Genomic DNA, 58,546 nt, shown 5'->3' on the forward strand with positions numbered 1-58,546 from the left:
AGCTTCCTGTTTGTGCTGCTCCTCCCTGGTCCCAGACGGCATGGTAGCGTCACTTTACCAAACTACCTTACAATGGCTGATTGGCTGATGGGGTATCAAGACCACAAGCAGAATAAAATTTATATTTTCGTAATCCGTACCGCCGTAGCTTTCGATTGCCACCCGTTTTATCAAATTTTGCGCTCGGTAAGCCGGTCAAAAATCACCGTCGAATTCCCTTTAGCAAAATGGAAAGTGTGACATAAACTAATTTCACTGAGCCGTGATTTTTGCTTGTGTCCACCAGACATGGGGTGATTACTTCAGGAATGTAATCGATTGCAATTACGATTACTTCAGAATCACGCGATTACGATTACGATTACGATTACAGCAAAATCAGGAAGTAGTCGATTACGATTACGATTACATGGGAAAAGTAATCACGATTAGCCTACTCACGATTACATTTGTTTTGCTTCTTAGGACTATAATCTTAAAGGATATATTGGAAGACAATACAAGGATTGCGATGAAAAGGCTTAATGAGATATCAACTCTCTTCATACATCATGTGTCATTTGCTTATTACGTCATAATACACATTACGTCATAATACACCAATTGCCCAACTTTATTGGGATGATTTATCGCACCCAACGATTTGCATTGTTGCCAGGTCTTTACCTGCTGCACCCCAAATTCCTTAAAAGGGTGGGGAGCGTGCTCGAAGGGGACTCAAAAGTTTTTCGTAAACCAACATAAATTATAGAGTATTTTCGAGAATTTAATTAATTCTTGAAAATGTTCTTCGAGCTTCGCGATTCAAATGCCTTTAGTACAGGGGTCACCAACGCGGACCAAATGAGTCGCCCGCGGTCGATGTAGCAAATATCCAAATGAAAGATTTGAAAGTTGAAGCTAGTTTCATATGAGCAGCAGTTGAACAATGAACATGGGTCGGCCGACCCCAAGAAACATACGAACGCAGTCGCTCGGGGCATTGCTCGTCTTCGCCCACGCGGCGGCTCAACGGGAATCTATAGTTAATATTCCCGAGTCTCGACGCGGAGATTAGCGCTTTGGCGCGCACTGCAGCAACGCAACTGAGCCCGGAGGAGCTGGTGTGAGTCCCGTCGAGTGAGCGTTTTTTGTTCTTGGTAAGGGGCGGAAACCCGGCCCAGTGCTCTGATTGTCTTACTCTAAGTGAAGAAATCCAACTGAGCATGGATAAACGGCGGGAGTAAGTGGTAACCCGTCGGTCGTCGCAATAATCAGTACACACTTCACAAGAAGTAGCTTTTTGTTTCAAAACGGTTTTTGACCCCTGCTCCAGTAGATAGCTGGGTTTGAAATGCGTACCTCTCCCTCTCAAGAAAAAACAGGCATAGGCTATTTTATGGGAACAGGCATTTCGAAGCCGGTCATGTTGTATTGTCGTATCATAGCAATTTACAACGTAGCTACGTTGTAAATTGCTATGGTCGTATTGCGACACGTGTAATACCTACAAATGTACGTACGAAGTTCAGTGAAATGGGCGTATTAGTAAAAAATTAAAAATTACATTTATGTGGTGTAGAATTGGCATTATTTTCTTGTGATCACATTAACGGTACATATTTAAATTTTCACACATCATACATACCATTGTGACGTCATAGGGAGTGAAACTCGAATGCTCCACTCGACCCAAGACTTGAATCAGTATCGAATTCCACAGGTGCACGATTTTGCTAAGGCCCCGTAATAAGTTTTATACGCTAATTTTCTGTATATTTTGTCTATGTATCGTCAAGAAGATCTAAGCAACGATATTAATGCATCGCAGTTTCACATGAATTCCAGTAGGTGCCGCCCTTGCACCATTATCTGCAAACATACCAGCGTGCAAGGTCATTCACAACGTGGAGTCGCAGATATTGTCAAAATTGACTGACTCAGCATTTGAACTCGTAATGGCGAACCGAATCGAATATAATATATTGAATGATAAAGGGATGATACCCAAGTTAACTGGGGATGGTTTCGAATACTTTATCCATCGTCGTAAGACCGTGATCGGAAGAGACGCGCCTTACCAAAAAGTTGACGTAAACCTAGGACCGTCTTCACACGTATCTAGAGAGCATCTTTTGATTTTAAGAGAAGATGCGAGTTATTATGTGAGATGCCTAAGCGTGCGTGGTGTATTGATAAACGGCCACCTCCTATCATCTGGAGACGATCCATATATGCTCGAACCAAAGTAAGTCCGGTTTCCTTGCTTGTTTACAGTCGTGCGGGATGGAAATACAGTGATGCGGAACATATTCTCGATATGTTATTGGCTAGGACCAGTCACGTGGTTACTCCTGTAGAGAAACGAGCATCTAGCCATCGCCACGTGTAGTCATTTAATTCTGAAACCAAAGAATGTGGAAGTCCTTCTACATTCTTTGTATGAAACTACACAGACGCAATCCTCACGCAGATAATTTATACGATTGGAAATGGCATTATAATCGAGTCATTTCAATGTTACTGGTTGAGAACGCTGAACTGAATTACAGTAGTATGATTTGGCTTTTGGTAAAGCCTGCACAAACGGTATCAGGTTGTGTCTGTAGTCTTTCAAGGTCAAGCGTAGTTACGGTAGTCGAACTGTATTCATAAAAGTGCATTTGTTATTTTACAAGTAAGAACCAAAGCGATAACCTTGATATCTGTTAATATGACAGGGATGTTCAATCTGCAGCCTGTCTGAGATTTTTGTGCGGCCTGGCAGTCATTTCAAGTCCAAGCAGTTATATTTCGGACTTTCAATCTTGGCCCAATCAACATGTAGGCTACGGTACCGAAAAACATTTCCGTGTCGGCTCCTTTGGAACTGTCAAATTTTGTACCGTCCTATTTCACAGGCGTCCAGTCGAGACTGCAGAAAATTACATTTTCACTATTTCACCTTTTTTGACGTGCTGACTTTGATAAAGTGACCAAAACTAAGTTTTACCGCGACGCCTTGGATCCAGTTTGCAGATCTAGGAGTTTGAGGGCATATGGTAATAGGGTGGAGTGAAAATGACTTTTTTTTTCAAATCGAAAAAGGGGAGTTCTTAAATCATGACAAATGACCTAAAATTTCAATAAAAATTGGTTTTAGGCGATGGCCCCCATTTTCCAGCCAGTAATCCCCCAATTTCTGCGTGAGAGGGGGTAAAATTGCCCATCTCGACATCCACTGGTCGCAGAGTCGTGATATATATATAGTTGAGAAGCTGCCAAAACATGTTTCTTTTCTACCTGTCTTGAGAAGAAAGTCTTCTCTATTGTGAACACAAAACGAGCTACAGCCAAAAAGCACTTGAATTCTGAAGCGGGGAAATGGCAGGAGTGACTAAGTTACATGTTAGTGTGCTTTGCACAAGAACAGCTAAATGAATGAATCTCGTAAGAGAAAGCTCACTGAGAAGGGCTCTTACTCCATCTATTTTTAGAACAGGCCTGCGCGTGATTCATCTGGTCCTGGCAAAAAATAATTTATCTGGCAAAAAATGATTTATTTTGACGTGACCATGCAAAACATTTGTTGAGGAACACTGGCTTGTCGTGATCGTTAAACGAAGAAGCGCCGCTTGATCTTCCACAGCTCCAATCTCACATACAACGCCAAGATCCATCTTCTCTCTAAATTTGCACGTCCGTCACTCACGCCATCAAATCATCAATACCAAGCAGACCGCGCGTGGTCGGTATATGAGCGCTGCGTTATTTCCCGTGGCTACGTAATCCGTCATATAATCTTGCCGTGACTGCGTGATCTACGGATGCCCTGACCTCCTTACAAGATTGACGAATCACTTGATATACTATTATTAGTTTAATAATTCATATTATTAGCTGTTAATACACTTCATTACAAAATTTCCCAAGGGCCGAATTCATTGAGGGCCGAGTTCACCAAGTGCCGAGTTTGTGCTGCCAAATTCACCAAGTGCCGAGTTCACCGGCAACCGACAGTAGAATATTTGCTACTGAGGCAACAGTCCAAGCATGACTTGCCTCTTCTCCATTCTCATGGAGACGTCGCCCGCTTGGGTATTTTGCAACAGTATTCATATTCAACCGATCGGGCGTCGTCAGCGGCTCTCTCCGGCCCACTGACGACCACCCGCCATGCATTTAGGGAGAGCATCGATGTTCTTCTGCCATTTTACCGATTTTGCGCACGACACCGCCCACGTACCTCGTTACGTCTTACGCCAAGCATATCTTGTACGGACCCTTGTATGCTTCATGGTACAAGGAATAATCAAGCCCCGGGGGCTGGGATGCCACAGCCTCACATATATTTCCTACTAAGGCAGCAGTCGAAGCATGACTGTGTCCTTCCACCCCACTGAAGGGGTCCAACGACCACTCAAGGTCTCCTTCCACAATCCACAGCCATATTCTAGATCAGGGGTCACCCTGCGGTGCCCACGGGCTCCAGGTAGCCCGCAAGGACCAGATGAATCGCCAGTGGGCCTGTTCTGAAAATAGATGGAGAAACAGCCCTCACCAGTGAGCCTATACATAATGAGATTTTATTTAGCTGTTGTTCTTGTGTAAATCACACTATCATGTAATTTGGTTACTCCTGCCATTTGCCTGCTTCTAAATTTTAGCGTTTTTTGGCTGTAACTCGTTTTGTGTTCACAAAGATAAAAACATCGTGTTTTGGCAGCTTTTGAGCTATATATCATGACTCTACGACAAGTGGTTGCCGAGATGGGCAATTTTACCCCTCCAAATGAAAAAATTGTGGGTTTGCTGGCTGAAAAATGGGAGCAATCCCCTACAATCTTTCACTTGAAGTTTTAGGTCAGGAGTGGCCAACCTTTTCGGCAAACGGGCCACATTTCATTGACAGACGATCGCGTGAGCCGCGCCAAGCGCGAATTTTTTTTAAAGTTTATACGTCGATATTATTGTTACTTGAGTATTTTGCGGGTCTGCTGTGTATTGCTGGGCTCAGTTTGCAATAACTAGACTATTCGGCGCCTGGACAAGCTTTGGCCAACATGCGTCAATCATTTTATGCCTATGTTTCATCGTCGACGGTCTTTCTGCGAGGTCGCGAGGTCGCATGTTGGACGACACTTTCTCTCGTAATCGCGATCATCATTAGACTTGATATGGTACATTAGGCATTCTTTCATTTTCAGAATGGGGTAGCAATATTCAAAGCAAGCGAACGACAACATATTGCGTGAAGCGTGAAAAAAAATTTACTTGGAATAAATCTACCGCAGAATATTCTGTAATGTATGGAAGATCTACCAAATTCGACTGGCCCATGGATCTGCCGATGCGTCGGAACTGATATTTTATTCGTCACATCCCAAGTGTTGCGGCCAGACTAATCAAATTTTTGGTTGGGCATGCAAGTTACCAATCTGGGCAATCCCTTTTTGATAATATTACTAATTTCTGAAATTACCTCGGGGGCCACGGGTTGGCCGGCCCTTGTTTAGGTCATTTGTCGGGATTAAAAAAAAACTTTTTTCGATTTTAAAGAGTTATTTTCACTCCACCCTAATATGGTGATCCCAGCATAAACGCAACTTTTTACTCGAACTCTTGTCGAAATTAAATGCAACTTCGTCTTTGTTTTAGCGACTTGCTAAACCACTTTCCTCTCCAATACTTAACAAGTCCCGGTGATTCTGCATAATCCTGTTTTAATACAATTCATTCCTTTTCAGTTCTTTGATCCAGTTTCGAAACACCGACATCAAACTTAGATTCTCCTATGTGAAACAACAAAATAACAGCGGAACCTTAGAAAGTAGTGGAAAGAACCATCACGTTAAAGATGACACCCCTCTCAAGGTAACCCATGCTATGTGCTGTTGATGATTTGATTACAACAACTGTACTTTAGCTCAAGTTTAATAAGGTTTCGTGCGATGATTATGCGTCATTTGTTGAAACTTTTAATCCAGCATAGTCGGTCATTTAACTTTGCTATGATCCGATTTACCAGTCGAAAACGCTTTGGCTGTGAAGTGGTGTGATAATTCTTCCAGATACAGTCGAGTGGGTTGCCGGTGAACCCAGCCCTCGGTAAACCAAGCCTTACAAACCCAGCCCTCGGTAAACCCAGCCCTCGGGAAATTTTGTATTCACGGATTGAGTAAGCGGGGGAGATAACGCGACGCTCACATACTCTACTTGTTTGTTTTGTGGTATTCATGGTGCTTCTCGAATACTATGGACCTCGGTGAATTCCGCCCCCGAACAATTTTGAATTAAAGCTGGGAGCTGGGATATTAGGGTTGGCGGAGGTAGGATATTAGGGTTGGTGGAGGTGGGATATTAGGGTTGGTGGAGGTGGGATATTAGGGTTGAGGGAGGTGGGATATTAGGGTTGCCGGAGGTGAGAGATTAGGGTTAAGGGAGGGGGGATATTAGGGTTGGGGGAGGTGGGATATTAGGGTTGGGGGAGGTGGCATATTAGGGTTGGGGGAGGTGGGATATTAGGGTTGGGAGAGGTGGGATATTAGGGTTGGGGGAGGTGGGATATTAGGGTTGGGGGAGGTGGGATATTAGGGTTGGGGGAGGGGGATATTAGGGTTGCCGGTGAATACAAAATTTCCCGAGGGCCGAGTTTGTAAGGCCGCGCTTGCGCAATCGTGATCACGTGATCTGATCACGCCGTGACTGCGTGATCTACGCATGCCCTGACCTCCTTACAATATCGACAAATCAGTTGATAATAACATTATTAGTTTAATAATTCATAATAATACTTGTTAATACACTTAATTACAAAAGTTCCCGAGGGCCGAGTTCACCGAGGGCTGGGTTTACCGAGGGCTGGGTTTACCGAGGGTTGGGTTTACTGGTAATCGTCGAGTGGCCGCACAAAAATCAGTGAAAGTGTGTACATTCAACCATCACTTGAAACTCTCTGTACTGTATACATTTTCAAGTTCAGTAACTATTATTATTATGGATTTCGGTACCGGCGAGTCTATCTCCCGCTCTGTAGTACAGAGTAATATGTGAGCATGATTTGTATTTAACTAGAAGGTAGGTGGGACATGGACTAGTTAGCTCATGCTTCACAATAGGATGTGATTAAAAAATCTGCCTAAATAGATCTGGGAGTAGTATTGAAACGTAACAGCGTCTTTAGTACTCTAAATTAGTACTGACCAGGGTTGTAACCAAGTCACATGGCTCCGAGTCACAAGTCGATCTCACTTTCATAGTTTTGACTCGAGTCAAGTCGAGTCATTTTCATTTCACCATCGAGTCAAGTCCTAGTCCAAGTCATCGAGCAGAGGGTCGAGTCCGAGTCATGGTATTATGATTCGAGTCTAAGTCATTGTGTTGACTGCTCAGTATGCAGGTAAAGTCTGGTAAACCCACCTTTTATAACTTAGTTTGGTGATATCAAATACTTCGCATCTATAATATGCTAATTTGTTGCTCATTTTTAGCAGTTTTTGGTCACATTTTCAAGTACCAGTACCAATAGACAAAATTCCAATAGTGTGGTTACTTTACTTCATTTCGAAATTACAATAAAATGTCGGTCTTTGTCGTCTGAGTGCGCAATGACTCAAGTCCAAGTCGAGTCAATACACGGATTGACTCGAGTCGAGTTATTTCCGTATTTAGGGAAAATAACTCAGTTCAAGTCGAGTCATCAGAAAATCGTGACTCGAGTCGAGTTATTTCCGTATTTAGGGAAAATAACTCAGTTCAAGTCGAGTCATCAGAAAATCGTGACTCGAGTCGGACTCTAGTCGAGTTATTACAACCCTGGTACTGACCACTAGGGGTGGCAAAATTGAGCATCTGAGCAGACTCGTATAACTAGAAAATTTTCAGCTTTCTCAAATTAGATTAGAATTAGAATTAGAGCTACACTGTTTTTCCGAAATTGGATTATAATTAAAATTGCCGAATGCGCAAAACTTGGCAATTGAATGAAATTCCGAATGAGAAAGATGTTCAGCAAAATTAAAGTTCAGGTCACATTAAATCAGAGTTCATCATCATAAGCATGAGCATGGTTAACGTCTGCACAACTAGCTCGGCTGGTTTCGCCCTATGTATAGAGTTCTCAATCCAGAAAAAGTTATTTTAGAACAGCCCTAACGCGTATCTATGTGCCGTAGCGTACTACAAGTTTTCAATTTTCCAAGGTTCCGATTGGGATCTCCAGTGATCCCCCAGTGGGAAAAAAAGCATCGCTATGACAATTTTTGTTGGTTAAATAACGAAAACGTCTGTAATCATACCCAATCCTAATTCAAGTAGTTGAATCGCAGAGTGACCAGCCGCCAGCCCTACTGACCAACTGTAATTTTTGGCTACGTTTTTGGAGATTTTTGTCACAGTCGATCAAGACTGGCATAACATGTGATTTTGTTTCAGACAACGGTGGTTGAGGCAGAAGACATCCCGTGCTTAGCCAACGAAGAGGCATCACCCACTGAAACTATAAGGTTGGAAATCCCCTATTTCTATATATATATATATATATGTTGAATGTCGAATCTTTGAGTGTTGAAATCATTTTCGAATTGTTTCGTTCTATCATAAAGTAAATACACGACAGCTAGCATGGGAAATTTGTATCATATATTTGGTGGTTGACGACATTGACACCGTTGCTACGTCAATGGAACTAGAAGTAGCGCCGTCATTTTCCACTAAGTAAAAGTCACCATTTTCAAGACATGCTAATGCTACTTCTAGTGGAAGTTGTAAATGAATGGTCCCAAAAATACTCGGTAATTAGCTATGATAAATACAATAGCACATAGTTATATGCTATTAAACAATGAAAAGTTTAATCTTCTAAATGTAATCCTTCTGGTGACAGGTAATTGTAATTATCTTTGACTCCAATGCAGATTAATGGAATGATTCAACTTCAAGACAGTATGAAATACCTTGCAAGTAGGCCTAAACATTGTTGCATTATCGATTGCCTTCTTTTTTCAGTGTGGCTAATCATTGTCCAGCAACCCCGAAAGCCGATAGCCTCCAGAGGAACATCACTGAAAATTTGGATATGGCAGCGTCGAATATAGCTCAGGTACGGCTCCGTAATCGAGGCTCTGTCTGGTTCCTTATCAACATGCGCTAACTACCTTTTTCCTCGGGCGAGCTACTGTTCTGTTTGTGATAGAAACTAGAAGGTTTTTCGCAGACTACAAGCTACTATGCCAGTATGGGTGTTATTCATCACCATAACTACTATGGCTGTAGTACAGTAGGGGTGTTCAAAAATGACCTTTATTCTCAAATTGTACTGGTTACTTCTTATTTAAAAATGAATGAACAAAAAAAATTCAAAATTCTCTGTTCACGACATGAAATTATTAGGTTGTTTATAGATACTATGCTTACCAAATTTGGGTCAATTTCAATCAGTGGAAGTAGAGTTATTTTCGAAAAAATTTGAATTGAATAAAATAGTATCGATGCTGGGCAGACCTATGATAAATAATTTACTAATTTGCCACCGTAGATACTATTTTATTCAAATCCAAATTTCTCGACGGCAATAACTTCGCTTCCAATTGCTGGAAATGAGCCAAATTTTATTAGCATCGTTTCTATAAACAACCAAACAATTTCATGGGGTGAACAAGATAAATTCTGAATTTTTTTTCTTTTTAAATAATAAATACAAAAACGTTCTTCTACTGTAGCAATGCGGCTATTGGTTGGAATTGAACCAAATTTGGTGTGCAGCCTTTGATTAGGTAACGTAACAATCTTATCAAGTAGCCAGTACGGTTTAAAAAAAGTCGAGTTTGAAGACCCCCACTGTACAGTAGAGCTACTCCAAATCTTGCTTGCTAGGCGATTGAATCGTTAGGTTGTTTAAAAAACGATGCACACGACATTTCAATTCATACCGACCGGTAATCGAGAAGGTGTTTCAGTTAGCGTTGTTAGCTCTTCCATAAATGATTTTCGGCATGGCTTAAAAGCTTTTTGCTTTTTACTATGGTTTTGTGATGTACTTTTCTCAGATGAAAATACTGATTCAGAACATGCTGCATGACTTGCTACTGTAATTGACGAATTACTGTCCTAACCCTACAGATAAGTGTGTGTTACACAGTAATCAGTATATATCGTTTGTTGAATCGTTAAGTACCGAAATACTGTACATACAATACAACTAGCTTGACGGTGTGTAACTCTTGGTAGACTAGCATGGTAATTATGGATGTGAATTTCACCAGAACATAACAATGAGTTCCAGACATGCCTGAATGCAGGTTTAACGCATATTCTTCTTTTAGACGGCCTGTAGCAGCAGAAGTATCTCGGCCCAGCAGCACAGCCCTCACCTTGCCAGCCGAAAAAGGTCGTCAGTTGAACCTACATCGAGTTCCGACCTCGAACACGCTGCCCCGTCGGCGAAGAAGAAGAAGGGAGGCAAGACTCTGGCCGATTGGCTAAAAACGGAGGGCCAATTCGAGCCACCTGGTTCTACAACTGTGCACTTCGGTAAGAGCCACTCAGCGACGACATGCGAGGTTTCATTTACAGAGTCGGTACCCTCATTTTCAAAATCCCAAAATTGATGTCATAAATTGCTTATAATTAGGGCGATTTTTTTTGACATTTCAAAAAGAGTCAAAATTGGGTCAAAATAGTAGCGTTAGGTCAAAAAATAGCAACATTGTTTGCAAAGTCAAAATTATTTAACAATCTGCATTTCGTTTGTATCGTAGATTTTGCACTGTCGGTGAACTTATCATTTGACGTTTTACAGCTTGTAGCCTACTTTATAGGCCTACCGTTGTAGACGGCCAATTGTCCGCTCATTGTGAATCATGAACATTCAAATGAAAACAAATAGGTGGACATGGTGTTATTCAACGTACAGCAATATCCTAACTGAAGCAAAACTGCGTGGGCATTGGTTCTCATGTAAAGAAGCGCATGATGAAAAATTGTGATGTAGACACCACTGTCAGAATGGAGCAACACGGGTCTCACCAGCAGTGTACGCACAACTTCAGTGTTGTCAGCCAACAACTGCTGCTGTTGAACGTTCTTTCTCCATTCTTGGCAAGCTACTTAGTAAGGACAGTCACTTTCTACCCGAGAATGTAGGAAGGTATCATTCGTTGCACCATAACAAATTTTAATTATTCCTACCATAACACGTGATGTAACTACTGGAATTCTTCAGAAGGCCAGATTTCGTGAAAATAAAGTTTTTTCGTGTAAAAATATGTCAGTTTTTGAGTCAAAGCTTTTTTAAGCCAATCAACTTCGTAAAGACAGACAGTTCCAACCAGAAATGAAGATAGGCCTAAGTGGTACAATTCTAACATTATGTGGGAAAACGCCTAATTTGCATACGCTAGGTTAAAATTAAGTGTTTTAAGATGAAAAAATGTCAGAATTTTGATTTTTTAGGTCAAAGTTTTCCGGTTTTTGGGTAAAAAATATCGACCTTATAATGCTTATTCATCAGTTAAGTATGGTAGCTTTTATCTATAATAAGGAAATATGTTCGTCTCGAATTCACTGGCCTGCGAAAAGCTCGTATATTTTCGAAAGGTCGGTGAAGGCTCAGAATTATATATGCCACGATCATTGATAGCAAGTGATAAAAATCAAGGTAATATTTTTGTTTAAAACATGTGCGTGCCGTAGGTGGGGATCGGATGCTACTCCCTTAGGACTCCAAAATCTTGTTTTAATGAATATTTATTAGCATAATCCATAGTAAGTAATTAGATGCATTCCAACCAAACAGTGCAGCGACGCATTTTTCTCCTATTTCAATGTCGCCTGTGAAAACGATAGGAATTCGCTTATGATTTTCAAAATGTAATCTGCCAGCAATTAAAACGTTTGGACGTGTTTGAGCCGAGAAATATTAGATTGCTTGCGATTCGCGATCCATACAGTGCTATCAATGTTCAATGTAATGTTACAGTAGCCTACTGTACTACTATTTGAGCGTTAGGGTTGTTCAAGTTTTTAAATTTTACAGGCTATTTGATAAAATTGTTAGATTGTGTTTAAAAACACTGCACATTATATTTGTCTCAATTCTTACGTGTGAAGCAAAGTCGGGGGAGTGGAATATTTTGGATTTGAAAAACGTTTGTTCGAAAACAACAGTTGAAATTGAACCAAGTTTTTTAGACAACTTTCATGGGCGTACTGAGTAAAATTTGAGAAAAAAAATTGATACTTCTTAATAATTAGTGTGCAGTGATTTTTCAGTCTACCTGACAATTTTATGAACTAGAGCCAGTAAGATTTGAAGAAAAAAGTTATTTTTGAACAAGCCTATTCAGCAGGGCTACTGATAATGGCGATTTCATCCCACACAATCTAGCGTTTGTTGTTCTTTGCCAGCTCAACACAGGAATGTTGTACTGTCTTAGCATAGTGATTAAAAACGGGATTATTTTGATCTGCAGTATTTACTGCTAATTCTCGGCTCAGTTTGGTTCGTTAGCAATTTTTATCAGTTCAATATGCCACAAAATTGTGATGAAGTGAAAAGATAGGAAGGTGTCGAAACGACTTGGAGTTGTTTTTGAAATCAGACACCCACCTTGGCCTAGCTAGGCGATGTAAAGAGGAGGCATGCACTGCACACTGAATGAAAAGTGAAAGAAGATAGTATAGAAAAGCAGGCAGTAACAACAGTCCCTCATAATCTCTGGTCGCAGGCCCCTCGGCTGACCAATCCAACGTCAGTTTAAGTCCAAATAAATGAAGTTAGTAAGAACATCAGTCTGCGGTCTTTATTTTCGTTAAATGAATATTTTTTTCAGACCGTCCCACAAACCAAAACGGCGGAGATTCTAACAATGGCAGGTTAGTAGTACTTGTGTATCGTGTATGTGGCGTTATTTTGTTTTTGCATGACTGCTTTTAACGTTATGTGGAATTGATACCCGATATTGATATTGATTCCCTGTATAATAATACGCACCCTGTAAATGGCATATAGATTATGGGGAAAAGCCTGTACTCATGCATAGTACGCACCCTGCACTGGCAGTACATGGATAGTAAATGCGTTGATGTCGATTAGACAAGCTTCTCGTGTGGACGAACTTGAGCGTATGATTAGCTACCAGCGATGATTATTAGTGGAAATCGATTACGCACGTAGACGTCTGCTCGTGACGATTCAATGTCATTCTGCTCTGTGATGTCACTGTTGAACAATCATGACATCACGATTGCTAATCATTATACGATTAACGGCATTGTTTCTAAACAATTATAAATAGCAGCCAAAGGCTGCAAGGCCCGTGAAGCAATAGTGTAGGCCAGCGACGATATCTTGCGCAGCAGGCCTATTACGGATGCGTTTTCTCAGGCCAACGATGATATCGTGTGCACCAGGCCTGTTGTAAATGCTACTGTTTAGGCCAGCGATTATATCTTGAGGAAATGGCCTGTTGTAGATGTGATTGGTCAGACCTGTTGTTGACGCCATTAGCAAGGATTACGAGCGCGTGCAGCAAGCAATGACCTAATTCGTTTGTTTACAAATGGCAAACCAGCTCAGCAGGAGATCACATGCTAATCCCTAATTGGCAGCACTCAACACTGATAATATGAATTACTTGGCAGGATGGGCTAATTTGTTATGCGATTGACAAACGAACATGAAGAAAAGTGCGATTCTAATTTTCATTTTGGGGGGGAGATTCTTTTCAAGAATTGTTATACCCATGCATAGTGCGCAGTTCTGCACCCCCCCGATTTTAGGACAAAAATCGGTGAAATTTTGCTCATTATGCATGAAAAATTTCAGTACTCTGACAAACACAAACGTGTTTTAAATTTCATTGGACCGTGAAAAACCTTCGTCCTTAACGTTCTTTTATAGATATCGTTTACTGTGAACTCTGGAAACCATGCTTGAATAACTTGCCTATCATAAGGATGTTTGATTTCAAGTTGAAATTGTAGCCATTGGATGCACCAACTATTTCTTTGTCATGCATATTGCTTTACCTACGACTCCAGAAATAAAATACTTTGTCTATTTTACAAAGCGTTCAACTTCCCACTGATTTTATTTTACGTCATGATGGCCCAATGGGTGAGGTCACAGTCATCACTAATATCAGTATCGCGGCCAGGTGATGGGTTTTGTAGGTTGAAATCCCCGTCCATTTCTAACTGGAAACCCCGTCGCTTTTAAATACCAATTCTATCTTTAATCTTTCTTATCTCATTTGTAATTCAGTAATTCGTGTTATCAGTTATTAGTCGGTTGTGTTTTAGTTGGTTTGTTGTGGATTTTTAAGGGTTATGAGTTGTAGCTCTAGTTGCTACAGGGTAGTAACCAAGTCACAAGGCTCCCAGTCACAAATCAATTTCACCTTAATAGTTTTGGGCCGAGTCAAGTCGAGTCATTTTAAATTCGCCACCAAGTCAAGTCCAAGCCGGCAAGCAGAGGGTCGAGTCGGAGTCATGGTATCATGAGTCGAGTCCGAGTCGTTGTGTTAACTGCTCAATATCCAGTTGAAGTAATGTTAAACCCTCTTTTTATAACTCTCTTAGGTGATGTCGAATGGTTCGCATTTATAATATGCCTATTTTCCTCACTTTTAGCAGTTTCTGGTCGCATTTTCATGTACTGTACCACGATCGATAGACTTACTATTGGTTACTTTACAATTCTTCGAAATTATGATGAAATGTCGGTCTTGACCGTCTAAGCCTCGAGTCATATGACTTGGTTTGAGTCCGAGTCAATACACAGATTGACTCGAGTCAAGTAATCAGAAAATCGCGACATTGCGACCCTGAGTTGCTAGTTTTGAAAAGTTTGTTCACAATTTCTATCGTTAGGGCGATTAATTTTTGACCTAAAAAACCTAAACTTTTAGTCGAAAATTGAAACCTTTTTAGTGACGCTGAAAACTTATTTCTGTAACTATGACTTGATTGGAACTCAAGTAGATAGGGTCCCCCGCGGGCTGTAGTTCGCACAACTCTGTCCTACTAAACTGAATTGCCCAACTCTGTCCTACCCCCTTTTTTCTTGACTGCTGCAGAAATTTTGTGCTTGTGTCCCTGTTCGCCATTATTTAGTCTGTCCGTTACAAATTGAAGCCAGACTGTACGATTTTTCAGGGCCCGCAAATCTGACGGTAGATCGAAGCGCAGCCGCAAAAGATCGTCCAGCAAGGGCCAGGAAAAGTCTGTTAAAAAAAGGAAATTGGCAAAAAGGTGACAGTGTTGTCCTTGGGTAGTCGTAACTGTAAAATTCGACGCCGAAATTACGCTAGAGAGTGAAAAATAGAATGATAATTTCAAAAAGTGGCCTTAACATATGGTGTCAAATATCAAATAAAATACTTGTATCATAATCTTGGGCTCGTGCTCTTTCTCGTGGTTGTGGCTAATATTTTCTTCTCCATTTCGGCCTTTTCAATTTATGCCCAGGGGGCAATATCAATCACTTACAGAACACCTGATGTGGGTTTGTCATCATAATCACTCACACACTATATGGCGAGCTTACATCTCGAAAAATTGCTCCAGCTGTTCTAGTAAATTTCATTGCATTGCACATCGTCACGCATCACATTTGCACATTGCTATGTCAGAGTCAGTCACTCAGTAATAATATCCGCCTTGTTACTGTGATAATCATCTTATGTGATTGGAAGTTCAAAGACGGCATATTTTTTCCAGGAATCCGCCGAAACCCCGTTTCGAGGTTAAAGAATATCCCGGTAAGTGTCATGTCTTAGGTGCAATTGTGGGTGTTGAATATTTGCCTTATCCTTAAATATTCATGTTTGCATCTATAATCAATATGTCCCAGTCAGTGGCGTATCCAGGGGGGGTTTTAGGGGGTCGGAACCCCCCCCCTTTTCGAAATCCTAAAAATTGATGTAAAATATAGCCTCTAATATTTGCTAATTTAGTAGTTTAACATATTCGTTTTTACGTATGAGAAGGCGAATATGGCGTGTTAATGTTATTTAAGGGTACTAAAACCCCTACCAAATCTTGGAATCATGCGCCGAATTAGTCGAAAGCATAAAATAGGTCATCATATTTCGCTAATTCCATACGAATTCTGCGCTTGTTCAGCTACATTTCAGCGGCAGTAGCTGACGTTCTCAACTTTCTTCCATCGATTTCTCTCTCGCCTTGCTAAAACGAGAGATGCATTTTAGGAAAATCTAATCTAATTGGCCGACTCGATACGTAATTGCAAAGACGAAGTTGTCGGCAATCAACATCGCCCGCGAATTCGCTGCACCTGCTCGCCTTGAAATCCTAATTAAGAATTGCACGGCGTGTTGATTGATCAGCGAAACGCAGACACGGCGGCACCAGTACGACAATGCTATTCTCAAATCCACATTGTCTTCGCGATTATTGGCGAGACATGGTCTACGATTGACATTCACATTTCAAAATACAAGCCTAGCAATCCACGTTGCCGAATGTTAGGTGGCTTGCTGGCGTCCGAATACAGGCCTGTGTTGTCGCTGAACGGGAGAATTGAGTAGGCCTAGTAGTATAGTTATCGGCTGACAAGTTTCTCTGTCGATCAAGTTATTATCCCAGCGTGTACTTTGTATTAATTGACTGACTTGCGTACTTGCAATTAAGGTGTAATTACCTTCGCGCGTACTACACGCTCAACCGTACGGCTAGTAAAGCCATCGAAAAGCACACATTCGTGTACGATGTACATTGTACTCTGTTCACACCACACCTCTCTGTGGTGATTGCGATCGCCCTCGTTTATGCTACCGCCTTATTCCGCGCTTGTTCGTCCGCTGCGATACTACCGACCGTGCGCATAATATCGTCAAAAACCAACAAAACCGCGCATATCTGGCCGGAACTACGCGCTTGGAGACGGGCGGCGTTTGCTGGCTCATGACTAAATGTGAGCAATTACGAATTTCTTGCAATCATGCCGTCAAAGAAACGCGATTTTCGGGCAATGTCTGTATCGTATTCGTACATCTCCCACTCACCGCAAATCTCTTTTTATTATTAAACTATAGAATATCGTAAATATTCGCCATGGCGTGGAGACGAGTAATTGTGATGATGACGTCATAATATCCAATTTCGTAACGCAAAACCCCCCCTTTATCGCGCTCTGGATACGCGCCTGGTCCCAGTCTGGTCTCCATCTGTTCCGCCATCAATCGAAAGCTGACTCTGCACTGATTACGAAAATATAAATTTTATTCCGCTCGTGGCCCTGAAACTCCCACAATCAGCCTCGAATTTTTCATTGTTATGGAGATTGGCATTGGGACGCAACAATGCTGTCTGGCAAAACGAGAGAGTAGCTCAAGAGAAAAAGCGCCAGACAGCATTGTTGCGTCCCAATGCCAATCTCCATAACAATGAAAAATTCGAGGCTGATTGTGGGAGTTCCAGGGCCACGAGCGGAATAAAATTTATATTTTCGTCATCAGTGCATAGTCAGCTTTCGATTGATACCCGTTTTACCAAATTAAATGCTCAGCAATCCGGTGAAAAATGACCGTCAAATTGCCCGTAGCCAAATGGAAATTGTGACGTGATACAATTTCACTGAGGCGTGAGATTTGCCTGTGTCGACACCATATAGGACACTATGGTTCCGTGTTGTAGAAATAGTCATTGTCATAGCAAATTCATAATCCCAGACAAGTAGTGTTGAATTGTACACAATATGGTGTTAGCACTGATTTGCAGCACTATGTACAGTGCATTTCTATCAAAATTTTTAATGGGATATGTATACTGATTAACCTAATGCAGCTTCTTAATCTACCCCCCTTTTTGTCAGTGCCTCCTGCGACCCAACAAACTGCTGTCCGCAGGAGCAGCCGGATACGACTACCTGTACGTCCTGGCACCACCTACAGCTTTATCTATTCGTAAGTGGGTCATGCACACTAGGGTTGTTCAAAAGTACATTTTTCTTGAAATTTGTTGGATTAATAGCTTTTCACGCCCAATTTGGCTCAATTCGATTGGAGAGCATTAGATTTAAAAAATTCATAATTTATTGAAGAAAAAAATTCACATGCTACCGGCTGCCCCGTGATAATGTAAAGTTTTTTTTAAAAACGATGCATACAAATTTAGCTCAACCACAACCAGGAGAAGCAACCTATAGCAGTAAATTTAGGATTTCAAATAATCATTTTCAAGGTGGATGGTGATTGAATATCCTACCGCAAATACTATTTTTTTAATGCACAACTTTGTACTGTAATAACTTTGCTTTTACGGGTTGAAAGTGAGCCAGTTTTGTTATGTATCGTTTGTATAGACAACTAATCTCATGGAGTAGCATGTAGATTGTAGAAGTTGAAATAATAATAGGATAACTTCGACTTGTTAGATTTATGCCAAATTAGCCACCTAACAATTTTATCAAATATCATATTTGAATTAAAAGTGAACAACCCTAGTGCAAACGTGACGGATCGAGCTGTGCTTATGTATCTTGTGTCGTTGCAGCGACGAAAGAGATGAAAATGGCTTCAAGAACGTGCTGGGAATCCGGGAAGTTAAAGATAATACGGCTGCACTCCATGCAGCAACCATGAAAAAGAAAAAAAGCCGTAAAACGAACCGTTCCAGCCGATCCAATTACGATAAGATAAAAAGTAATGAGTTGCTTTGGAATTGAATCAGTTGAATGTGTGTTTAGTTTGCTAGTTGTGGTTTTTAATGGCTGTAGCTCTAGTTCTAGTTGTGATTTTGAAGAGTTTAATTCTAGTTCTGGTTCTAGATGTGTATTTTGAATATCCTGTAGTCTCTACAGCGTGTGAGTGCCGCTCGCTATGATGTCGTAACATCATGACAAACTTGTATAGGTATAATATGTAGGCCTAGCATTAAGGCAATTACCATGCAAAATATGTCAATTCCACTTGATAACCAGAAATGATTTGAAATGTGTATGTATTTTGTTCAGGCGGCAATTCTCCATCAGATCGTGTTGAGGTTCCCAGCAATGACAGGTTAGTAGCGGTTTTATATGATGTATTTGGCGGTATATTGTTTGTACTTTGCTAGTTCTAGCCCAGGGGTGGGCAAACTATGGCCTGCGGCCCTTGAAAGCCTCGAGAAACGGAAAAATATTGATAAAATGCATACTAAAAATCACATTACTATGGGTCTGTGGGTACTTGATTAAGTTTTTCTTGAAATATTTCAACATGTTAATGATAAGTTAGATTCTTAGTGTAGTATTTTTTCATTTTATTGATGGCGCGATAGCCCGACCATGTGGCCCATGCATTTTGTAAGGTTTCAATTGATAAAAATCACAGAAAGTGAGACGTGAATGACTTAATTCTGACCGCGAGCGTGATTTTAGATCGGCAACATGAACAAGTTAATTACTTTTAGTGCTGTATTTGTAAAAACGATTCGCTGGTGTGTTGGACAGATTCGTTATTTGTATCTGAAGGTAACATGGTTATGATGCTGTCGGCATTGTCTGTCTTGGAGGTAAACCAAAAGTACAATCAGCAAATATATGAACACATCGCTGCTCGCAGACTCAAATTTACATCCAGTTCTAAGAATTGGGACAACCTATACTTCCATCCATAATTTTGACAATAAGGACGATCAGCTTATAAATTTTCGTCAATGTTTCGGACGCGTATACGTTATCATCATATCAACGATTGGTTTGTTATAAATCTAGCAATGAATTTATATTATTTCCATGTTATCTGTCACTATATGATCAAGTAACGATTTTGAATTTTGGCTCGGTATCCCAATTTTATGGAGTGCGGCTGGCGAATGGTTTTAATTCTTGAATGCGACCCGCAAGCTCAAAAGTTTGCCCAACCCTGTTCTGGCCCCATGAAAGCGGGGCGCCGCCTGCCCAAAATCACAATGTGTTCGTCAAAAAATCGTGGCCTATCTCGCTGAACTTCTTCGATAGATCAGACGAGAGAGGTGATGTTGTTATAGAACTGAGTGTTCTCGATTTTTAGAAAAGAGAATTGTGTTTATCGTTTATAAGTAAAATTTGTATATAAAAAGTTGATGTTATTTCGGATAATTCTCTGCTCTATTCGAACACAATTCTTACCGTTAGGTTATGATTGGGACAATCGTTTTTTGACCTAAAAACGTATACTTTTGACGGAAAATTAAAACCTTTTTATTGACATGGAAACTTTTTTCAAAGAGCTCGAGTAGTTAGCGTCCCGCGGGCCATAGTTTTCCCATCTCTGTCCTACTAAACCAACTTGGTGAATTTGTAAAATTCGCAACACCTTTTCATTCTCGACCTGTCCATTAATTTACTACTTGTGTCCATGTTCGCCTTTATTGAGTCTGTGGGTTTCAAATGAAAGACAGACTGTTCGACATTTCAGGGTCAACAATTCCAGCCGCAAAAGATCGGCTAGCAAAGGCCAGGAAAAGTCAATGAAAAAGAAGAAATTGGCAAGCAGGTGACGGTGTTGTCCTTGCTTGGGTAGCCGTAACGGTGGTATTCTTTGTCGAAATTAGGCTAGACTGGAAGATAGGAGGAAAATAATTTCCAAAAGTGGCCTTGACATGTCGTGCCGAATATCGAATAAAATACTTGTATGGTAATTTTTGGGTTTGCGCACCTTCTCGTGGTTGTGGCTAATATTTTCTTCCCGATATCGTGATGAGGGTTTGTCACCATAATTACTTTATGGCGAGCTTACATCCCAAACAATTGGCCCAGCTGTAATTTCATTGCATTGCACATCATCACGCGTCACATTCTCACATTGTTATGTCAGACTCAGTCACTCGGTAATATTATCCGCCTTGTTACTGTAATATTCATCTTTTGTGATAGGAAGTTCAAAGACGGCCTTTTTTTCTAGGGATCCGCCGAAACCTCAATGGGAGGTTAAAGAATATCCCGGTAAGTATTCATGTCTTGGGTGCAATTGTGGGTGTGTAAGATTTACGTTATCCATGAATATTCATGTTTTGCATCTATACCGTAATCAATATGACCTGGTCGCTATCTGTTTCGCGTTGTAGATATAGTCATCTCTAAACAAATCATCACTGTCGTAGCAAATTCATAATCCCAGACAAATAATGTTGAATTATGAACAATATGGCAATTAGCACGGATTTGTAGTATTATGTACATTGTACAGTGCATTTCTATCACTATTTTCAATGAAAAATGTGTAATGTGTCTGGTTTAGATCAGTAGTTTTTAACCAATACTTCTCGATGTAATGATATTCACCTGAAATGCAAAATACAATACCACTGCTGTAGAGTAACGGAGAAAGAAGACAAGCAATAATTGTCTGGGAATGTAGAATTCAGTTGATGAAATTAGTCATTTCAAAAAATTACCCGTGACATATGTGTGGGACATACCAGAGTTTTGGGGAAATGATCAACTTGATGCAGCTTCTTAATCGAACTCCTTTTATTGGCAGTGCCTCCAGTGACCCAACAAGCGGGAGTCCGCAGGAGCAGCCGGATACGGCTACCAGTAAAGCCTGGCTTCACATACAGCTTTATTTATTCGTAAGTGGGCGCGCACACTAGGGATGTTCAGAAATACATTTTTCTTCAAATTTTATTGGCTTAATAGAGAGTGAGAGAGAGATCAGATTTATTTTCGCCAGCACCATCGAGATGCTTTGACGATGGAGATGCGATACGACCTTTAAGCAAGGTCATCTAGTCTGCACCACCGTATTTTTCTCCTCCACGCTACCCATGGATGCTGAGCGCCTAGCTGGGTAGCCGCGGATACCAGTTTTAGAGTCTTTGGTCTGACCCGGATGGGGATTGAACCCACGTCCTACCGATCGGGAAGCTGGACGCATAACCATTACACTATCTCGCTCAGTGAATAACTAAAGATGGTGTGAACCTCTGAAAGGTTTAGGTTCGTGTGAACGCAAACTTTTTTAAAAGGTTCCGAGTGAACGCAAACGTGAACCTCGTGACGTCACGTGACGTCATAGTGCTAATTCCAACCCTACATTTCGGTGTAGTGATAACCTGTAATAATGTACAGTACAGGATACTGGTCAAAAACTAGGGCCACATAATGCCACAATTCTGAAGTACCATACTAATGTTTTAAACATCGCTAAATGTATCAACTGGGGCAATCAAATGATATATAATAATCCCATGGAATCAATATCCTCCGTCGCTTTGCCAACAATTTTGACGAGGACATGCAATGTAATATAACCTTGCGCTTCAACGGTCTACGCCTGACCGGCAATGTATTTGGCATCTGAGTATTGCTACATTGATATTGAGCAGAGTGTAAAACGGGTTCCTATACTTGCTACCGATATTACCCCATTAATAAATTATACAGCAGTAGCCAACACCCCAATCGCACAGATTTGTTTTTTTATGATACAATAAACATGAAATCAAGATTGACCCAGTACGTACGCCTGGTTGACTTTTTACGTCAGACTACGATATCCATTTTATTGATCGATGGAATTAGCGTCATACGTTTACTACCTTCATGTAGCGTATTTCGTTTAGGATGTTGTGCGATTGCAAGTCAAGCTCACACCAGAGAGTAACTAAATATTCCTAAACAGGAGGGTGGATATTTCGAGCAAACTTTTGTAACAAAGCAAGTAAAATTTTTGAAATTGCCAATGTCCACGGTCGTTCAGTGTTGATTTTTCAATGCTGCCATCGCCATGCATGGAGTGGCCCGCAGTTGAAATACAATAAATTTCAACCAAAGGTTGTATTGGTGTGAAAATTGTAATATAAGAAAACGTTTCATAGTACAGAACCTACCAAGGTTCGTTTGTGAACATGAACCTCTAAATTTCTGCAGTTCACGAGCAGAACGTGAACCTCGCGTTCACCCCATCCCTACTAACAACTCTTCACACCCAATTTAGCTCAATTTCGACTGGTAGAAGCAAATTATAGTAGAAGATTTAGGATTTTGAATAAAAATATTTAGTGGTAGTGGTAGGTCCAATAACTATACATGAAATAATATACCACCGTGAATACTATTTTCTTTTATCCAAAAGTTTGTACTCCAATAACTTCGCTTCTACGGGTTGGAGTTGAGCCAATTTTTTATGAATCGCTCGCTATGACAACTAAACAATTTCATGGAGTTTCAAGTAATGTTTGTAAAAAACTTATATGTTATAAAATTTGGAAAAAAGTTATTTTTGAACAAACCTGGTGCAACCGTCACGGATCGTGCCCCGCTAATGTGTCTTGTATTGTTGCAGCGGAGAGTTTGATGAAAACCGCTTTCGACGAGTTGTCGGAATCCGGGAAGTGAAAGATAAAAGTAGGCCGATGTGGTGTCTGTTGAAGTCGTTGTGTTTACCCGCTTGTTTTCCCAGATTCTGCAGCCCTTCGTGCGGCAACCATGGAAAAGAAGAAAGTCCGCAAAGCCACAAAGCCTGCCGCATCTGAAGGTACCATCATTTTTGTATTTTTTCGCCCCAAATGTCGTTGTTTCTGAATTGCGATGTCGACCGTCATACTGGAAATTTGGGAATAAGGATATTTTCTCCGTTGCGATATTGATGTTCTGAACTGATAAAAGCCTATTCAAGAATTTCCACAAAATCCAAAGTGAGCAACAGCTTAACTTTATCTACCACTGAATCTTGATTGAGAGTATAATATCATTCAGCAGCGACATATTCTGTCAGAAATATCGGAATTAGAGGAGAAATACAATGGCAAAAACAAAGCAAACCGCGCGAAAATCTACAGGCAGAAAAGCGCCTCGCAAGCAGCTCGCGACCAAGGCGGCGAGAAAGAGCGCTCCGGCCACCGGCGGCGTCAAGAAACCTCATCGTTACAGGCCCGGAACAGTGGCCCTCCGTGAGATCCGTCGCTACCAAAAGTCGACCGAGCTGCTCATCCGCAAGCTTCCCTTCCAGAGGCTGGTTCGCGAGATCGCTCAAGACTTCAAGACCGACCTCCGCTTCCAAAGCAGCTCTGTGATGGCTCTGCAAGAGGCCAGCGAAGCCTACCTTGTCGGCTTGTTCGAAGACACCAACTTGTGCGCGATGCACGCCAAGCGCGTCACCATCATGCCGAAGGACATCCAGCTCGCCAGACGTATCCGTGGCGAGAGGGCTTAAGCTGACGGCGACTAGCACGACGCAAAATAAACATGGTAGCGTCCAAAGGTTCAAAGAAGCTTGTCAAAAAGCAAACGCCGAAAGATGGCAAGAAGAAAAGGAAATCGAGGCGAAAGGAAAGCTTCAGCATCTACATCTACAAGGTGCTGAAACAGGTGCATCCCGACACTGGAATCTCCAGCAAGGCAATGAGCATCATGAACTCGTTCGTCAACGACGTCTTCGAGAGGATCGCCAGCGAGTCGAGTCGTCTCGTCTCGCCCACTACAACAAGCGCTCGACCATCAGCAGCCGCGAGATCCAGACCGCCGTCAGGCTCTTGCTGCCCGGCGAACTGGCCAAGCACGCCGTGTCTGAAGGCACCAAAGCCGTCACCAAGTACACCAGCTCCAAGTAGATGGTCGTGCTCGGCGCCGAAAATCGACAACGGATACGTCTGGCGAGTTGGATGTCCTTCGGCATGATGGTGACGCGCTTGGCGTGGATCGCGCACAAGTTGGTGTCTTCGAACAAGCCGACGAGGTAGGCTTCGCTGGCCTCCTGCAGAGCCATCACGGAGCTGCTTTGGAAGCGGAGGTCGGTCTTGAAGTCTTGAGCGATCTCGCGAACCAGCCTCTGGAAGGGAAGCTTGCGGATGAGCAGCTCGGTCGACTTTTGGTAGCGACGGATCTCACGGAGGGCCACTGTTCCGGGCCTGTAACGATGAGGTTTCTTGACGCCGCCGGTGGCCGGAGCGCTCTTTCTCGCCGCCTTGGTCGCGAGCTGCTTGCGAGGCGCTTTTCTGCCTGTAGATTTTCACGCGGTTTGCTTTGTTCTCGCCATTGTATTTCTCCTCTAATTCCGATATTTCTGACAGAATATGTCGCTGCTGAATGATGCTGTTAGTTATATATTATAGCCTGATTCATGTCACGCCCTCGATCGCGGTAGTTCTGGGTTGCTGCACATTGCCACGCAGATCCCTACCGCATCTGTTTTGTACCTACTATAGGACGAATTATATGTTTACTGACAGTATTTTCTTGATGCTCCAAATTTGGGTCGGTTTGGGAATAGCCTACCATACTGCCATTAAGATATTTTCAAATTCGAAAACTCAGTCCTGTATCTTATTTCAAGTCAAGACGCGGATGCACAATAAATACTGTACCCGAGATACAAATATATATAAACGAGAAGGTGTCGAACAAAGCTTATTATTCACATGTATAATATCTAGAACTATCGATATTAGCCCACCGGTACTTTCGTGATGTCGAGCAATACTAGTGACTGACATTGGCGTGCCAGCGGCCATGCTCTCTGTTATTCATCTTGTAATGTGGACATAAACATATTCTGTTATCATGTCATCTCATTATTAAGTATATCTTCCTTTCGTGATTCCAACTTTAACACATTATTTTTCTATGCTCGTTGAAATATCATACTGCGCACTGCTGTAATCCCAAACGGCCTGCACTCTATCACAAGACATATTACTCATCTGATACGCGATAATGTTTCGTTCGGAAGTCTAGCGATTACAAATATTGCAATAGCAGTGCAATTTCCAACTTCATCGACGTGCTGCGCATCATTATTGTCGCAGACGGATGCGATTTTCTCGTTTTGTCGTGTCGCGACAGCCATTGTGCATCCATCTCAAGTAGAGATTTGACTCCAACTCGTTGTTCTAAAGCTACTGAAACATTTCCAAAAGCGTCCAAACCATACAAATGGGAGATGAATAGCTTCACTAGAGAAAGCACTTTCTTACCGAGTCTGCTTGGTCGTCGCCCGGTCTGATGCATTGCATCGACTTTCTCTTCTAAACTGTATTACTCTGCAATTCCAGATGTTTCGCAAGATAGTCGTCACGGTGGAAGCTCGGCCGTTAAACCGGAGGGGCACGAGATGGCGCCAGGTGTTTTCATGACCAGGTCGGAATACCTGCCTGGGGTGTCGAAAGCCGTTCAGGGTCTCTTCACCCTGGAGCCCCATGTGACAAAGCCAGTACGCACAAGCGGTGACGGCACTCTGGTAAGTGTTTTGGTAATGTCTAGGGCAAGTGTTTGTTGCAGTACAATCGCGAGAAAGCTGCATTTAATTTCAACAAAAGTTGCATTCATGATTGTTGTTGAATTATCAGGGTATGAGATACTCGAAAGGTACCGTTGTAAAACATACTTCCTGCAGAGCTGTCAAATTCGTTACTACGCCAGTTAACGGTCTGACGAAATCTCCAAAAATAACATTTTTCCCGGCAGGCGTCGAAAAAATTACTCATTGCAGGAATAATTTTACCCCAAAAGCCAAACAGCACAGCGATAATCTCCTCCCCCAAAACAAGTCAAATATCAGACACACCCCAAACCCCCTAGGTCGGCAAACTTGACCCAAGACATTACAGCAAAACTCGCTCTTAGCGACTTTACCAAGATCAATAGCCCGAAAAAGGTGACCCAGCGAAAATGTGATTTTAGGCGGTCTCGCCTGGGCGTTCGTGAAATTGGAAACTATTTCAAATTTAAACGACAAAATTATTAAAGCGATCTATTTACATGTTGTTGGGGCAAGGTCGTAACCCGTCATATAGCTCTTTGCTATGCAAATCAAAGAGAATAGAACCATACTAGAAATAGTTTATAGCATGTTTTTAAATCACCCCTTTACATTTTTGCTGTTGCTGTTGACATTAAAAACAGAGGCTATAAAATTCCTCCAAACACCTTAAAACATTATAAGACATAGATTCTGAGTATCTAGAAAGCCGTCGGAAGCTGTAAAAAAAAGTTGCAAAAACTTGCCCTAGACCAGGGGTCACCAACACGCGGCCCGCGAGGTCATATTTTGCGGCCCGCTACTTGATTCGAGACTTCGGAAGAAAGATAAGAAAAAATTTTGAAATGCTGAAATTGACGTGCAATGGCCCGAACACTGCAAAGGCCGAGACGCTTAGAAAACGGTTTAGGGCAGTAGTTCTGAAACTGGGGGCACCCCCCCCCCCCTTGTGGGGCGTGTAGGCATCTGAAGGGGGCGTGGAGCTGCTGTCATCTGGAAAAGTAATTTGTGCTACGCGCGATATATATCGAGTTCGTAGTTACAGTTATTGCCCTGTGTATAATCCGGATTCATATTATAGAATTGCGAGTGGCACACGGTTATGCACCGGTATCACAAAACCAATGGTTGTGGTTCAAATCCCGGTTCGGACCTACTTCTATGTGCTGGAGGTTTATCTGAGCTCCTCCTCACTATCCTCACTGCATAAGCAGTGTCGTACGAAAAGCCCAGATGAAGCCAGTAAATTCGAGCTTACGAAAATCGGCTGCACCTGGCTCTGACGAGGACGCGTGCGAGAGAGTGAAGGACGTGGATGAGAATGTGACTGGATGTTGTCCGCAAAAATCGTACCACAAGCAAATGACAATATTCACGCTCGAGCGCATATGACCTTATCGGGGATAAGTGCACAAAATTGTTCAATAAAATACAATTATTGTAGAATTCTCTCATCAACATCCATAACCTTCGCTGCGATCAAACTATCCGTTGGGATTGCTAGCATTATGGATGCATTTTGTGATATGACGATAAGGGGGGGCGCGACTGTTTTCAGTGGCATAAAGGGGGCATGTCTAAAAAGGTTGAGAACCACTGGCGTAGGGCTTACCCACACGATCAAGCTTTATGTGAAGACGGTCTTTCAGCTAGTAATGTATCTCGCTATAGCCCCAAGAAGCGTTTTCAGGTGACGTGCACAGCTCAGAGTTCAAAATATTGTGAAATTGATGACAGTTATCCTTTGTTTTATTTTTATTCATTTATAAAATATTACTTCTTTTGTGGTCACTCTCTACCCATCGCCTAATATTAGGTAGCACGGCGTTCTACTGAAGTAGAGTTTTAAAACGTGGTTGCCTACTTCATATTGAAATTGAATTCATGCGGCCGCTACGAAATTTGAAGTGTGGCCCGCTACCGATTTTGAGTTGGCGACCCCTGCCCTAGACTAATATCTCTTGCTCGTCATGTTTATGTCATAGTTGCCTACAGGGCTGGCCATTCCAAGTACCACTGATATGAGGTGACAGCGCATTTTACTTAGAAAGCTCAAACACATACCTGCTAACGGCAGCATGCCCATTACAGTCAGATTCGTAGAAACTACCAAACTGGAACAACAAAATACTGTTATTTAGCATTTCTAGTTCCATTTGCAGATTTTTATGAGGAAACAGTTCTATTATTTGCGGATTTTGAATGTGAGTAGTTTTAGTAGCGCATTTAGGAAAGAAAATCAATTGGACAACGAACCATAATTTGGTGTGAATCAAGAATCTGATGTTTTGTTGTGTTTGGTGCTCCTGTAGCTTAGGCTAACTCGGAGTCATCACTGCTAACAGCGGGGTAGCGAATGGTCGTGTTTTGGCGTCGAAACCTTGTTCGATATTTCTCCTTTCATTTGCAATTCACTAATTCGTATTATCCGTTAGTAGATAGTTGTGGAGTTTCAAAGTCGTTCTAGTTCTAATTTCAGTCATGAGTTTTGAAAAGTGAATAGTTCTAGTTCAGTATTTTGAAAATCCAGTAGTTCTTACTAGTCTGGCTCGGTGGTTGAAAGTCTCAGCACTCTGTGTTGAGAGTTGTGTTTTATTTATTGGAAATTTGGGTCTTCGTACACTAAGGTTGTCCAAAATTTTAAAAAATAAGAATAAACCACGGTGTCAAGGCTAATCAGTAGATTCTTGATAAAATGACATCAATGAGCTTGTTTGAAGCTCATTGGAAATTCGCAAAGATGGAAATCGATACAGTGGGCAGGCAGTCATGAATCATGAATCCCGATTGACTGACACTGATTTTGTGATGTGAATGAATGACTGTTTTCAGTTATGCTGCATTGTTCTACAGCCATTTCTGTGGGCAGCATTGTAGACATGTTAAATTACCATTGTTGATGTTGTTACCAAGAGTCTGTAGAATGTGCAACAATGCAACATGGCATATTCCGTAGCTGCAGAATGTGAATAACAACGTTTCTAGGTATAGCATACGTGCTACTGACCAATTGCTATGTAAATGGACCGCATATGTGCAGCATACTGTGTTGGAATCATTGACAACGAGTGAAACAAACAAATTTCTCGACCTGAATACAAATATAAGGATTAGCATCCAGTTGTGGGATATATTTGAAGTTGTTGAATAAGTTCTTGTATCACTAATGATGCAGTAGGAGATGTAAAGCTAAGCTCAGACTCCAACTCAATCTTGATTGACAAAGACCTGCCAGGAGACAGTTTCCATCAAGCTGCATAGGAAGATCTCTCTAGACAGAATGAGTCTACACTTATTCAAGGCCTGTCATCCTCCACGTGTTTTTGACAACGCAACACTGAACCTGCAATCGTGCTTATCATTTTTTATTGTGTTTTGCAAAAACGGAAGTTGTTTTCTTCAAATGAAATGGTGATATCTGTTGATTTAATAGGAAAAAGACAGTGACAGTACTTATCGTAAAACAGATGTGAAGGATGTGTGTTTCATTGATTGTAATTGGGTAATAAAAAGTTCCAACATAGTACACTGCTCTACGACGTGTGTCTAAACTCCAGAGTCGCTCAGGCTGGCTTGAAACGACATAAACATTTAATTTGTGTCCGCAACCAGCAGAGCCGTAACAGGTTAACTTAATTGGAATAAATGTGACCGTAACTCTTTTTACAGAGCTGCCTTGTCTTGGAGGGTGTTGTGGAGCTAACTCTGATGGGAGAAAAAGTTACTCTGCCTCCGCGTTCCCATTTCCAAGTGCCATACTACAACGAATACGGACTGCGCAACACCACCGATGAGAACGCGGTAATTTATTACTCCTTGTCGATTGTAAATGACTCCTCAGCCCCTCCTGAATAATTGTGTGTGCTTCATTTGATAGTAGTCAGTGGCGATTTGAGTATTTCCTCAGGCCGGTAGTGGCTATGCGGTCGGAACTGTGTGCCGTAAATACCAGATGACATTCATGACCAGCTGTACGAGAAAGATTATGGTACGCTTGATGCTGCAAGAAAATGATCAAATCAGCAAAATTTCGATATGCTGAGGTACGGCGCGATAACTTTTTGCTGAATCCACGGTGGCCGCTGATTTCTGACGTCGTCCAAGGGTTGTGGTCGATCTAAGTAATGGTATGTACACTTGTACATTTATCGCGGTAAATTCAGCTTTCTAACGCTGTTCAACCTTTTTAATTCAGTGAACCCTAGAAGTTGTTGTGATGAAATAGAAGGAAAGGGGCCCCTAAATTAGTTTTCACTGTTTGCCCCCTTTGAAAGTTTAAAAAATCAAAAGCCCCCTACTTTTCAACTTGTCGAAATAAAACACACAATAAAATTGATAGTAGATTGACTATCTGACAATGTCTTATTTAGTGACTGCATTGCATGATTGCTGAATTCCTGCATTAAATCTCACAAGTGGGTACTAAATTGTTTCAAGTCACTAAACTGGGAAAGTGAACTCAAGATCAAGTAGCTTATTGCTGTACTAGTAATTTTATCATGTTTTAATTTACATCTATTGTTATGGCGGAGTATACTAGGGAATGATAATTTTTTCATGTCCCCACTAAAATGGATCAGTGTGACAGGGTTTCTCTAGGATTTCCTTAGTGCTGACTGCTGACCCATAAGATTGTGGGAATGCGTCAAAATTTATATATAACTTAGTAGGCAGCTGGTACGGGTTTCGGTCAAGCCGTTGAGAGATGTCCTACCTTCTATGGTTTGCCGGATATCGAAACAATGAAACATTTAGATAGGGGGCGTGGTTTTAGTCAACCTTTCTTTCTCTGAACATAAATAGCACTCAGCAAACATACAGACATACTATAATTACAATATTTACATTATGTATGAAATTCTTGCGGTTCTGTGGATGATCAGATGGTCTTATTATTTGAGAGTGACCATTGACCATATGTAGGCTACGCATTGATCATTCCTAGCGTTTGCGGTAGCATATTCAATAATTATATGCGCAGTAATCCAGTGAATAATGAAGGGTAGGGGTTTTTCTCGTAGTTCTGGCGTCTTGAGTGCAATCAAAGAGTCGCTGTCCGAGTCGCTTCATTGGTACCTTTGGGTTTTTATTTTGATTGGTGTCGTGAGCGTAATCATTTTTGAGGTCCAAGTTTGTTTTCCATTCCTGAGGTTGGGTGCTCCTATTCATAAATTGCTCTTATTATGGTTCCTGTGTGCGTTCTCTCATATACTTATCACATGATTTCTTCGGGTGTTCACTACCAATGATGGTCTGTGAGTAATTCTCCAGGTCTTGTCTGAGAAAAATTAATCGCATGTTGTACATTCACTTGAAGCTAGAGTGCAAGGTTTACTTAATCATGTTTGCAAGATTAGTGCGAGTATTATCGTGTTGATGTCTTGGCCTGTCACTCTGTACGGGTACAGGCTTTCCCATTCCTTAAGAACAGTTGCCTGTAGTTAAAGTCAGCTGTGCTAAGATATATTGTGACGTCGTCTGCAAGCGTATCTAGGTCTATGCATCAATTTGAATACCTTCAATTCCTTCAGTAACGCATACTATGTATGCCAAGAGATCAGTGCAAATTGCATTCTTGTTGGATGCCTCAATGTATCAGTTATTGTGACTGCATCGTGTCCGTTAACTTCAAATAAGGGAAAAGAGGCCAAGATGAGACACTTCCAAGTCATGATCTTGGAAAATATTTTCATTATAGGGATAAATTCCTCTCCAGAAAGCCATCTGTGATGTTTGATAGGGACACTGCTCTTTGCAAAGCTGTTGCAGATATATTTGGAATATCTTATGTCTTCACAGTTGGACCAGGATGAGCACACATCCATCCATCGCAGAATTATATAGGCTTTTTATATGGCCCAACCACGCTAACATCAAGGGGCTGCAATTTATGAGAGGTATGGGGAATTATTGTTAGCAGGACAATACCATTCTCTTTGGCCATGTCGCTAAATGTAATGCTGACATGGAGTATTTAACGGTCAGGAGAGCATATGGTATTCTTGACGGGATGTGGCAGATATGTTGCAATGAAAATTTTCTCATCGACCCATCCATTCCCTGAGCAGCATCCAATAGACCCAGCTGGTGCTGTGTTAATGAAATGATTGTGATACATTACATGACGAAAAACATACATAAACTGGCGGAATTGCATTCCCTATAGTGGAAATGGTACAGATTGCAGTCACTAACTCTCTTTCAGCTGAGGTAACGGCACCTACTTGCATTGAGTTTATTGCAGTTACGTCACGAGACATTCCCACGATGGGAAAGGAAATGGCAAAGGAATGCATCAAAAATAGGCAGGGTCCTCAAGCCTTGAAAAAATATAGCATATTCTGCATTTACACCATTATATCGAGTGAAAAATATCCATTGGCCGGAATATCTGCGCTTTTAGTTTATAATATAACTCGCGAGCGCCGCGTTGTTTATTGTTATTGATTTCTCAATCATCTTATGAAGGGTTTCTTCTGTTTCTTGCTCTTGCGGTCGCGGAGTTCGTCTTCCGAGTCTGCGCTAGAAGGAGTGCCAAATCCATTTCGTACTCATGAGCGGGTCTCCTTGTATTTTCCAATTCCTTGCATTCCATGCTGCCTGTTCGAAAATGGATTTGACTGAGATTAGTGATTTTTCATTACATTCCGTTATCGGTGTTGTTGGCGTCGTGTTTATTACGATTTGTATATCGGCTTCTTGCTTTGCATATCTGGTGATCTCACTCCATATAACGCGCCAAAATATAATTGGGTTTCCGCACTGTATGGAAACCAGTCTCATAAACATTCAAAATATCTGTACTTTCGAGAACTTAAGCTCGGTTTTTGAAAAACTCTCCCCAACAGAATGTCTGTTGAATATGGTGGACCGAGCCAATGATGTCGCTTCCGGTGCTCTTAGCGATAGGTCAGGTATCAATTTTAGCAGGCCGATACTGACACACTCACACGGCCGGTAACCAATAACATAGGCCGATAATAATATGGCAGGAGTAGGGAACCATTTCCCTCCAAATATCTTATGTATTAGGCAAGTTGGCACTTGCACAGATGTGCATGCCAAAGAAGGCTGAAAACCAAACAAGCAAACTGAAATCAGAAAGAATTGTGCACAATTATTGAAATTTAGGCTAGCCCAAAAAGCAAAACGTGATCAGTCCAGTAGACGTATGTTGTAATGCAGGAAGCACAGTTTCTCTGCATGCTCACCAGTGAACCTGTCCTCCCTGCAAAGTGTACATCTGAACGATTTCGATGAAATCACGTTCACTGGGAACAGATGAGGGTGGCGGGTTCAGATACTTTCTAGCTAGTAGCTTGGGCTAGTAGCTTGTGTCTTCCGTCATCTTTTCTTTGAGGTGTAGGTATAGTTCGTCATCAATACAACTACTTTCCTGGGTGCTGTCACTGTGTGTTAAACAGTGCATCAAGACAGCCACTTGCAGCTGTCGTCGTCGGTGAGTCTAACTGTGGTCTCTTGGAATCCTCAGGTGTTGCTGAAGCTACATATTCGCTGCTTGCCAGCCTTATTGCTCTTCAATTTATCAAAACGTTTATCCAAGATTGTCCTTATACCATTCCTGAGCTTCCTAATCTCTTCCGTTTGTGGTCTAGTAGCATTGTCATCATGAAGTATCATCTTCAGTACTGAGATTCATGGAATTATACATGAAATAGATAAGTCACTTTGGCTTACTTGAGGAGTGACCTCTTCTATTGGAAGAAGAATTTCAATAAATTGTGCTACAAGGTCTCAATGAAGAATAGTGGGGCGTGTCAATCCACCATGTTCGCCACAGTACTTATTCATGGCACGCTTCTGCGCTATCATCCTTTGAAGCATAGGCAGAGTTGAATTCGATCTTGTAGGAACCGATTGCAAAATACCATGCTCAGGCAGACCGTGTTCTTTTTGGATTATTCGCAGACATTGTTTAGCCAAGATTGAATGATTGAAGTGAGTGGCGCACTTCTTAAAGAATTGAGATACCTTCAGTTACAGCTTTTTATGATGAAAGCACATCACCTACCACCAGTTGCAAACTATGCGCCGTGCAGCAAAGGTCTGGAAGTTCTGCGTGTCTCATTCCTTCCACAATATTTGACCCATTGTTCCATTCTTCGAGCATCCTTAAAAAAGACTCTCTGAGATATTCTCCGGAGTGAGACCCCTGCATCACTCTCGTATTCAAGACTACTTGTTTTCTTGACCACATGGTGTCAATGAAATGGCATGGTAAACTCATAAGAGACTTGGTGGCACCTGACCAGCAGTCTGTGGTAAATGACAGATATCTGCCCGCTTTAACTGGCTCAATCAAGAATTGGACTTTTTTTAACAACCTTGTCATCATAGACTTTCTACAGCTTTTCTGTCCGGTTATATTTTCACTTTTCAAAGCATATCTTGGTTCTAAGACTGCCATAAGCTTTTTACAACCCTCATCAGACGCCATAGTGAATGCCTGATTGTCAGTTACGAGCATCCCAATTATTAGGTCATCAATTTTCATGGACCTGCCATCTGTAGCTTTCCAAACTGTTTTCTTATTTAAGCATATCTTCTGATGTTCTCTGTGAAGCATATCTTCTGATGTTCTCTGTGAACTGGAGGCGGTCTCACCGTGCCTGGATATTGTTTCATTGAGTGCCATATTGTGCAATTCGTGGTGATGAATCGGAAGATGGGCCCACAAGTTGAAAGGGTTTCCGTGCTTCCCCTATGTCTCTCCCATGCTAATACTGTCTTTGCAAGCTGTACAAACTGCTTTACCTGCCACTCCATCCTCTTCAAAATACTTCCATACCTCACTTTTGTGCTTGAGTGCCTTCATCTTAGTCAGGATATGACACATACATCCTCTGCAGCTGCCGCCAAAAGGGAAGACTGATCCTTCCTGTGTTGTTTTTGCTTGTATTGTGGCATCTGGTCAATGAAGATAACTATTGTACACCTATTATTTCTGCTGTAAACAGTTTAAATCACAAGCATATCAAGGCATTCAATGTAAAAGTATTCTTATACTCATGTCTCAACTTACCCCCAATATTTTGTCTCATCTTACCCCTACACTGCCATTATTGAGTAACCTTCAATGAAAACTTCTCTGTCCATGGCTTTTCAAAAGTAAGTGCATGGCTACACTGCTAATATTGTAATCTACTTGCTCCTTAATGTCATTTTATAATATTGAGTATTACTCAAACTATCTTTTTTATTGCGTACACTGCATTAAAAAAGTCCACACTGGACATGAACTAGCTGATGTACGGTTCTGGCTCTGGAGCCCTCCTTATCATATCAAAATTCAAAGTTAATTTCCTTTTTTGTCTCATCACCGCAGTAAGTTCGTGAACGATATCATCGAGCTTTTTTTTTCACTTTCTGTTTCCTCGTCTCGTTCTCCTGGTTAGTCGGGTTGTTTAGATTGCGGTCTGTCATTAGGAATGGTAATTTCGTGATACCTGTTCAATCTAATCGCCAGCTGGTGCTCGAGCTTTTCTCAACATTTCCCCCGGTTCGTCGCTTCGTCTTAAACACCGGCTTGAAAAAAACATGTCCAATATTATGGTAATGTCGATTAGGTTGATACCTCCATGAGCTTCTTTCTGGATTAGTTTCCCATATTCTGCTATGTTGTCATTTCCGAATAGTAACCTGGTGGTTTCTTCTTTTATCTTGCTTCTGATTTCGTATGGTATTCCCTGACCATAGTGGCAGGATATGTAAATAGCAGGACTATTTTTTCATTTCTGCCAAGTGTGAGGCTTTTAATATCCTCAATGAGCGTGGTTGCTTTCTTGAATGGTTGTTTCCACTGAATTTTGGGTCCTCCCTTGTCTTTCTGAAAGAAGTAACCTAGGATGTATTACTCAAATTAAAAAATACCTGTTTACCTGTATTGGTATATTTCTGATACACCTCAAACCTGTCTCTCTTAGCTACATGGTAGAGCTATAGAATGGCATTATGAGAGTTACATGGTTGAATGATTCTGTAAATCAACATATTGTTCCCTGAAAAAATCCATGTCTCATCTTACACTGTGTCTCATCTTGGCCTCCTCCATCCTCGAGTCTCTTTTTACGAGTGACAGAGTAAAAGGCTTTTTTATAGCCTTCGTTAATATCCCTTTCCTCTTATGACTATTCGAGAAAAATACGATGACTTCTTGGATGTCCCTAACAGTTTTTTGCATCGAAGCGTTGCCACATGTGTTTGAGAGGACTAGGTTGAGTCGATGCAAACTGCAATGTGTGTAAGTAGCAGCTGGAAAGTTCTCAGGCACATGAGCCTGCACGCCATTAAAACAACCAGACATAATAGCAGCGCCGTCGTATCCCTGACCTCGCATGTTGCCTGGGTCGATGCTCCACGATGTTAAAGTTTGTATTAGAAGCTCTGCGTGTGCTCTTCCAGTTAGATCCTTGGCTTCGACGAAGCCGAGGAAGTCCTCGCGAATACATCCATTCATATCTTGATCGATGTGAACGTAACGTATACACAGAGAAAATTGTTCAAGCTGAGCGACGTCGCTTGTTTCGTCAGCAAGAATTGAAAAGTATTTCGCGGCAGTCACTCTTTCAACAATCTTTGCTCTAATGAGATTGGCAAATAGTTCAACAATTTCATTTTGAGTTGTTGCACTAGTGTGTGTGTGGCAGATCCGTTGGCAAAATGATATGATGGGAATTTGTTTCCAGAAGACATACTAAATCGCAAAAGAGATCGAAAGTTTCCTTCATTGCGCGACTGGTTGAAGTTGTCTTCCACAGCGCCAGAATCTCGGTGACAGCAAAGGGTGTGATGTTTTGGCGGCCGTATGATTTTATTGCTTGGATAATCGATTTTATGGCTTCGCGATTGGTAATCACGTCTTGCTCCATGTTCGGATTCATTCTTTCCACTTTCGCTCGTCCTGTCGCTCCCATGCTAACACTGTCTTGGCAAGCTGTACAGACTGCTTTACCTGCCACTCCATCCTCTTCAAAGTACTTCCATACCTCACTTTTGTACTTGAGTGCATTCATCTTTCTGATCTCTGCTCCAATTTACAGGAATATCAACATGATTGCTTACTGTGTAACAATACGCAATTTCTTGACATTTCGTTTTGTAACACCATGAAACATTTTGCATTGATTGACAATGTGGTCGGCCAGTTTCTTATGCATATTGTCAGAGAATATTTGCCTCTTTTGGCGGAGATTTTCATAGCCAGAAGCTTGTGATCCGGAATGTAAATACCGACTCAATGTCGATTTATCAACTCCATGTTTTGCACTGCCGATCTTATCTGCCGCCAAAAGGGAAGACCGATCCTTTCTGTGTTGTTTTTGCTGCTACCGTGGCATCTGGTCAACTAAGATAACTATTGTACAGCTATTATTTTTGCTAAACAGTTTGAATTACAAGCATATCAGTGAATTACAAGCATATCAAGGCATTCAATGTAAAAGTCTTCTTATACCCATGTCTCAACTTGCCCCCCAGATTTTGTCTCATCTTACTCCTACACTACCATTATTGAATAACCTTTAATGAAAACTATCCTGTCTATGGCTGTTCAAAAGTAAGTGCATGACTACACTTCTAAATATTGTAATCTACTTGCTCCGTTAATGCCATTTTATAATATTAGTCAAACTATTTTTTTATTGCGTACACTCCGTCGAAGAAAAAGTCCAGACTGGACATAAAATAGTGGATGTACGCTTCTCGCTTTGGAGCCCTAGTTATTATATCAAAAGTCAAATTTCTTTTCCTTTTACGTCTCATCACCCCAGTAAGTTCGTGAAGGATATCACCTAGCATGTTTTCTCTTTCTTTTTCCTCCTTACGTCACGTTCTCCTGTTGAGTCGGGTTACTGTAGATTGCAAGATCCGTTGTTCTCTGTACTGTTTTGCTCCCACCATCTTATACTCCCTTTCCTTCCATACTGCCTGTTTATTGATAGATGTTGGTATCGTTGGGACTGTTTTATGGACCTCGGGCAGGTTCTCTGGGAGTCAATTGGATTATAGTCTGCATCCCGGGTTTTAGTGCAGCTTCGTTGGTGACTTTCTACAAGCCTCTAGGATGGTAGTTAAGACTTCTTTGGTTTCTCTGCAGTCTAAGAAAACGTGTACATGTGTTTCACTAAGATTTCCTCGCAGATAACAGTCACTTGTTCTCGCGACTTCTCTCGGTGGGAGTCTCTCATTTGTTTGTAGCATATGGTTTGCTATTAGCATGTTCATTTTTCGCTGTTTAGAGGTCAGGGCTCCGTGAATTTTGTTTTTTTGAGGCCAGTTTTATGTGATACTAAAGGTCTCTTTTCTTCTGGAGTTTTATGTCCTCTTTCGTTATCTTCATCTCTCTCATTGCTTTGTTCATCTCTTCCCAATGGGGTAGCGGCTACAAAGAGTGTGGTCTGTCATTGGGAATGTTTTTTTTTCATGGTGCCTGTTCAATCTGAGCTCCAGCTGGTAGTCGACCCTTTCTCGCCATTTTCCCTGATTCGCCGGCTCAAGAAAAAGCATCTCCGTTATTGTGGGAATGTCAATTAGGTTGATACCTCCATGAGCTTCTTCTGGATTAGTTTCCCTTATTCTGCTCTGTTGTCATTTCCGAATAGTAACTTGGTGGTTGTTTCTTTTATCTTGCTTCTGATATTGCACGGCATTCTGACCATGATGGCTGGATATGTAAATGAAGGGAGTACATTAGTCCTCATTAGGACTACCGTAATTTTCCAAGTATAGTACGCCCCCATGTATAATACGCACCCTTGAAATAGCATGTAATTTCTGTGAAAAAGCCACTACCTGTGTATAGTACACGCCCTCAATTAGCAGGTGACCGAGCAAGCGTCTGCTACGAGAGCATTGTGTTTGTATGGAGCGTGTTTGAAATGAACAGCAGAAAAGAACCAAACAAGGCAAAGTGTTATGAAATAAAAGACAGCCTGCACTACGCGATATTTTATTCGCTGATTTTGTTGTACTACTTAGCACATACCGGTACTTTCATAACATGACAATACATCAATCAATACGGACTCTAAAATCCAGTGAGGGAATTATCAGAGTCTGAATCTGGCTCGTTGAAGAGGTTTTGCAAAGCTTGCAGCTGATTCTGATCATCAGTGTACATCTCCTCATCTAGTACGCAATCATCATCTTCCATCTCTACTTCCATAGCCCGCGGTGCAACCTGATCCTCCCACAGAATGTCATCTTCGGTGCCATCCATTTTGTTCGTGAGGCAGCACTTTTTGAATCCCTTGATGATGATGTTGGGATCAAGCTCTTCAAAATGAATGCTTGGGATTGCTGACTTGCAATATTGCAACATATCCCCAAATTTCAAAATCTGAGGTTCTGAAGGTCTTCGTAAGCTTTCATGGGCAGCAGATCTCTTAACAGTGCCTCCTATTTCATCACAAGCTGACTTGCCATGACTCGTGGTGACCATTTTCATCAAAATCATCTTCATGTTTGCACAGTAGGGCTGTTGAAAAAACTTTTTTCCTGAATCTTGCTGGCTATGTGATTCAATTGTTAGGTTGCCTTTAAAGACGGCGCACACCAAATTTGAATTTATTCCAACCGGTAATCAGGGATATCGTACAGTTTGAAAATTTTGAATTTACCCAAAAATGCCAAAATATTTTTTTCTAATTTTTCTTTCAACTCCATGAAATTGTTGCGCTGTCTTCAAAAACGATGCAAAACAAATTTGACTCAATTCCAATCCGTAGAAGCGGAGTTATTTTAGTTTTTCGGTGACAATTCTTGGATTAACCACCGATCAAGGATAATCACAGAATTATCAATGAATAACACAAATAACTCCGCTTCTATGGGCAATACTGCAATTCTGGAACTCAATCATCTTCACCAATCCATCTAAACCAATTCCAATGACTGGAATGTGTTTTACGGTACTCGGCAACAAAAATCTCAAACGTCAATTTTGACAAAATCAGTGAATGTCAATGACCTGAAATATACATTGATTTCACAACTTTGAGAGTACATATTAGTTAAAAGCTCATTTTCTTTAAAATAACTCATTTTCTTTAAAATCTATGTTACAATAGCTTTCATATGACACCATTCACAAAATTTTTGAAGTAGACAGAAATGAGAGGGAGACTTCTAAAATATTGTTACGCTTGAGTGATTTCCATGAGCCATGACCTTCAACTTGCGGTATTTGCTAGGACAGTACACAAGAAATCATTATTTGTCACTTGCCTAATAGAATAGATCAATATCTACCACGTATCAAGAAGAATAACTTCTTAAGGATTCCTAATTAGCTCTTTGAGTTGCTCTGACGGTCTTTGATGTATAATTCACGTTTTACAGGACATCCCAATCTCATTATTCATGTTTAGCCAATGCACAATGAGTCGGGGCTCGAGCTTTTGAACTTTCAATGCATCTTTTGCCTGCAAGAAGGTTTTTCGGAATGTCCTTTCTCGTTGCCCTGGGAATCACCATTCTGAGAGAGTTTCATGCAAGCAACAGAGCCATTAATAGTTCGAAAGCTTCAGTCCTGCTCGTTGTGTATTGGCCGAGCATGAAGAATGAGATTGCGATGACATGTAAAACATGTGATGCGAGGGAGTGAGATTGGTGATTCCCAGGGCGATGCGAAAAGGCAATCCCAACTCTATCGCATCACAAAGTCATCGTCATATCGCATCACAAAGTCATCGTCACTAACTTGAAACAGTTCTCATACATTCCAATAGGAGCTGAGAATACCCGTTATTTCTGCTAAAAGTCATTACGTTATCTGTTTTTTTAGAAAGTGATATTCCAATTGTACATTTCTGACTCAAACCCAAGGGAATAGACTTTTTCCTCGACGTTGTCATGGCAAATCGTACTGCCATGAGTTTGCTGAAGTCATAGCTATATTCATCCTCTTTGTCAGGTACATCTAACTGAGTTGCTTGAGAATGCATCAGCAGGTTTATATTCTGTGACATTTAAATCCGTCAATGTAATGAGTGATCTCAAAATGGAACGCATTGTAGTGGAGAGAAGGTCAAGATGAGACACTCTTCTGATATTTCAACGCCAATCGAAAAAACTAATGCTCTCTGAGCATCGATTTTGGTACCGATGGAAATCCTGCCATCTGTACTATTCATATGTATGTTTTGAGTGATATTGAACAACATACTCTCGAAGTTCTCGGGCTTCTAAAATTGTTGGTCAAACGTCTTAACTTACCTCGGGGTGAGGGTAACATGACACACGCTGAGTCCAAGATGAGACACCCCAGGAACTCTTGTTAATTACAGTACCAATTTATCCCGAATAGATCTATCAATTGGTAACATAATGAAAGAAATATTTTAACAATGAAACATTCAACTTTCGGAACGAATTTGCACAACATTTTTCGCTATGTCCTTAGAAGTAAATTATCCATGTGATGCAGCAACAAAGGGGTGTTGCCAGTCTTCATCACCTGAGACTTTTCATAAAAGATCTCATCCTTCTCTTTCGGTCACTTCCAATTCTTCCCTGCCCTTCTCATGACATTGAAATGAATATCTGCCTCCTGGACTGCCCTGACTTCACCTAGATAGTTTTTGTCCTTCACAAGTCTTGAGCACTCAATCTCTGACTATAAATTCTTCCAATTCTTCACCCACTGAGCTGTCATCATCGAAAAACATTTCCTGTTCCTCCTCTCTCTCTGTATAGATTGACTGTACTAACTTTCTTTGTAATCTTCTTCGTCTGCATACTTGATCAGTGAAGTTAGATGGGTTGATGAAGTCAAAATAGTTGATCTCTTGCTCTTTCTGTTGGCTTGAAAGAGTGGACCTGTAATTGGAAACGTCAACATTTTTCTTGGTGATGCATTTGCCAATGCAGATAAAGTCAACTAAATATCTTGTTTACTGCTGATCTCTGTCGCTAACAAATGATGGCGCAAGGTCATGATATTGGAAAATATTTTCATTATAGGGATAAATTCCACTCTTCAGATACCCATTTGTAATGTTTATTGGAGACATTACTCTTTGAAAAGCTGTTGCAGATTTATTCGTGGGAGTTATTGTTAGCAGCGCAATACCATTATCCTTGGCCATTTCGATTAATGGTATTCTGACATGTGAAACGCGATTGTCCAGTATTAGGAGAGCATCTGGTATGCATGACCAGATGGGGCAGAAATGTTTCAATGAAAACATTCTCGTTGCCCATCCATCCAGTAGATCAAGCTGAAATGAAATCATCGTGATATCATTATGAGGAAAACATAGACTGGCGTAATTGCATACCCCGTAACAGAAATGGTACAGGTTGCAGTCACTAACTCTCCTCTTCAAGCCAAGGTGACAGCACCTACTCGCTTCATGCCTTTAAACATTACTCAGTTTCTGCACTGTATGGAAACCAGTCTCATCAACATACAAATATATGTGGCAGTGAATTTGTAGGCCCTTGTCAAGCACTTCGGGATTTTTTAAAAACTCACCAACAGAATGTCTGTTTAATGAGATGGACTGAGCCAATGATGTCGCTTCCCGTTCACTTAGCGATATGTCATGACTGTTCCGAAATCCTTGGCACCAGTCACGTCCAGCTTACTGCATGACAATACGCAATTTCTTGACATTTCATGTTCGTAACACCAAGAAACCTTCTGCATAGATTGGCAATGTGGTCAGTCAGTTGTCTGAGAATATTTTCCCCTTTTGGCTGAGATTTTCATAGCCAAATTGTCCACTTTCGTGAATATGCTCAGTGCGTTGGAGTCAATGTGAATGGCGAGACAAAACAGTGATCCACAATTTCTTAGCGTTCCGTGTTTGGAAAGCAAACATGAACAATCAACTGAGCTTGGCTTGTGATATTGGTCGTTTCATCCAATTGAAGCCCATAGCAAGGAGCATAACGAAGCACTGCTATAACGATGTCTTTTAGTGATGTAGTAATCATGGAAGATCTTCTCTGCATTGTACTGTCAGACAAGGTAGTCACAGACGCCACTTCTCCCTGCAGCTCTTGTACTGCACGCTCTAGACGCGGTTTCATGACACTTTCTGCTCAGGTAAATGGCTGCTGTTGAGACACAAGGACACGAGCTATATATAGTGATAATACAACCAGAGGTTGATGGGAGTGTGTCATAATTGCTTGTTGGAATTGTTGTCGCACACCGAAATCTCGTGTTTGTTGATTGACGAACAACACTGACTGGTTCCTATGTTCGGAATGTTTATTGCCTGTGCAGGGGTGTAGACAGGGGTAATCGGTGTCCCGTTTCCAAGCATGAATATGCCCCTTCTTAAATCTATTTCCAGTGACCTAATATTTCTTATTCTAATTTGACAATCCCCAAATTGCCGCGCGGCATCGTCACGCCATCGGTCGATCAAGCAATGCAGTGCATCACCACCTTTTTCTCGTATTGTTCTCTCGTCTACGGAAGCCCAAATCCCCATCGTCACATGGTTCTCTCGTCTCGTCTGAACTCTATTATCCGGTTACAAGAACACTCGCATGAGATGTCATAAAATTCCGATGGCGCGCGAGTTGGTTTTCGTGCTTGCTCGCGGTTTATTTATTATCAACAAACTTTAGAACTTGAAAATAACAACTGTACAAAAGCGAATTCACAGCAATCGCATTCAAGTGGCAATATGTAATCTGCGAGAAGATTTGTTGACAAACTTTCGCAAAACATTCAACTTGGATAATTCGATTTCTCGGTGTATATGTATCAAAGCCAGGCCGTTTAGTCGAACTGATTTGACTGCATTTCAGAGAGTTCCACTGAAGCGGTTGTTATAGGTAGTGTCACCAAGATCTGAAATCCAATTGAAATGGTACAGGCACGCGTTTTGATCGAGAATTCTGGTCAGCCTACCTGCAGCAATCGTCTGATGTTAGGAAAAGTATGCTCTGGAGCTGAGTTGAATGCACAGAGTGCATTCGTAGGAATCGATGCGGGATCAGCATTCCTCCATTTCTGCCGCCAGGTTGCCAGCTCGTTTTGTAAGGTGACCAAATCATCGAAATCGTCTTCATACTATCTAAATAACTCCGAATCGCTTTTTTCTGCCCATGAACCTGTGTGAAATGAGTTGATATATCGTAATTTGTCACAAAAATCATCTTAACATCACCTTTTCATAATACGTACCTGTATTTATCCTCGCCGGCAAAATCGCAAAATATTGCGCAGCTCGACGAAATGTATTTCCAAATCGTTCTTCTAGCTCTTTGATTATATTTTGCACAAACGGCCTAAAGGTATTCTCCAAGGCATTACTCTTTACGTCGTCCTTGCTCGCAATGGCACTTCACAGCCCCCTCCATATCATTGGGATGTCATGGTCACAAACAACACTTCACGCATTTTCAAAAAATTGAAGAAAATTAGCCATGATTTCTTTGGAAGTGTCTACAACATTGGTCACTATTTCCTCGCATTTTATTAAATCCATATTTACGGCTTGCAATGCAACGTAAAGAGCATGTGCTGTTCCGGGAACAGTCACCAGAATACACGTTAGGAATTCCATTGTCCGTATCCTTTGCTTACATTCAACTGCAGATTCTTTAGTGGGTGCATTGTCATCGCCATTTTCTATTTCACCAAGAGCGTGAACGATAGCAGAATATTTTTCCCAGAACACTAACACAGCATCATGGCGTTCCACCCAGCGATTTACACAAAACGGAGCTAGTTTTGTCCTTGGTGTATTAGGGCAAATAACGCTAATAGCCTCCCTCAATATCTCTCCCCTCTTGGGCTGTTGACGAAAAAAACGATCACTTCGTGGACACTCTTAATTGTTCTTCTTATAGTAGCATTTCCATATGCATGTGAGAGAACGAGATTAAGGATGTGCGAACTGCAATGTGTGTATGTAGCTGAAGAGAACTGTTCACGCACAAGAGCTTGTACGCCATTAAAGCGTCCAGATGTGTTCGCAGCTCCGACACAGCCTTACCCACACATGTTTTTCGGTGCCATGTTCCATGAAGTCAAAGTTTGAATCAAAAGGTCCGCAAGTGCGCTCGCCCTGTTAACTTCTTGGGTTCTATGAAACCAAGAAAGTCTTCACGAGCACATCCATCCATGTTTTGTCAGCGTGGACGTATCGAGCACTCAGTGATAATTGCTCGAACTGAGCTGCATCACTTGTTTCGTCCGCGAGAATAGAGAAATATTTCGCGGCAGCAACTCTCTCTACGATATTCTTTCTAATCAAATTGCCACAGATTTCAACGTTTTAATTTTGAATTTCTCTACATTGGTAGAGGGCATTGGTGGGAGCAGTAGCAAAATTTTCCGACAAATATTTATTACCATAAGATATGGAGTATCGAATTAGTGCGCGAAAATTGTCCTTCATTAGAGAGAGATATGATATTCTTTTTCACCTGCACCATTGAGATGCTTTGAAGACAGAGTTGCGATACGGCCGTGAGGTCATCTAGTCTGCGCCTCCGTTTTTTCTCCTTGCTATCCGTGATTGCTGAGCTCCTAGCAGGATAGCTGCGGAGTGCGGATATCAATTTTCGAGTCTGGTATGACTCGGCCGGGGATTGAACCCACGACCTACCGATCGAGAAGCCGAACGCATAACCATCACACTATCTCACACTATCAGTACGTGATTGCTAACCATAATCATTTCCCAGGGGGCCAGAATCCCGATGGCCGCGAAGAGGTATGTTTTCGTGACCACAAAATATGATGATGAAATTCGAAGCTTCGGCACCCGCAATGGCCTTCCTCTCCCTAGGTGAACTCATTCTTTCCACTACCCTACCCATTTTGTACGTTGTTTCCAAACCGTCTGCACTTCTCTCTAGCCTTCTTCCAGTTCTACATTGGCTCGGTGACGAATTGTCCTAATTGCTGGCCGTTAACTGCATCCACGGCAAATAGCCGACAAAACACCCAGTATGCCCCGTCTTAAGACGGACTGTAGGCTAACCACTTGAATGCGTGTAGCCAACATCTCTGAAATTTAAGCCAGAAGACTTTTTTGGCGTAGCGATATTCTTTCCAATGACCAGTTGAATAATTGAATTTGATTTGGTCCTAAACTTTATTACGACGCTTATGAGAATGGGTGAATTGTTGCGAAGAACATGGTCCTTCGGTCTGACTTAATTCGACTCGTCCCGATGGCGAATTGAATTCGGATGTATCGGACAGGCATGTTGCTCAGTGATGTTTGACAATGAGGGCTTGAAAAATGATGTAATAGATCTTTCCGGTCTTCTTCATAACCACAAAACATCCCTTGCCTGATCCAAATCGCTACTTTGCCTAGCCTCACTCGACGAATAAAGAAGCCTTCCCCCAATAACAGCGTGAATAGCAGCGACATATCCTAATATCGACTATTATTATTACTTACACAAAAATGTATACTATTATTCTAATGCAACACGGCCATTGTGTGCTGCATTGTTAGATAATTTTTTCTTAGTGTGCTGGTTAGGGTGATGGCTAGTTGGTTGTCCGCTCTCTTGTCCCACTTTGACTTTGCTTGTCCTTCGGCATTGTAGCGCTGGTCGGATGTAAATCATCTCCGTGATCCTCAGTATTGCTGGACAAAATCGAGTGCATGAGTGATACGATTCTAAATCACGTATTATGCTTCGAGTCGAGTATGCGACTATCACTCATTATGATGTAATGATAGTATGTAATAAATCCCGTGGAATAGCGCACACGTTACAGCAGTTCAATATTTTATTAGGTTAGGAGAACTAATAACCCCAACGGCAACTGCGATGAAAGCAGATACAAAATCTAGGTTAACGCGCGCTGACGACCGTGCTGCTGCGTCCATCTTCCTCAACATGTGTCACGGCTGGTTGATCAGCACGCGGGCGCGGCGATTGCAGGGAACGAAATGAGTCATATCAATACTCCCCCCCCCCTTTTGAGAAGGGCATGGATACTTAAAGTTCAGTGGTTTCCAGGAAACCAGGACTGTTGAAGTCGGCCAGTCTGCATAGTACGCGTCTGTAGCACATGCACTTCGTTCTGCGAACTCTCCTGTTCATCCGACTGGATGGGGTTCAGTGCAGTACCTGGTTCTTCCACCGGGTCAGCAAAAGCATTTTGTTGAAGTGGTTCCCACTAGTTTATCAACTGTTGGTTCGAAGTCGTGATATCCCCGAAATGTAGTTTAATATCGTTTAGGTGGCGGATAAACTTTTTACCAGCCGAAAAGCGGAGGACCTCTGCACCATCTGCATGCAGCTTGGTGATTTTGTAGATCTACGGTCCATAAATCGGTTCAAATTTAGTTCTACCAAAGATGACTTTTTGTCCTATAGAGAGTTCGCGATCTTGCCTTTTGTTCGAGGCATTGATGGAATTTTGCCTGTATATTTTCAGCTGATCTTTTTCTAACGCTGGTTGTACCTCCTTGGATCGGTATCCTGCCAATAAGTCTTGTAGGGCCCTATCTTTATCCTGGTGCTGCGCGTGGGCTACTTTCATAGCTTTCCCAAGCAGTTTCATGAATGTTTCCACAGGATTAGCCTGTGTGTGATATGGATCAAATTTTGATGTCTAATTCCACGTTGCTGCGAGAAATCAGCTAAGTCCTTTGAGTTAAACGGCGGACCATTGTTCGTTCGGTGGACGTCAGGCTGCCCAAACTGATTGTAAGTGTTTGCTATAGCCGGGATGACATGTTTTGCTGATGTGCTTTTCACGATCTTCACATCGGGTAATCTCGTGCTGATGTCTTGTACTACTACGGCATGGCGTTTGTCAGGCATTGGCCCAAATAAATCAATGCTTACCTCATGCCATGGCTTCTTAGGAGGTAAAATCACCTTTTGCGGCTGCTTGGTGCCGGCGTGAGTAAACTGTTGGCAAACTTGGCACGCTTTTATCTTGTCTTGTGCCGGTTCTGGAATCCAAAAATGGCTTCGTATACGACGTTTCAGGTTAGTTAGGCCTGGGTGCCCACCCTGATGAGCTTTGTCAATTGCTACTTCCCACAAAGTCTTGGGTAGAATAATCTTACGACGTTTCAGGTTAGTTAGGCCTGGGTGCCCACCCTGATGAGCTTTGTCAATTGCTACTTCCCACAAAGTCTTGGGTAGAATAATCTTATCTTGCTTGAGCATTAGGCCATTACATAATATAATCTTATCGATGAATTTCCGGAACATGTCAAGCGACGAGTCCTTCTTTGGAATATATCCTTTACGTATGCATTTTTGGAGACGTGACAGATTCTTGTCAGTCTTTGTTTCTTCTATGACACGGTCCATCACTACATATTCAGTGTAAGGAGCATGCTGTAAGAGATACACTGTTCTCTCTAGTTCATTGACTTCTCTTAGCCACGACCTTGGAGCGAATTCTATAGATTCAGCGTGTCTTCACAAGTAGTCCATCTTCCTCATCATGTGTCACGGCAGGTTGATCAGCACGCTGGCGCGGCGATTCCAGGGAACGGAATGAGTGAGATGAGTGAAATGAGAAAATATGTACCATTTATGCTACTGCAAAGAATGTAAAGCCAATTTCACATCACATTGAAGATACTTTGGTATTTTTTCGACCATACCGATTCCATTGCACTTGTGACAATGTTGCGGGTTGGTCATGACTTTATAAATATGTTATTTCCAATAACCTTCGTAGCTTTGTACTATCTGTTTCGTATGCTGCGATACGGTCAATCACGGTTTCAAGGCTTCCACAGTGAAAAATACTATAGAAAGTATAATTCTTGTTGATGAATTTACTTTCAGTGGCGAGGAGCGCATTATTTCAGTACTCCAAAAAATCGTCTCTTACTACTCGAATCATTGTAATTAATACGCGATTCAGATTCGAGTACTCAAATCATTGTGCCCAGCCCTAATCATCAGTATGTCTGGTAGCTCGAACCCGCCATTTTCTTTCTTCTGTATGACTTTATCATAGTCTACCTGCTTCTCCATCCGGAAGAGGAAAGACATGAGTTCTCTTTATAGTCTTCGTCCGATGTTCTTTGGAATTCTTCTTGTATTTGTTCTGTATGTAAATATGGTCAGGATGTTGGTTTAGGGTAGGGCTGGGGCTACTTTTTCATACCTGTGAAGATGCATCTTTTTCAGATCTTGGATTAGTTTGCTGGGCTTTTTCATTGGGTCGTCGCATTGCTTTTTGGAGATCTTTTGAGTCTTGCGCAATAGAGTTTGTCAAGATTGTGAGCTCTTTCGTCCAGTGGAATGAGGTTGGTGCCGTACGCGACCTCTTTTCAAAGCTCATCCCGTACGTCTTTTCTCGATTGACTGGCAGTGTACTTATCCAAATTCTTGTATTATCTGAATTGCACCCTCACTCTATTTTTCTTCTAGGAGTGTGATTGTGATGTCCTCTGCATACGCTGTTCAAACGATTTGCTCTTTAAAGCCGCAAATTCTGTGTCCTTTTATTTCTTTGTTTAGTCTTTGTAGGAGGTCCTTGTCGTATACTTCTTGGATAAAGTTTTGAAAGCTCAACCCGAAGCCGGCTTGGTCTATGGCTGCGTGCATAAGCCCATGGTCAATCGAATCATACGCTTTTTTTTCAACTATAGCGACAGTCTGAGGATTGGAGGTGCATCAGCGCTCTTTTTATTGAGTAATTATTGAAAAGGAAAATAATTAGTGCTTGTATTTCTCCAGACCATATGCAACTACTAAACACTCTCTTTCTATATTCAAGTTCAGGGCTATGTGATACAGCCGAGATACAGTGGCTAAACCCAAAATCATGATACAAGTATTTTGTATGATATTTGGCACCACGCACCAAAGACACTTTTTGAAATTAATTTTTCTCTCCATCCTTATATCTGTGTTGAATTTCAACATCACAACTTGCAAAGACTACACAGTCACCTGGATTCGGCCGGCCTGGGCTATAACTTTGGTATGACGAGGCAGAGCTCGCCAAACCCTCATTGTTGCCTGAAATAAAACATGATTGAATTGTCCGACCAAGATTGTAAAAGGGCGGTTACGTCGGGTCTCAGGTACAGGGTTGTAACCAAGACAAAAAGTTCCGAATCACAAATCAATCTTTTTCTAATACGCGACTACAACTAGCTGCTGTACCTATTTTGCTAACATGCAACTAAAATCAGAAACAATGATCTATGAAAATCCGATAATAAGTCTTAGAAATAGACTTCCTGCAGATAAATGGCTGTTTCTGGCTTGGTTGGTCTCAAGTCAATACACAGAGCGACTCAAGTTGAGTGTGGTCATGACTCTGACTTTGACTGTGACTGGGAAAAATTGAGTTCTTGAGTGATTCGAGTACCACTCTATATGATGTCACAACAGTATGAATAGTGCGAAAATCTCAAATCCGTACATTTTATGCGACCACAAGGAATATAATGCAACAATAAAGATTAATTGGTATTTTTTCGACCATACTTATTTCATTGCAATTTGTGGCAATACCTTGAGTTGATCACGACGTCACAAGATGTTACTTCAATAATGTGTGTAGCTTTGTTCTATGTGTTACGTATGCTACGATACGACTAATCGTAGTTACAAGCTGTCACAGTGAAAAATTTTATTGCAACAATAATTCCCATTGATACAGTAAAAAAAATCATCTCTCACCACTTGACTCCAATGGTTATAATTATAACTCGAATCACTGTGCCCAACCCTGGTCACGACTTGCACTACAGTGTGAATGCATCTGAACTATGATTCGCATTGATAACTTAACTCTTAGTGACAAGTACAGTGACACCCGTGTTTGGAACCTGTATTTTTCCAGCCCTTTTTGGCATTAGGTGAAGCCGTCAGTCGAGCACGCGTAATTTCCAGCTTATCCTTTCTTTTGTGCAACCTGTGAGGCAGCTTACCTAAATTGTATGTTATCACTGCTCTCTTAGGACCTGTAAGAGAGATCTTGAAAATATTCACATACTTAATTCAAACAACACATTTCTCTCTTGGGAATGCAGCAGCGTGCTTTTCAATTAGGATCGTGATGAGACAGTATTGGAGCATAGTTCTTTTATTTTGTTCTGCGCTTTTTTGTTGTGTTCCTCCCATTTGCGGAAACATTTTCTAGGTCGGTTTCTTAAGGGCTATTGTGAGCAAGTTTTGTTGAAAATTCATTACGATATCACGCCTACAAGTGATGATGATTCTTGTCACATCTTGTGGAGCTTTTATATTGCGTTTTTCTCTCATTTCGTCTTCAGCAAGTTTCAGGCCCCTTGGTCAGATAGTATGTGCTCGTAGAATCTCACTTGTTGCTTTTTGAAAAGTAGTTTTTCACCGTCCATTGATATATTTGTTCCACAAAGCTTCTACCATTTTCATAAATGCCATATCATGCTCTTTATTGGTAGCATTAAAGACAATGTCATTTGCTAGTCCATGTCATGTTCTGGAATCAACATATTGCGGTGAATATTCCTTCTATTCATTGGGCATGTTCTCCAGAAATTACTGATTTTGCCACATACCACACATCTACCCTTCTTCGTGGCTGAGCAATTTTTCGCATGATCATGATTCGTCCCATTCCAGTCTGTTTCTTATGCAGGCCTATCAGTTAACTAACGTCTAGATCTGAACTTGAGAGAGATCGCGTGAGCGAGACGAAACCTTCGGATGAGAATACATTCTCCATGAAAACAGTCACCAAATTTCTCTCTCTCCCTCTTACCTCTATTTCTTGCGGTGTTGTTGTAGGCTATTAGTTTCTTGAATGCAATCCCTCTCGTCACTCGGATGCATATTGCTGCAATCTCACCTAGTTTTATTTACTACTTCACGTCATTCACTACCAGAAGTGAGTATTACGATCTGGACTTTGGTACATTGTTTAGTTTTTAGTCGTATACTTGCTTATACGTCAATGTGATTACCAGGGGCGTAGACAGGGGGGTAGAATTGAAGAACGTTCTACCCCCTTCCAGGCTCGATTCTATCCCGAAAATCCCAAGTCAACGCTATTGCTATAACAACATTTCTTCACGTTATCGCCTAATTTCAATTTGCTGCGCGCGACGCCGATCGCCGACGCTGATTATATGCCTTTTTCTCGTCGATCTCTCGTCTGTGGAAGCGCGTTTATGCAAGCGTGAAAGGGGCATTGTTAGATTTTTCTCTTAGCGAGGGTTAGCGATCAGCTTAATCCCTTTATTCTGAATGCAGTCGTCGCGCAATAATAACATTTGTCGCGTCGTTCACGCGTTGTTTTCTCATCAACAGTTCATTGTAAACGATAACGAACATTAGTAACATGAAAATAACAACTTATAACTGAATGAAATCATGTTTTAAAGCATTCGCATCTGATTCGTGCTTTGCCGAACTCAAGCCTGTTCCCCAAAACAGCGTGAAGACACAATACATTCCATTGGCATTTTATAGTTGACGCCATTGTTTTGCATTGTCTTGACCTCAATGACCATGTATACGTCATACTAGAATATGCCTTTCGTGATCGGTATCCCACCGGGACGCATTCAGCCTTCAATAGCCGCGCCGAAACTTGTTTGAGATTCCCTCGCTTTGCGAATAAGTCATTATTCACACGCCGGTACAATTAGTATATGCGCCATGTTCGAAATGAATGGAATTAAAACGCCGAGAAGACGTTACTCTTGCACGCGAATTGAATCATGTCAAAATTCATGAAGATATAACAGATTCTGCGCCGTATAGATTGTTCGTCGTGAAATGTTGTTCTGGTATCGTTTCAAGGTCGATTACTTATTTGAATACAAATAAGATCTCCTGCACTGTCACGGGATGAGCGCGTGCGCGTGGTAACATGATCCCCGTGCAAGCTGTTGATTGCTAACTCGCTTTCAATAACTAGATCCGCCAATTAGTTACGCTTGCTTTCAAAAGCGTACGGAATACAGAAGTCGCTATAGTTAAGGTATGACGCATAGAGGCTCATTCTGCCCCCTTTATTCAGTTCTACCCCCTTTTTATCTCGGCTGGCTACGCCCCTGGTGATTACTAATGCAATAGTACATCTTCTGACTTTGTCAGAATTCATGCTAATTGCAAGAGTTGATACGTTTAATCGACAAACCGTCATATGTTTTAGGGAACTTGAGTGAAATTGTGTCAGGTTATGGTTTCTTTGAGGCTTTGTATATGCCTCAAATCTACCAAAATCAGTTTGTTACTTGAATTACTCTCCTTCGTTCTCCCGACCAACTGGATTGTAGATGACGAAACCTTTGTCGCCAAATTATAATAGCAAACTTCAGGCCATTATCAACAATATTGTAACTTTTGTAATGAAAAGCCTGCATCCACCCTCCTTCATTATTTTGCCACGGGAAGTATGGCATTCATGTGTGGCAGATAAGCTGGCCTATTTCTCCTTCAATAGGATCATCAACATGGTTTGACAAACAAGGCTCATCTACCTGTTACAAGTTATGCTAGATTCATGTTAGATTCATGTTGTTCAATTTCCCATAAAACCAACCATTTAGACCCCAATGCTTCTGTCACTGTTCCATGTATGCTTGCGTCAATCCAATTATCTCTGTATAAGACCATCTGATCATGAAATTACCATGTCTCAATTGACACTCTTGAATGTGTCCGTGTTCTTGTGTTCTAATTCGATTCTGCCAGTTTTCAACCACAAATACTCTTATTTACCTTAGAATAGTTCAGGAAAAGCTTGAGATGTGAGCAACATCTCAGTTTCATGTAAATCAGCTAACGATATCATCTCCCTCAAACTGTTCATCTACCTGTGCTCTGAATTTTGGCAGAGCATATCCTAGGAACTTGGAATAACCTTCTGAATATGACTGATAATATCCTATAGCTTGCCTGAATAATAGTTATCAAAATGTAATTTCCTCCTGAGATACCATGTCGTACATTCACATGACACATGACATCATGTTCCCAAGAGCTTACTGACTTGCATTGATGGACATTTGGTCAGGTGGAAAGTCAGAGGTTTCTGTCGATAAGTCATACATAAGCCAGTTTTGTTTTCAATTTACCTTACATATAGATATGTCTGTCTACTTGACTATTGATTCCCACCACCGAGAAACATGGAACTTGGCAAAAAGAGTTTGTCACAACTTTAAGGGTCATCAAACCAAAAAAAAAGGTTGAACAGCACTACCGTAGAGATCTGAAAACATCGTAATAGATGTTAGGTCAATGTCTGCGAGCGGGATAGTCTAAAGCAGGGGTTCTCAACCCGCGGCCCGCGGGCCGCATGCGGCCCGCAGACGATTATTTTGTGGCCCGCGACATCTTTCAATATAATCACTACTGGCCCCGCATTATTATGGAAGGCCGATGTGTCACATTCGTCGAAGAACAGTTGTTGTAAAAAAGCCTAGAAGCTTGAAATGATAGCACGATAGTTTCATCTGGAGGTGCGCATATTAAACGTTGCTTTAGCTTGGTTTCAAGCCCAGCAATCCATATTTCGAATCATTTTAAAATTGCCGGCTACGTGACAGACGCATTGTTCAAAATTGCTTGGAATATAGCTAAACCTAAGAATCTGCTAGAGAAGGTATGACTTCAATACAACTTTAACGCACTGTGCAAATAGTCGCTGTTTCCGGAACTTACAGCAATTCCCACATCACCTGACAAATTTCGAAGCTACAGTTGTCTGATTCAACAATTACCAGAAGAGTAACAGCGATCTCAGTCGGTCTTTCATCGCATGTTCTGTAACACGTTGCCACGTAGACTACTTTAGCCTAGCATTGAACCTATCCATCGATGCACACAGTGCACACACATTGCATAGCTAATTATCCTGGTGCTTTTTATAGGAATAGGCATGGGCATATTTCTAGAGGAAATCCTGATGGGGCAAACGTGGGAAGGGGACCATGACATCAATTTGACAAAGCTGACTTCTATAACTATTAGTGTAGGGCTCCAGTCATGGAAGGAAAGGCGAAGAGTTGATTGATTTGCTCAGAAATGACCTCTAACGTCTCAATTCTTCTCATATCACTGAGAGCTCAAAGTGATAATGATATCAGTAACGAAAAATCACCGTAATTTTATACTTACTTGCTCGCTCACGCTTTGAAACAGAGAGTTCGGTTCTCTGGTGATGGAAGGGTTTGAGGGGTGCATATACTATAATACCGACATGGCAATGAATGGAATGTACTTTCCATGAAGGCATTTACTTGCGCCACTTGAAGATCGATATTCTCACAATAAATTACAGCAACTGCCAACCTACGTACGCTCTCCATCAGTGCTTTAGAATGCATAAAAATGCACTAAATGCCCGAATGACAATGATAAATAGACCTAAATTTAATAGTAGCCCACAAATACATGGTGATAATGTTCTGCGGCCCGCAGCATCTTTTAGTGTGAAAGTGCGGCCCGTTATACGAGGGAAGTTGAGAACCCCTGGTCTAAAGCAAACAGCAAAAGTTTGAAATTCGATTTGGTCTGTCATAACTCTCATAAAATGATTTACATTCATGCAAATGTAATATGGTGTTGCTGTATATAGGACACGGTGAAGCGGTATTAGCGAAAGCAATGAGCTAAACGCATTTGTCATTCTGCTGGTCACAGCTAGCGGAAGAAATGGCATTTTTATGCTGTTTTTGCAAATCAAAGGTAGTGTATTTCGTATTATACTACCGGTACGTAAATACCAAGACAGATAAGGACTGGATTCAACACTGAAAAGGTTCCCATTCGGACCTTGATCAACGATTCAAGTAGCCCTGGTGTAGACAATAGTAAAATCTCTTTCTCTTTTTGACAAGCTCAGAAATCAGTGGCCGCCGTTGGTGCAGTGTGAGTTATCTCCCCGCACTTCAGTGTGTTGTTTAAAATTTGCTGAGTGTATCATTTTCTTGCTATATCAGGTGTAGAACGTAATAACTATCTGGTATCTAATCACAGTGCTGACTAATTCTTCGTATGAGGCGAACGTCAGTATCGGAATCCTGTCTGTAGTTACCCGAGATGAGCGGATTAAATATTTTGAATTGTATATCCGATCCAAATTCAGCCTAAATCATTTCATCCGACTCTGCCAAATCCAAATCTGTGCTCATCTCTGGCAATTATATCGCAATTACACCGTTCCACACCAATATCCACCGCCGGCTTGGGAAATCATTCGAATCGCCGCTGCCTTTGTGCTCGTGATTTATATTTTTACTGTTTCATTATTTTATCCGACTTATTGTAATTCTTCAATTTCTTCAATAGTTCTTCACACTCTTTACTGCAATTTCTCTATTCCGTCTAGCTTTATTAAAATTCGTTACCATGATTAGCTCGATATAAATTTCTTTACCGACTTCATTGTAATTTTTCTATTTTGTGTTGCTGTAAAGTTCTTCGCGTTTTTTTCTGGAATCTCTCCAGCCTAATTATATTTCGTTACCATGATTAGCACGATATAAATTTCTTTACCGACAGGAAATCGATTTCCTTGCCTTTATGCTTGTAAATTATATTTTTACTGTTTTACTATTCTGACCGACTTTATTGTAATTTTTCTATTTTTTGTTGCTGTAAAGTTCTTACCATTTTTTATTGGCCTCTCTATTCTGTCTAGCTTTAATAAATTTCGTTCCAACAGGATATCGAAGCCAGGTTCCCTTCTCAGTTCAGGCTCAGGGGTTAGACGGAGGTCAAGCCTTTGAGATAACCTTGTCCGTCATGTTCCAGTCTTGTATGAGTATGGTAGATATGAAGACGAAGAAGAGCAGCAAACTTTGTTGCAAAATAATGATCCGAGAATGGCATTTACCAATTTGAAATCGTTACCCAAAGTCAATTGGTCAGCTTCATCAAGATACATTGTCATGATGGAAAAATGCAGCAGAGGTTGTCAAATAAGTCACGTGCCGTCTTAACTTTCTGCTCTAAAGTACAAGCAGAAGTAGTGATTTCAAGTATGTAAAGAAATAAGTTTTATAGGCTTAATTTTGCTTAAAAAATGGCAACTGAAGTATAGAAGTAGGAGTATTGTAACATGAAAACCACTTTCAAGAGTGAGATATCAAAGTACGCAACACCTACTTTGCACTTTGAAAATTTGAAATAACGTCGTTGCTGACCACCTCTGAAACTCTGTGAAAATGCTTCGTTTACAAAGATGCAGAGGTGGTCAAAGTAGTCACCGTCGCTACTCAAGTAGAAGTAGAAGTAACGCCGGAATTTCTACTCAAGTAGAAGTAGGAGTGGTGGTTCACAAGTAAGTAGGTATTCTACGCTTATTTTTGCCTACAAAACTGAAAACTGTCAAGTAGAAGTAGTCTAAAATCATAACTACTTGAAAAGTAGTGTGAGTTGGCAAAATCTACTTCAAGTACTTCGTTACTGACCACCTCTGCAAAGATGTAGATGTAATTGTATGGAACAACGCCCATAATCATCTTCAAGGGTGATTTTGGTGAGGATCAAATACCGTCATTAAACCGCAGTTATCATTTTCCTAATCAGTGTGGAACGTGGCAGATTTGACGTAAGATCGATTTCTGTCATTGGTAGCCTGATATAAAACTACCAAAATGAGAGTTTGCTCGATTAGAAAATTGAGTTTGCTCGATTAGAAAATTACTAAAGTATGTATGTAGTTGTGAAAAGCATTTATATGAACTGCCGGAAGCGGTCATCTGACCAGACATGGGGTAATCGCGATAAGTAATCGTAATCGATTACGACGATTACAGCATTTTCAAGTAATCGTAATCGCAATCGATTACATTCGAAAAAATTCCGAAGTAATCGTAATCGACTACTTCGCATATCTAATCGATTTCTTAGTGAAAGAACGATTACTTTTTATTTGTACAAGGACTATGACAGAAACTGAACATGAACATTCGTGAACAAGGAAGAGATATTATACCAGGTTCGCGATAGCACACACGTCTGATTTCCAAATGCTCTTGCTCATTATTACGTCAGAAGTAGCCTATTAGCTTTGCTCGTCATTGCGTAAGAAGTATCCACAGTAAATAGATATTCGATGTACGTAGCCTACATTAGTGTGATTGTAAGAACACCCGCCGTGTTGTATATCAGGTTATCAACACGTTCGATACGCCGCTACCTCGCAGCAGGATCATTAATCTCCATTCTGCCTTGTTTAAAATAGTAACTTATGTATTGATGTTTGGCTATATGCTTAGTTAAACGCAGTTTGACCGTTGCTTCTTGGCTGCAGTAGGCCTATGTACTACGTAAGTACACCGGACAAAGATTTGAAATTTTGTACTCGCCAAATAAAACGTTACGGTTTCCACAGGGAAGCTGTAAAAATCAACAGCTAATGATCAAAATCATAACCGAGCCGTCTTTGCCGTTTCTCGTAACGGCAGCTTGCAGTACATTATCTGTATGAGGTTGAAGGCAGAATTTTATGTTCG

General features: G+C 41.3%; 2 protein-coding genes and 2 pseudogenes across 4 annotated transcripts; 3 read left to right on the plus strand and 1 right to left on the minus strand.

Moving 5' to 3' along the window:
• The first annotated feature begins 1,755 nt into the window (after positions 1 to 1,755).
• LOC145454503 (uncharacterized) lies at positions 1,756 to 56,753 on the plus strand. 3 transcript variants are annotated; one of them, XR_013920146.1, is made up of 19 exons: positions 1,756 to 2,227; positions 5,706 to 5,832; positions 8,392 to 8,462; positions 8,965 to 9,058; positions 10,281 to 10,488; positions 12,789 to 12,831; positions 15,115 to 15,210; positions 15,679 to 15,719; positions 17,795 to 17,885; positions 18,475 to 18,623; positions 18,935 to 18,980; positions 20,361 to 20,438; positions 20,847 to 20,887; positions 21,426 to 21,516; positions 23,232 to 23,293; positions 23,349 to 23,423; positions 25,939 to 26,123; positions 29,814 to 48,098; positions 48,189 to 56,753. XR_013920146.1 is itself a non-coding variant. In XM_080332494.1 (18 exons), exons 1-18 carry the CDS (start codon positions 1,938 to 1,940, stop codon positions 29,997 to 29,999), a joined length of 1,974 nt encoding a protein of 657 aa, XP_080188620.1. In that variant the 5' UTR covers positions 1,756 to 1,937; the 3' UTR covers positions 30,000 to 56,753. The 3 variants fall into 3 exon arrangements, 1 of the variants encoding a protein (XP_080188620.1); XR_013920147.1 differs by having other exon boundaries at positions 29,814 to 38,270; positions 38,361 to 56,753; XM_080332494.1 differs by having other exon boundaries at positions 29,814 to 56,753.
• Positions 23,659 to 24,128, plus strand: LOC145454505 (histone H3-like). The gene has a single exon (XM_080332495.1). It carries the CDS (start codon positions 23,691 to 23,693, stop codon positions 24,099 to 24,101), a length of 411 nt encoding a protein of 136 aa, XP_080188621.1. The 5' UTR covers positions 23,659 to 23,690; the 3' UTR covers positions 24,102 to 24,128.
• Positions 24,134 to 24,641, plus strand: LOC145454506 (histone H2B.1-like; annotated as a pseudogene).
• Positions 33,633 to 34,800, minus strand: LOC145454504 (zinc finger BED domain-containing protein 4-like; annotated as a pseudogene).
• Positions 56,754 to 58,546: the final 1,793 nt, after the last annotated feature.

The sequence above is a fragment of the Botryllus schlosseri genome, chromosome 13 (assembly GCF_051294905.1).
Source record: "Botryllus schlosseri isolate E-star chromosome 13, Bs_hap1, whole genome shotgun sequence".
Taxonomy (NCBI): Eukaryota; Metazoa; Chordata; class Ascidiacea; order Stolidobranchia; family Styelidae; genus Botryllus; species Botryllus schlosseri.

What these genes read in the sequence shown, in the direction of transcription:
- LOC145454503 (XM_080332494.1), top strand. Translation starts at nt 1,938, where the DNA reads ATGGCGAACCGAATCGAATATAATATATTGAATGATAAAGGGATGATA. An exon ending in TTCTACAACTGTGCACTTCG is followed by an intron (nt 10,489 to 12,788) that starts GTAAGAGCCACT and finishes TATTTTTTTCAG; the next exon opens with ACCGTCCCACAAACCAAAAC. An exon ending in CCGGGAAGTGAAAGATAAAA is followed by an intron (nt 23,294 to 23,348) that starts GTAGGCCGATGT and finishes TTGTTTTCCCAG; the next exon opens with ATTCTGCAGCCCTTCGTGCG.
- LOC145454505 (XM_080332495.1), top strand. Translation starts at nt 23,691, where the DNA reads ATGGCAAAAACAAAGCAAACCGCGCGAAAATCTACAGGCAGAAAAGCG.